This window comes from Cottoperca gobio, chromosome 22, assembly GCF_900634415.1.
Source record: "Cottoperca gobio chromosome 22, fCotGob3.1, whole genome shotgun sequence".
Taxonomy (NCBI): Eukaryota; Metazoa; Chordata; class Actinopteri; order Perciformes; family Bovichtidae; genus Cottoperca; species Cottoperca gobio.
Window position 1 is genome coordinate 9,688,556 of NC_041376.1, and position 56,485 is coordinate 9,745,040.

The window sequence follows — 56,485 nt, forward strand, 5'->3', positions numbered from 1 at the left end:
AAACATAACTTGTGTTCATTAATAAGCAAACTGTTGCAGGGCTTCTTTAATTAGCAAAGAGACCACTTTTCCAAGCTCATTAATTCAACTGTAAGGCTAACATGCCCAGTGAGACTATCTGTCTCATCAATGTTACACTCATTACGATGAAAATTATCTATACACTTTATGAAATCAAGCTCTTGCTGAATGATGGAGTACAAGGAGACCGATTGTTGTCGAGACTTCTGTAACTGATGACTGCTGTCTGTCACTGTGCCTGCAGCAGTCTCATTTGTTTGATGTCAATTGTTTTTGACATGAGGGTAGCCAACATTTATGGTGCTGCAAATTAATGCAGCACCACGATATGACAAGAAACATGTGTACTAACATTCCTTTACCATTAGACTTATTCTCACAATTCTGCAAAAGGACATTTTAAAAACCTGGAGAATTGTATTAATTAGCATGGTAATAAAGTATAAACACAGATGTGTAGCTTGACTTTTTGTGCACTGGTTAAAGGGATAAATCAGTTTTTTAGTATTTCAATTATGTTCCCCTTACTATCTTCAATACAGTTCAAAAAGATAATAAATATTCTTCCAAAGTATATTTTAAGCACCCGGGGTTCTCTCCCAATGATACTCTTGTTGCAAACTGAAAGGCCAAGGCCCAAAAATAGTATTAAAAAAACCCACATGTGTGAATAATGTGTTTTCTAACACTTCTAAATCATTATATTTCAATTGTTAACGAAACCAGCTGAGCACCACAGATGTAGACAGTTTAAGTGTAATTCTGAAGAGTATTTGGCTCAATGTAAGTGACAAGTCAATTTCACGTGTGCGTGCGTGTGTGATTTAAGTGAAGGATGGTTTAAAGCCCGCGGGGAGCCTCCCCACAGAGATTACAGTGGTACAGTGTATGGCTGTTGTCCAGCTCGACAAGACTGGAACATTGTCTGGTATCAATTCCATCCAAGAGTAACTTTTGTGAGCCGTAACTTAGTTTAAGGTTTCTCCCGATTACATTTTTAAGCTCTCTGTCCGTAATGGGGAGGCTCACATGCTTTTTACGGTGTTGAAACGAGGCCATAGAAGCTGTCGTTGTTTAAGTAAGATCAGCAATACCACTGTGATGTCCTTTGCCTTTGCCTCCTTTGTCCTTTGACCTTTGGTCTTGGGTTGGACAAATTGTGAACAGCGCTAAACCTTTAACTTCTACAGAAACTACATTGAGGGAAAGCATGAAAATGGACAACGTTCACTGTGTCTACATAGTGAAAGATGAGGGATAAAAAGTGAGAAATGCATTCATGATGTTTTCCTGCTCAGGAATTAGTCTCAGGGTGTCTCTCTTCATCCAAAATACCAATCCTTGAATTGTTCTTATTGCCTTTGATACGTGTCGCTTTCTGACTATAATTTACGCTTTAGTGATATGCAGATGTTTGCCTGTGCCTCATTGTCTCTCTTTCTCCCCACCTTTCTCTGCCTTGGCTTCCTGCCTCTCCTCAGATTTGAACTCTCTCCTGCCCATGGCGGACTTGGAAGATTTCTTAAGCCCCCTTCCAGAGCCTTCAGCCTCAGGTAGCAAGATACCTTGTGCGATTCCAAAGCCTCTCTTGTCTACCATATCATTTTAATCCATTCTGCATGCAGAATTTACAAACCAGGTGGTGGATTGTACACTTGCAATGTCTCTGATGCTTGAAGCTTTATCTGCCATATCAGTTGACCAGACGCTTCTAATCCACTCTGCATTCAGCACTCACACACCAGCTGGTCAAAATCGTTTTGCTTTATGTGTCTTCTGTTCTCCAATGTTTATCTTAGTCTCACAAATTCTTTCTAGCATTTTTTCCCCAGGTGAATATACAGTACCTTCATTTTAAGTCTCTCCCACAAGCTGATGTCGGTGTCTTTTTTTTCTTCTGTCTTTTCTAGAGGTTTCTTTGATGACATGGTGGTTTAATTCATGCGGTGCCAGCGGCCCCCGCGGCCCGACCCAGGCCCAGTGTGACAGTACCTACAGGAACAAAAATGTCAGTGTTACTGTGGGGAAGGAAGACCCCTTGAAAGGAGTCCAAATGTGGAGGGTACCTGCTACTAACCGATACCTGTAAGTAAGCTTTAATGCTCATCTAGCTGAGCTTTAAGATGCAAATCAAGAGGAAGAGATTTTTCTGTGCCATAGACCTTTTTATTGTTCTCCAGTTGTACTCGGTGACACTTTTGTTATGAGGCATCCAAGTTTATTTTAAGTCAATCCACATATGCTGACCTGCTGCCATAAATACTCAATAACGCACAAGATCTGCAGCAGAAAGGTCCTAAGAAATGTTTACTGAAAGTGCCCAGCTGTTATAGGAAATAACTTATCCTTTTAAAAAGAAATGTGTTGTTTGTGACTAGTTTTAAAGAAAATATGTATTAACAACTAATGAACTTGAGGATGGGAGCCACAAACAGGATAGGGAAGTCAGAAATGATTGAGGTACGAACTAATGCATTGTCAGTTTTGACAATAACTAAAATATAGTTTGTCTTTATAAGAGCAGTGATTCCCATTATGTATGATGTCAGAGTTCCACTGTTGTTTACACTTGTTTACATTTTTGCAATCAATAGTTCCTATGAGCTTAGTAATTGAAGACACAAGCTGGGCTCGGTCGACAATGCAGTGGTGTATCTGCGTGCTTGGGATCTAAATTGTCCTGGCCATGCTCAGTGTAATTGATTTGTTCCCTGCCAGATCGAGACTTCAGCCAATTGGATTGTCTTTGCACAGCCAGTCATGGGACCTTCATTATCATGCTCACGACATGAAATGAGGCAACAGAAAAGTGATCATAGGATTGACAGGGTGTTGAATTACTTTGTGATGATTTTGTCATGAAGGACAGATGTGTGTACTCTAACTGGAGTGTCTGTTTGTAAGAAGACATCTTAAAACAGCAAGTGACTGTCATCTACTTTCAATCTTTAGCTGTGTGATAAGTGTATTGCAGTCCATCCATCTGGAGTGCTGTACACTTTGGAGGCAGAAAGCAATTTCTTTCAGTCACCGTATTTAAACCCCCTGTGGTGCAATGATCTCCCTCAGGATCTCTGCTTACGGAGCTGCAGGAGGGAAAGGAGCAAAAAATCACAACAAACGCAACCACGGGGTCTTCATATCTGCCATATTTCCTCTTGAGAAAGGAGACGTACTTTACATCTTGGTGGGCCATCAGGGAGAAGACGCATGCCCGGGGGTGAGTAGGGTGAACTGGAGGACTAGCTGAAAGGATTTGTGAAGTGTGTGCCGTTCCGTTGGGATTTCTTTTGCCAGGGAAAGGGGAGACAAGAAAGTGACTTGGATCAAAAAAATGATTTTGCCTGCTGGATTCATACTTCTGTGAAGACGGCTTCTTTCTCTGAAACTCAAATCTCCCTCTCCCCCGTGGTGTAGAGAAATCCCCACACCCAGAGGATCTGCCTGGGGGAGTCATCAGTGATTGAAGACAACCTCAGGGGAGAGGCCAGTGCAGAGTGGGCTGGGGGAGGAGGCGGAGGAGGAGGAGCCACCTACATCTTTAAGGTGACAGAAGATGCTTGTGTTGTTTCAGTAGTGTGTGTCCTCTCTGTGGCTTTGTTTGAAAGCTGGTGCGGATTAAGTGTACATACTGATAGTCATCTAAAATGTCTGTAGGCATATTGAAACAAATCAGCAGTGTCACTTTCTAATCCACGGGTTTAAATATAGATTGGACATACGTACACAAGGCACAAGACAAATATCCACTTGATCTCTTTTGTTTTGATCTACAATCTGTAATAAATTGGGAGCTTCCTGGGTCACGTTGCTTTACTGCTGAGACATCTTGAAGTCCTGTCAAAACTCCCTTTTCATTTGCAGTAAAACGTTGAAATGCAAATGTTCGCATGAGCACGGCCGAGCATGTTCATGGCTGAAAATGCTTCAAATGAGTGAGATTTACGGTGATGTCGTCTTGTCAGATAGAGGGAGAGGAGCTGGTGCCCTTGCTGATTGCAGCTGGCGGAGGAGGAAACGCCTACCTGGAGGACCCAGAGACCAGTCTGGACCAGATACCACTGGAGCAGTACGAAAACAGCACCATAGCTCCCAGTGCCAACGGTCGAACTGGTGCTGCAGGTAATACAGTATATAACAGGCCATACTAATACCAATGTGGATGTACTGTTTGTTTAAAGGGTTAACTCAACATTATTTTCCAAGGTTTTCAAAGATCTGATTTCTATTTCTTATTCATTTGTTGTGCTCACAACATGGAAAAACTTCTCTTTCATGTTATTCCGTATAATCCACAGAACACGCAGTCAACAGTCCTCATAGAGGCTTTTTCTTTAATCGAAAGCCGTTTCAATGATTACTTTTGACATTGAGGTCTGTATGTAATTTGGAGTAACAACAACAAGGTTTTGCTAATTTATTTAATTATTAAAAGTATTTTGGGGCATTTTATGTCTTTATAAGATAGTCGAAAAGGGACAGATGACAGTAAATGAAGGCAGAGAGATCGTGAAAGGTCCCAGTCGGAGTCGAGCCAGGAATGTTGCGGTTCATGCGTTTCTTTTTCTTTTCTTTTTTATGGCCCTTAAAATATGCACAATAGTCAATTTAGACGCTAAATGCTGGTATTTCCGTCATTTTACTGAGCTTTGTAATGGAATATGCCTTGAGATCAGGAATAATTTGTCTATTTTTTAAAAACGTGTAAACTCCACTCCCCCCAAAACAATCATTGTGAGTTGATAAAGCATCCCGTGGTGAGATCAACTGTTTTATATAAAAGCTGGAGAAGAGTTTGTTACACAGAACCATCTGAGAAGCCACCATTGGAAACTGTTTGAAAAAGGGGCAGGCACTTTAAAAAAAAAGACATCGCAGATGATTGGATGAACCAAACTCTTGCAGGATGGGGAGTCTTCATCCAGTGCTGAAGTGCTATGAGCCTCCGATGACAACAGGTTTATTTCTCTAAAAGGTAGCATAAAAACCTGCCCATGTTGGCCAGATTTGTTTGTTCTGTATACACGCGCACTCAAAGCAGCACACGTTGGTCGGCTTGTGTATAATGGGAACCATCTGGATCGTAATTTTAGCTTCCTGACAGGTTGAAGTAAGACATATATGGCAGAGGTCTCTCTTTGCTCCTGGAAACGCCTGCTGGAACGTTCTCAGTAAATCCCTTCTGACCAACAGAGTCTCAACACAGACCATCTTTTAGCTCACCAGCTTACTGCAACCTCTGTGGGTTTGCTTAGATAAAGATCTGAGTGTCAGGGGAAATATGTAGCTCTTAGTAGAGGAGGTGGATGAGTTTGTGCATTTTTGCGTGTGAACTGTGTCTGGCAGTGTTGAAACTAGTCATCCTGCCATCTCACGTTACCCTGCCTTGCATTGCAAAATTCGATAAGGCTTAGGGACTCCTGTCAGACATGTGATGCTGTGCTCATCAGCATAGATTTCAGGCCTTGATCAGCTGCTAGTTGAACCTACAGGACTTACAGGATTATTCATGGCTATAGACTGTAAATAAGAAGTGGACGTAGTCACCTTGACATCACCCAATGGTTTGCGAACTACGGATTTGAACCCTCGGGTCATCTTGGCCGTCGCGTTCTTGTTTTTAGGCCATCTTTAATTTTTGGGAACCAGAAGCAATACGAGACGGTGGAGTAAAGTATAACAGAACACTGAATAAGACATTTTTAGGTGACCATAATGTTACATTTAACTTTAATTTACATAATTAACATCATGCTGTATTGAAGAAGACTTGAAACTAGCGATAGAGACCATAAACTCATTAGTAAAATGTTTACTGAGGTAATAAATTCATTGAGAAGTTTGAAGCTTTTCTCATAGACTTCTATACAATCGGACCTAATTAACAGTGGAGTTGCCCCCTGCTGGCTGTTAGAGAGAATACAGGTTTAAGGCACTTCAGGCTTCACTTTTCAGACTCGGAGGTTGCCACTTGTTCATTGCTGGAGGGTCTCTGTCTCCATGACAAAAGTCAAATTCCAAATGTATCTACAGTGTCTATATATATATATATTTGTTTTTAAAGTGTGGATGTCAGTGACATCAGTGTGGATGGGTGTAAAGTGATAAACTAAAGGCAGAAGCAAAAAACATATCTGTTCTTGTTTATCTTTTTTGGGAGACTGAATGGCTGAAGCCTCGCTGTTAACCCTCTCATGTCCGCCCACCAGCTGCCTGTGAACATAAACACAAAAACACAAAAACACAACAAAAGCTAGTAGACAGAACAAAAGCTCCTCTTGTTTCCATGCTGTGTATCTCTAATGCTTTACTCGAGAGACTGTGCTCTTTCCTTGAAAAGAATCTCGGCTTGTCTAGGCAACTACAAATTCATAGGCGGAGACTTCACCAGCCAACTAGGTGCTGAGGTAGCAAAGGAACAATCTTCTTTATTTCACCAACACATTTATGAGCACGGCCTTCATCAGGGTCATGTACAGAATGTGTAAGTTACAACAAAATCAAACGGCAAAAACAATAATAGTATTTAAAACTGATAATAGTTAAAAACTACAAAACCTTTATTAAATATAACTACTATAAAAAACTCTTATGCTGAAGTCTTCAATATTTCCCCTTGGTTGTTATCTTGTGAGGTTGTAAATTCAAAAAAGCCTCTTTTAGGATGTTTATATATCTGGGAAAAAAAATCTTTCTCTTTAGCTCTAAGCATAGATTTTTTATTAAATATGTATAATATAGTAGTTTAATTAATCAAATGTATGATATAATATGAATGATGATGATTATATTTCATCCATATTATTCATCATACTACTTCATCAACACGTATAATAAAATACTGTTTAATTGTGTGCTTGTTTCGTGTTTGTGTCCCTGAAGGTGGAGGTGGAGGCTGGAAAGACAGTCCCAGTCCTCACCCGAGGGCAGGAAAGTCTCTGGTAGAGGGGGCAGAGGGGGGCTTCTCGTGTCCACTTGCCATGTCCAAGCTCAGCTGGTCCACCTTCGGGGGATTTGGAGGTGGAGGTGGGGCCTGCACTGCCGGAGGTGGAGGAGGAGGTTACAGAGGTAACAGTCAGTCCTTTAAACTCTAATCACTTTTAAGTTTTCTTTTTGACTGTTACGTCACTTACGTCAGTTTATTAGTTTGTTGCCATGGTAGTCATACATAATAATTATATATTTTCAGTTTGTTTATTTCTATACTTTGTGACAGAACAGCTTGTCAGAACCAGCACGATGGAGGATGTTAATAGTAAGATCCAATATGATCTCACAATCTTTCAGCTTTCTGTCACTGAGGAAAGAAACGAAGGGTGCCGTGCAGCATTGTGTTATTTAGTTTAAGTGTTCAGCTGTCATATTTGGGTTTGGTTTTGAAATATTCTTTAATAGTGACTGATGGGAGAGTTGACAACATACATTTTGTGGCAGGAGGTGACGCCATGCTGACAGATGAGATCACAGCCGACGGACAGAATGGAATCTCATTCATTCATCCGATGGGAGAGATTTTCCTTCAGCCTCTGGCAGGTGAGACTGACATCATTGTATAATGTTATGAATGACAGTGAAGCTCATAAATCTGATACCAAGAGTGGAGTAGTGACAACAGAGAGAGGAGAGGAGAGAACATGCTGTGGGAAACTGTTGAAAAACTATTAACTGGACCTGGATTAAACCAGAATAGAATAGAGTAAAGTAGACTAGGTCAGCGTAGAAACTAATTGAATAGAGTCGAGTGGAATAGAGCTCAAACTCCATCCGCTAATGAAGACCATGTAATGCAGTAAAAAAATAAGTCAAGTAGATCCGAGTTAAGTAGAAGGGAGAAGGAGAGAGAAGACATTTCATCAGCTGGACTGTGGTAAATAATTAAAAGACCTGGAAAAAAGCTAGCAAATGTCATCCACTGATGAAGGCTGTGAGATGTAGCTGAAATAGAAGAACACTGGAGTAAACTTCATCTACAGATGAGGATGGTTAGACACAAAAAAGCTAGTAAGTGTACGTTGGGTGAGGAGTGTTTTGTCAAACTACAGTAGAGGAGATAAATAACTGACATCGCTAGATAGAAGAATCTTGGTGTTATCATAGACTCAGATCTAAGCTTTTAATCCCACATAAACAAGGTGACAAAAACATCATTCTTCCACCTTAGAAATATAGCTAAAATCCGACAATTTATAAGTCAAAAGGATGCTGAAAAACGAATCCATGCTTTCATCTCAAGCCGACTCGATTACTGTAATGCACTCTTTACCGGCCTCCCAAACAAAACAACGGAGAGACTTCAGCTCATCCAGAACGCTGCAGCGAGACTGCTGACTAGAACTGAGAGGAGAGACCACATCAGTCCAGTGTTAGCCGCTCTACACTGGCTTCCAGTAACTTTTAGAATTGACTTTAAGGTCCTCCTTCTTGTATACAAAGCCCTAAACGGAACCGCACCAAGTTACACTGCCAACTCTCTAATAAGCTATGTGCCCCCAAGAACATCACGATCATCCACTGCTGGTTTATTAAATGTTCCCAGAAACATCCAAAAGAAAACTGGGGATGCAGCCTTTTGCAATTATGCACCAAAGCTATGGAACACTTTACCTGCATATATTAGGGAGGCAAGCTCGCTCAGTATCTTCAACAGTAAGCTAAAAACATATCTCTTTACTTTAGCCTTTTAATAGTGATATTTTATATCTCTTTATCTTAGCCTTTTAATGGTGATATTTTATATCTCTTAACTTTAGCCTTTTAATGGTGATATTTTATATATCTTTACTTTAGCCTTTTAATAGTGATATTTTATATCTCTTTATCTTAGCCTTTTAATGGTGCCACTTTAAACTAATTTAAATGATTTCATAATGTTTTCCTATGCCTGGTTTAACATTGAATGTTTAAAGGTAACTGAGATAAATTTCAGAGTGAGTATTTTTGAAAATCCTGAGATCAAATAGACTGTGTTACCACGGGAACAAGAGGAAGTTTCTCAGATAAATGTGTATTGGAGAAAAACTGGCTTTAACCGAAGGGAGTAAACCAGTTGAAAGGCCACAGGGGCCCATTGTTGATCTCATGCTTTCAAAATGTGGCACTGATAGTTTAAAACAATTACAAGAATGGTGTGATGAATGTGATTTCCCGGCAGTAGGGTCGTTAAGTACGGCACAGATACGGAAACTAGGCATGAATTCCAATGTTATTTTATACTATTTAAATTCTGCTATTTTATACTATTTTAATTCTGCTATTTTATAATGGTACTTCAGACTCATTTACATCAACACTGTGATTATTGTACTGTGAATGCTCTTATTCTGTCTAATCTTGTACTAATTGTTATGTATTTGCTGTGAAGCACTTTGGGCTGCAATTCTTGTATGAAAGGTGCTATACAAATAAATCTTATTATTATTATTATTATTATTATTATTATTATTATTATTATTAACAGAAAAATAAAATAAAGACCAACAACAATAATGACAAATGAAGACAAAGTCAAGAAATTATTTAAAGAAATGAAATAGAAAAAATTATGTGATTATTTGTGTAGTTTCTTACACTATTAAATGTGAAGAAAAATGACACTAGTTAATATTCAGCCTGCATTTAGTTTTTTGCAGTAGGAATATGAAAATGCAAGGATCTCTTTGGAGTTATATAAGATAGAGTTGCATCACTACTGTAGAGTCACTCCAGGAGCAGATAACATTAAACATGGTAAAAACACACTGTGAAGATTACATCCAGAGAGTGTGTGTGTGTGTGTGTGTGTGTGTGTGTGTGTGTGTGTGTGTGTGTGTGTGTGTGTGTGTGTGTGTGTGTGTGTGTGTGTGTGTGTTGTGTCTGTGTGTCTATGTGTCTATGTGTCTATGTGTCCATGTGCCAACTATCTGTCTGAACATCCAGGCCTACACGCTCACACATGCACATAGATATACTGTATGTGATAGATGTATTTTTTTGTGAGACTACCATCTGATTCTCATTATTTAGCGGGAGGAAGAGGAAGGAAGTTAACTAATTCACAGCCTCATGTAGTTTGTTGCCTCCCCTCCCTTCTCATGTGAAAGACGCTGTTGTTGCTGCTGTGTGTGCTGTCGTCGCTCTCGAACACAGTGGCTGCCTCTGCAGTGCTCCGACATGAAACTCATTCAAAGGGAGATCTAAACAAAGAGATTAACTTAAATGGTTATTACTGAATTTATGATATATTTCTGTAATGTAGTTAAATCCTCCCGTCTTTAAGTGAAGGATGAGGTTTGGAGCTCTGAAAAGGTCACAGATTACAGTTGAGAGTAATTTAATAATGGACACATTTTATTACAAGCACATACTATTTTACACAAATACAGACATTTGACAATTACACAACATGTAATGCGTTCATAGATTAAAGTGTGTTTCTATATATGAACATATGTGTGTGTATGTATATGTATATATATATATATATACACATATATATTCCCGCTGTTCGGAGTTGTATCCTCATGATTGTTTGCACTTATTGTACGTCGCTTTGGACAAAAGCGTCAGCTAAATGAACTGTAATGTGATGTAATGCACACAACTAATTTCCCTTAAACAGCTGGGCACTGTAGTTTTTAGTGAACGTTACTCAAACAGGAGTAAATAGTGTATTTGTTGGGGACTATTTTCAGCCACGGATTTGGTGCCCTAGCAAGTATTTGCAGCATGCGTGAAATAAACTACAGCGGCCATGTTCATTGTTATTAAGGAAAATCTCACCCAGTGCATCTGTGTGGCTCAATGTTTTGTTTTTAATATATTTCTGACAACATTTTAGTTTGATGGCACCGAGGAATAAGCTATGAAGCATCAGGCTTTGGCTGCACACACACATTTCTTCAATTCATTTGTTGACAAAGAGAAACGTATAGCATGTCACCTGACCTTGTTGGAGCATCCTGCAGACATTGTGATCGACCTCTCTAACAAACTGCCTGCTGTTTGTGTTTCTTAGCATTGCTGTTTATGTGTATGTACATTGTTCCTTGTAGCCATGGAGAGTCACGGCGAGTGTGAGATCAAGGTGCAGCTGAACTGCAGCCACTGTCAAACGCAGAGCTGCAAACGCGACGAGGATACTCACCTCATCCTCTGTCTCTGCGACGACGACGATGAAGTCCTGGCCAGCGACAACGTCAAATGCGTCGGCACCCTAGGTAAATATATCACCCCCAACAAACACTTGGAAGTTGACCATAATGTATTATGCTTATTTTAATGTTTTAATCCCTCAAAATGATATCCAATGTAAACACAAAGCATCGGAATCATTTTTACTGTTTTACTTTTTGAAGTTTATTAATCGAGCGTCGTCTCTCCCAGCAGCTCCTCAAGGTACGACTCTGCAGGCCCAGATGTCGACAGCTTTAATCCTGGCAGTCGTGGTCTCCACCATCGCGAGCGGCATCGCGCTGATCTGCACTGGCGTCATCCTCAGTAAGAGACTCTTCCAGTTCTGTGTGCAGTCTGTGCCCTCCACCTTCCACCGGCTGTGAGTGAGCACAGCTGGACTAACAGATGCTTCCAGATGTTGCTGACAGCAGAAACAGGAACACCTTTTTGAAGTGTTGGTTTAAATGCCCTCCTCTGGCTGTGCACCGGATGATTAAGGGAGCGGTGGGAAAGATAGGGCTCTGAATGAAATGTTGCTGAGGCACATATGGACACTTTTATTACAAGCACTTATTTCAGGTGACTCTTCGTTTTGCTTCCTGTACGACTTTGTTTGTGCTAAAGAGTGTGAAGGAAGATTATACGGTAGACGAGCGGTGAGATAATACATATGATATGATATGTTGTATTTATTGCCAACAGTACAGTTGCTTTTACAGAAGCACAAAACGGTAGATGTGCTGTAAGCATCTCCCTGTATGACTTAAATATATTTACAAAAAACATCAGTGGCTATAAGAAGGGCAAGCATAAAGGTTTCACATTTAGTTTCTCTCAGCTGGAGATGTGTACTGAGTGAGATTAGACGGCAGCAAATGTCAGACGTTATGATTCCGTGGCTGGATCATGATTATAAGACATTACATAACAATATGGGAATATAGACAACGGTGATATACAATAAGCCTTCCAGTCAGTTTGGGAAGCACACAGTTTATCTTAACCCACGGGCATTGACTCTCTGTGATACTAGGATATAGCAAAAAGACTTGAGTTGTGATGCAGCGAAAGGCTATTTACACAAAGAGCATTTGTTGTTTCATGAAGAGATGACCAGATTTGTTCGATTTTTGTAATCTGAGACAATCGGAGAGTCAGACATGCTGTAAAATGCTTAACTGAAGGTTCTTGCACAAATAAACCGCTTAAAATAGGAATAATTAGGGAATTAACAATTAACCACTCAGTGGCAATAACACTCTAGGAAAGAGAAATAAAAACAGCTGAGGAAGTAAAGTACAACCACAATGTAATATTTAATATTATGATTCTCACATTACCTAATGCTACTAATGTTGCATTATTATATATCTTTGTCTAAAAAGCTGCTATGCAATATATACTATTTAATGTCGACTTATTTACTAAATCTAGCTTTATAACCGCAGACACTTAATATAAATACAGTTTGTATACATACGCAGTCGTTCTGCAATAATATAGGACAGTGAGGGATTAAACAGCAAATAAAACTTTTTGCACCTTTGTCACCTTTTTGACAACCATCGGCTGCAGATAATTAGGAAGGGAACCCTTCAACCCACTAATCCTCCACCAAGTTCTGGTGTTTGAATACAGCAGATTCTGCCGTCCTCCCGATGACCTCAGTGAAAGTGCTGAATATTAAGTGAAGCTCGACAGTGGAAGACGCGCTCTTCCTTTCCCACAGTCAGTTTTGGTGAATTTAAACCTTTTCCTAAGGGCCTCTGGAGAAATCTGCACAGCAGTGACTTCCTGTAAAAATATCAATCACATGTTCAGCTCTCGGGGCTCGGGGCTCCTTCGCTGTCAATAAAACCAGGCACGGCGAAAGCAGTTTGGAGTCTGACTGGGAAAATACATAAAATAAACCCCCTGTAAGGAAAGTAATAAATTAAGATTAAAGGCGCAAGGAGGGGGGGAGGGGGGGGGGGTTTATCCTTTGGCAGTGAGACCTGAACATTGTCATGTTAGTTTTCCGCCAACTCGAAATTTTTCATCATATGATATGTATTAGTTTTAGATACTAATGTAAATGTATGAAATGCACATAGGAACAAAATCCAGAGAATACATTGGTTCTTCAAAATACCTTTTTGGAGCACATGGGCAACAATTTTTACATGGCAATTATATTTTAGAAATCAGATAAATGGTATTTTCAGATAAGAGACAAAGTTCTGAACACAGAAAACAGATGAAAATGTTTGTATGTGAAACAGAAATGCAAAAGGTTTGAGTGTCGTTAGCGAAACATAGATTCATTCTGTGTAATCAGTGTATCGGACCGATATTAAATGCAGATAAGATGGTTGTTCTGCTCATTATAACCAGTCATGCTGTGGAGTGTAACTGCATGACATCATACTCCTACAATTACCAGACAAGTGCAAGCTAAGCTGTCTTCTATGCACAACTTTGTTTTTAATGAAAAATGAACAAGCTATTTAGTGTGACTTTCTCACTAACTGCACTGTGTGTAATTGTGTGAATTTGCAAGTGAATAAATCAAATACTAAAACAAAAACATGACATTTGTGAAATTACATACATGTTGCTTCTCGTTGCAAAAAGCACACCTACACTCACCCTTCAGGTTAACAGTGTCTCTTCACCTGAGCTCTCCCCCATGCAGGGAGGTAGTCTGTTTGCTGGGCACCCCATCTCCTTTCCCTCCTCCTCCTCCTCCTCCTCCTCCTCCTCCTCCTCCTCCTCCTCCGTTCCCTCATCCTCCTCCTCAACCCACCCCTCATCCCAAACCCTACTGAATCCCTAGCATCTGCACCGGGCGATGGCTCGACGGCACCTCTTACCTGCACGCAACGCCCCCTCCCTGGCAGACTACCAACCTGCATCGGGGACGTGGTCTGCCTCCATGCCTGGTGAGTCCAAACTCACTGGCACAGACAGTCTAGGAGCAGTAACCAAGGAGAGGACTCCCCACATGCATCCCGCAAAACATTGTGTTTGTGTGTGGAAGGATTCGTCTTCTTAAAGGGCCACGCCAATTGTCCACATCAATCTGGCTGTCTGTGAACCAGACAAACGGTCTCACTTGTTTTCCCCACTGGCCCTAAGAATGTTGTTTTTACATCGATAAGCATCAACTGCTGAGAAGCGGTTTGACCCCTCCTTGTGTTACCGCTCCTACAGTTAGCAGATAGTAAGGAAGTTGCAAGGGTGGGGTCCACTTAGTGTTGTGATTTGTTACTTTCTGAGACTCTAAAGTAAAATAAGTCGGTGTTGTCTTTTGTCTTTAGTGTGGTACCGCAGGAAGAACGACCTGCACGCAGTGAGGGGGCGTCTGCAGAGTCCAGAGTACAAGCTGAGCAAGATCCGCTCCTCCACCATCATGACGGACTACAACCCCAACTACTGCTTTGCAGGGAAGGCCGCCTCACTCAATGAACTGAAGGAAGTACCGCGCAAGAACATAACACTTCTCAGGTACAGCACACCTGGACACGATATCAAAATCCGCCCATACTCACAGCACACAGTGTCTTTTTCTACTGGTGTTTTCACTTCAGCTGTTGTATCTTTCACCTTGTTTTTTCAGGGCTCTCGGCCATGGTGCATTTGGTGAAGTCTATGAAGGACAAATTCTGGGGATTAGCAGTGACAACAGCCCCATGCAGGTGGCCATAAAGGTCAGCACGCACTCTGTAAGACGCATGAGGACAAGTTGCACCTAAATGTCAGATGATAGCACCTCAGCGGGACTTGTGTTCATCACACATAATTAACTCAACAACATCCCACAGGGGGGCTTCTTCCTCCTGGATCTAAAGGTCACACACGCATGAAGAGTTTATAAAGACAAGGTTTTCATAACGCGTTTATTTAGTGAAGGGTTATGTGCTTTAATTACTACCTAATATGTGTAATGGGATGAATTGTTGTGTGAAAAAATCTGTATATTGCAAAAATGAAATCATGTACTGCACGACTGCACAGAACAATCAATGCCCTCAGATCACTCGGCTCAAAAACGTTCACAAGGTTAAAAAAGGTAACGCTGAGTGAGCGCCACAAAGTTTCGGCTTTTCAGTAGTCTGCTGATTGGGTCTAATGATTTCTTTCCTCTTGACAATGGCACACACACACACACACACACACACACACACACACACACACACACACACACACCTTAAACTGCTTCTCTGATTCTTTCTGCTCCACAGACTCTTCCAGAGATCTGCTCTGAACAGGATGAAATGGATTTCCTGATGGAGGCTCTTATTATGAGGTGCAACGCCACACTGAAGTTCACACATTGATTCATCCAATGCATCCTTCTTACAGCACACCTGACCTGTGTAAAGCAGCAATGTGCTGGCATCTGAGTTGGAGGAGAGCTGGAGCGAGATGTGTAACTCACTTAAAAACAAACCCCTACTATAATGACACATTATAGCATTATGGCATTTCTTATAATTAGCTAGTCATTTCCACTTCAACTCTCAGTTGTTTGAGAGGCTACATAAAGGAAGGACAATCGTGTCTGCAGGGATATTTTTGATCTTAGGAAAATAACTGTAATGCAGATAACTTAATTGTAGTTTAGGACCTGTCATCTGTGTGGTGTTAATTGGTAAGTGCCGGTAACTAGCCTAATTCCCAAACATCTGTTCGGCATTTTTGCTTTAAACGTGATGTTTTTTAGAAAGACGAGACTTGATCCAGAACAAAAGAGTATAGTTTCATTCTCTCTAAGTCATAGGTCTTCAACAGGGATCGATCACGATGTCTGCGACCCCCAGGGGGTCCGCGGAGGTATTGCAGGGGGGTCGCAAAATTGTTTGTAGATAAAGCAATTTCCCTTGGCCTGAAAAACATTGAAGACCCCTGCTCTAAATAATAGAGCTGAGATCACACACTGAGATACGGTCATCAGGTCACATGTTCTTTGTCTGAAGCTCTAAAGAAGCATCCTTTTCTCTCCCATTAGATTTGAGCAGGAAGTGAAGCATCATCTTGTCAGATCCTTTTAGACTTCCCTGTGTGGTTCTTTTTTCATTGGTCCTAAAGTTTAAACTGTGAAAAAGATACCACCCTGACAACCCTGATGAAGCCTGTCAGCAAAGATGTATAGATGAGTCCCTTCTTACATTATCACATTAGAATCTTCTACGCTGACAATTATGTCCCTGTGCACTCACAAATCTTCACATGCAGGCTGGTTAAAGAATTAGTTTTGTAGACTTGTATCATTGATAAAATTCCATAAATTTCAAGGAGATCAGAGACGCATTTGACAATATTTGTTGTGTCTCCTAAGTGAGTGCCAAAGATTTGTTCATTTTATTGTTCTATATATTGTAAGGTTTTATTACATAAACATTTTTTATAAAGCAACCTTTAGCCTTCATTAACTACATGTTACGATACATTTTTAAAACGCATCAAATGACTGTTAAAAACATTCTAAGTATACAGTTTTGCCCCAGCTAAAGAGTAAGAGATTGAAAGATTTGTCGCTGTAGTTTTAAAAAATGTGTTGAGATGTACTTAAGGGTCACAAAGTCAAGTTGTTATTAAAACTCTTTAACAAAGTGTGCACCAGCACCCGTCTTCTCTCTTTCCCTTTCTCTCATCTACATTCTCAAACCTTTTTCTTTTTCCTGTCCAGTATGCAAATACGTTAACACACTGCACATATTATATGATTAACACACACGGGTACAGGCCTGCTAACGCAAGCGTTGTTCACTGCTTGTCCACGCAGCAAGTTCAGCCATGACAACATCGTGCGCTGCATCGGCGTCAGTCTGAACATCCTGCCACGTTTCATCCTGCTGGAGCTGATGACCGGAGGAGACATGAAGAGCTTCCTGAGACAGAACAGGCCACGAGCTGTACGTCTGTACTCCACCTTTGTGTGTGTGTGTGTGTGTGTGTGTGTGTGTGTGTGTGTGTGTGTGGTTTGTGTGGTACATTAAACTGAGCTGTCCTGTATCCAGGGACAGACGTCTTTTCTCACCATGCGGGAGCTCCTGCAGATGGCCCGAGACATCGCCTTCGGCTGTCGCTACCTGGAGGAGAACCACTTCATACACAGGTTCAAATCCACACGCAGTCCTGACTGACTTTGGGGCTTTCAGAATGTCTCTTCTGCTGCAACAAAAACACTGGAGTGTGTATCATAGCATTAGGCCTCCTTACATCCAGGAATTTATTGGTTTTTTTTTTAAATCAAGACCAAAATGATGGTGGTGATTTCCTAATTTATATATTTATATATATATATATATATATATATATATATACACTGGGACAGACTGTTGCATAATCAGACGCACAATTGATACATTTTCTGACCTTTTTTTGCGATAAGTGGTCAATATTTTCTTGCAGCAGGGAACACGGCAACTTTTATGTGAATGTAAATCCAGATGAAAGCTGGTTCATACAAATCTTTATATCAATCTCGCTTTTTAAAATGTGGCTACTTGTAAATCACAAACTATGAGCCTTACTTCTCGTACTGTAAATGAATATGGGTGGGTTAGAGAGTTTAGTGCCATCGTGAAGCTACGTTTTCTAACAGATCGTGTGTTTTTCAGAGACATTGCTGCTAGAAATTGCCTGCTCACCTGCCCCGGACCAGACAGAGTGGCCAAAATTGGAGACTTTGGAATGGCACGAGACATATACAGGTTTGTATGCTGAATCTGCATCATCACACACATGCACGGCAGTCCACATAAAAGCAGACAGGATGACTTACGACGATGTCTCTCGAGGGAGCGGGAGTCCGGGCAGCTCTGGGCTCATGTGGTAAATGGGACACCGGTTGAAAAGCTAACTGATTATCCTCCGCTGGGGCCGGATTTTAAAATGTACTTACAGGGTTCACGGCCTTGTGGTATTTACCTCATCTTTTCAGCTGGTGATAAATGGATTTTCCTACATCTGATTAATTTTTTTCTTTTCTCAGAGCCAGCTATTACAGGAAAGGTGGTCGTGCCATGCTGCCAGTTAAATGGATGCCACCGGAGGCCTTCATGGAGGGAATCTTCACCTGCAAGACGGATACATGGTATGAATACTAAACACATACAACAAGTAGTAAGTAAGAATCTACAAACAGAAACTGTTCTCAATCACACTTTCCTTTTTAACTTTATTCAAGACGTCTTCTTAAAGTGACTTTAAACTGACACAAATATGTAGGCCTTTGATAAATGAATGAATGTCATGTGTTCATGCTCATTTCTGTCTCTTCACATACATATTATTCAAACATCCTAATAGACATTGTGCATTAGTACTTGTTTCTGGACAGCTAATACCAGATGTTGATAGCTCAGCTCAACGGAGAACTCAACAACTGTAAGAGCAGTTTATCAAGGGAACGTTTTACCGAGACAGAAGAGCATCTGTATTCAAGACACAGCGGCGACTGAACAAAGAACACAGTGAGGGGCCGTGTTCAAAGTACTTTTGACAAAGAAGTCAAATATTTAGCACGGGCCAAGCAATGTCAACATTTCACTTTTGAAGGGTGGAAGAAATGTTTACAGATCTGAACTTTTATAGCTGTAATCAGAATTTTTATTTGGTAGAGTTATACAGCAGTGCATAAAACTTGGTGGTTTGACCACAGAGAAGTTTAGTTATGTGCTGATGAGGCACATTTTTCCTCTTGCTTAACCAATTTGTGCATGCAACTGAAAATTTGAATTTCCTTTGGTGGAAGTGACCTCTGGGCTTAACAAATCTGAAGACTTTTTAAATCGATCAAACCGTTTGGCAGACAAGTAAGATTTAGTTTAGTCTTTGGCCACATTGGACTACTGTCACGTGTGCCCAAAGACATGATATGATAAGAACATGGCTGTATCTCACACGGGAGCACAATCAATTATTTGGTATCTGTGAACTCAAAGGAAGTTGAATATCAAAGATATGCACACAGCTGCAGTGTAAAAGATATATTCCATAGGGAAGACTTTTTATAAACACAATGTAACTTTGACTATTGATTAAAGTAGGATTTTACTTGTCATCTAAGTTGTAAATCTCTCTTGTACTGGTAAATACTTAGTCTTTGACCACAAAAGGGTTAAAGTCATTATCTAGTAGGGTAGTGACTCGGGGAGTAACTCCGCACCAGTCGAACAATGTGTTGTAAAGTCACAGTTCACCATTTGAGATGTTCCAACAGATAAAAAGAAATATTGTAGAGTTGATATCAGACAAAATAAAACAATTATATAATCTAGTCCAATCAATATCATTTACCTAAAAATAGTATTTGCTTTTATAAATGTTAAAAGCAGTGCTTTCAAATCTTTGGACCCTGCCTGTATTTAATTTAAAAGATAGAAAACTGTAACTGCGGATAAGAACTTGGGCCAAAATAACACTTTAGGCCACAAACATTCATTTTTATCAAGGATGAAACCACACTAAATACTTTGTACGTAGATGCAAAGGACGTGAAAGCAACACCTGCTTCCAACTAGTGAATGACATTCTGTGTCTGAGGAGAACAGGCAGAGTTCAACATGTGGTTCACTGATGGAGTGAACAGCTGGTCTGTCTCTCCCCCTGCAGGTCCTTTGGAGTGCTGCTGTGGGAGATCCTCTCTCTGGGTTACATGCCGTATCCCTGTAAGACCAACCAAGAGGTGCTGGAGTTTGTCACCAGTGGAGGCAGGATGGATCCTCCTAAGAGCTGCCCGGGGCCTGTGTGAGTACTGGCAGGAAATGAGCCTGGAGTAAAGTTGAAGCGGAGCACAGCTGGGATGATTTTAATCATGACTTTAGAGATAATAGCATACCTGTATATCCTGAAATGTGGAATTGATTTGAACTTTCCAAGTGTTCTGTCCTTTTTTCTTCTCATAAGTACAGAGGAGTATTAGGGCAATGTATAAGGAAAAAAAGATGAGGAAGATTTCATTTTATTTTGTGGATAAAGTCGAAATGTCGAGAATAAAGTCAAATTTGTATAGTATATGCAATAACTTTGTTTATTTATTTATTCTTTCTTTCGACTTTTTTCTCAAAATGCTAAATAAATTCATTTTGTTCCCATTATGCCTTGCCCGAATACTCTACCATATAAAAGTTATTTATGAGCAGAACATTATTATGTTATGATAATACCATTTGTACAACATACAGCTTAAACAATATATACGAAATGTCTTTCTTCTTCCTCCTTCTGTTTTTACTTTCATGTGTCATTATTACTCTTTACTCCTTCTATTTTTATTTATTATTTAATTGTTATGTCTTTGTAAAGCACTTTGTAACTTGTTTTTCAAAAGTTCTATATGAATAAAGTTATTATAATATCTGTTTGTATGTAGCTACCGGGTCATGACCCAGTGTTGGCAGCACTGTCCCGAGCACCGGCCCAACTTTTCTACAATCCTGGAGAGAATGAACTACTGCTCTCAGGTATGCTTAATCACACCTGTCTGTGCATATACATGTTATATGTATTTGCTTTTCCTTCTGTTTTTTTGTTTTTTAATTACCTTTGTCCTCCACTGCTCTCTATCAGGACCCAGATGTGATCAACACACCCCTACCTGTGGAATATTCCCCCACCACAGAGGATGACGGTGGCACAATAATCCATCCCTCTGACCACACCTCCACCAGCCTCACTCCACTCCTGGTGTCCCATCCTGTTTCCCAGGCTTCCTCCCCCCAGCTGGGTCTCTCATCTCTGGGCCTGGGTCCAACCCCTCTTCCCCCACAGCCTACCAAACCCCGTCTACTCCTCCAGAAGACCCAACCCGTCCACCACAAGGTGACATCCTTCCGTGAGGCTCTGGAGCCGTCCTGGGCTGAGCCTGTTCCCGCCCCTGGGTTGTCAGCAGGAGGCCACTGGCTTCACCCCGAGCCGCCTCATCACCGACCTTGCTCCAGAAACGGCTCCTCCTCAGGGAGCCAGAGGCTGAAGAACAAGACAAAGAACCTGTGGAACCCCACATATGGATCCTGGGTTTTGGAAAACTTGCGGGGGAAGAAAACACTCGCTCACACTCAGTCCATGCCACTCTCAAGCTCCGCGTCCTCCACCTCCAACACTCCGGCCTTAGAGAGCAACGAGGCTGGGTGCGACCTCAGCCCTTCCTCGACTCCGTCCCCATCCTGCCAGGCTCAAGCTGCCCCGAGCACGTCCTCCCATAAGACCCCAACAGGTGGCACCAAAAAAGCAGTTATGGACCTGGCTAAGCTGCAGAGCTTCCCCTGTGGCAACGTCAACTATGCCTACGATGAGCAAAGTTACGAGGCGGAGAGCTTAACCCTAGTTATGCCCAAAGCCCCAGAAGCCATCACAAACACCAGCTCTGCCCCAAGTGTCTCCTCGGGGACAAGCCTGGGCCAGCCGTTAGGCCTCCCTACCTCCTCATCCTGCATGCCCAAGCTGCTGCTGAAGCGCCACGCCAGCTACGGACACGAGGACGTGAGGAGACACACCAAAGCTGAGAAACCCACACGTGACCGAGACTCTGGCTTCTCTCTGTCTGAAGACCTCAGCGTTACCCCTATCTGAGAGACGGCTCACTCACTGTAACAGGGATTTAGATTGATATGAAAATGAAATGTCCCTCGGAGCTCCTTTTCTCACCAACAGACCACAGACTAGAGTTCTGAATTTCTGGAACAAAAAGCATCACGAGGGCTCCGTCACGGTCTGAGAGCCACAACATCAAAATATTTGAGCTCCTGGAATGCTGGAAAACACAAAGATGCCTCTGCACTGTGACACGGAGACGCCAACACTGGACCTCTGGTACACTGGTAGCTGAAACACTGGACGACACGCAGCCATGCGCTTTCTCAATGGTCACATTAAATAACTGCTGTAGCTGGACTCCTTTTTTACTTTTTTTTTTTTTTAAATGAAAGCTTTGTTAGTATATGTTGAATTATAGCAAACAATTTGTTGGAATGTGTAGTAGTCATTGTACAGTAGGACCATGACAAGCCAAAAATATTGAGCCATTGGGAAGAGAATCGCCGAGCTTGTGTTTTTGTTTTAGAATTGATTCATTTTAAAAGTTTGAAATTCAGAAAAGGCTGTAAAGTTACTTAATAATTACATTTTTTTATTGTTTGCATACTTTAGGAAATTAGGTTACGGTACACGGCGCCCAAGATACTGCAGTACCATGTCTCTGATGTTTTCTCTCAACACAAGGTCTGCTTACCTGGTGTTTCCGATGCTTCCCCAGCAGATGGAGTTTGCTCAGTTGTCCATGGAGGTGGATTAGTTAAGTATGGAATTTCGGTCATGTGACAACAAGCGGTCGTATACACAAGGAGAACATACACCGTTTTTTATTTGAGGGTAGTCTTAGGGGTCAAATGTGAATCTTTCTCCGGCCGTCCTCTGACTCCTGGTCACTGACTTGACCTCTTCCCGGCTGAAGCTGCTGGTTCTGGTCTGTTGTTCACAGACAGCTGTGCTAAGCTAGACGTCTGCTAGCTGTAGCTTTCTTTTGTAGATTTCCTCATCTAACTCTCAGCAAGAAAGCAAATTCCCCTCATAGTGTTAAAACAGTTTGTGGTGAGTACTGACTCGCTTCCTGTGCTGATGAGAACTTTTTCCCAAACTACATAGATGTTGATTTGTCTCTGCATATTTTTGACCGTTCTCTTTCCCCATGTCCCCATATTTACTTGGACTGCATCTCATAAATGTATAAGCGTATAGAATGTGATGACCATGCAGCTGTGAAGATATTTGCTATTTTTGTACTCACCTCTGTACACTGGACTAATCCATTTGCATATGTAGCTGTGTTATTTTCTTCTTCTTCATTTATGTTATTGATGGATCTGTATTTGTAGTTGATCACTGCCATTAAATACCACTGCACTGCACGTACTGATGTAGTTCTGGTAGTACCTATGTTTACTCGGCAGGGGGAGGTATTCAGCCTGGATATACCAAACGTGCTGTAGTGGGTATCTCAGTCCATACAGATAATCAAAGATTATTCAGTATTTGTGTTTTCAGGTTATTCTTATTTAATCGATTTGGTAGTTGTATCTGATACGTGTCTTTACTTTAAGCCTGAACATGTCAATAGTTTATTTTTTAGTATGTTGAGTGAATGGTCAGGTTTATATATAGGCTAACTGTATGTTTTTAAGCTCAGGCCTTCTGATATTAGTGAGCGTTATCCTGGTTGCTGAAGAGTCCACTCAAACAGCATCTTTTAGAAATGACGAGATTTGTGCCATTTAGAAATATTGATTACTGTGGAATTTATTTCACAGAGAAAGTGTATATTTGTTTTGGCCTGGTGCATTATATTTCACACTTTGTATTCTGTATTCTTTAAGTAGCTGAGGGTGTTGTGCCTCAACCAAAAATGCAAAGACATTCTATGCAAAATACTGTATTTCACACTTTCCTCTAACCTAACTGTTCCCCAAATAAATCCACATATATTGATCTTATTTGCGTGAGTTTGATCAGTTACACGGAGTAAACGACGTCCTGGCTAACATATTAAGATACCACAATAATGTTCTTCCATTGAGGGGAAAAAAAACAGTATTGTCCCTTTTTAATTTCATATACATTTTCATTCATTACACTTTCACTTCAGCTTCTCCCGACGAAGACCAGAAATATAACGCTATGTTATAACAAAGAATGTAAAATAATTAGAAGTTTGATTACAAGAATAAAATCAGTGAAAGAAATATAAATCGATATACAATGAAATGATACACAGATAATACACACTAATCATTATACAGTATGCAGTACTATATTGTTGTAGTTATATGTATATCTGTGCGTTTCATACTGCGCAGAATTTCTCCTTTAATATCCCACCTACAGATGTAACATCAGGGCTGAGGGTTAAATGGTAATAAGGAGGACTGAGGACTTGTGATTGCTCACTTTCTCCTATTTTTTAAGTCGTGTTTCGAGAGCATTTCCTTCTCATGTAACACCCTGAAACTGAAATGCAGAATCCCTTCACTTTCACTTCTGTTCATTTTGTAGGAAGTTGAATTAGTGTCAGTTCATTTGCTCAATCATTCAGTAACTAGAGACAAATTCTCTGTTCCTCTCTGTCCATCGTGTCTTCTCTGTCAGTGGCTTCATGAAGCCACACACTATGTTCTTGTTATGTAAAATTAATTAACATATTTGAAACCTCTCTAAGGGGCTATCTGTGGCGTCCATTAGAAATAATTTGAGTCCCTCTCACCGATCTACAAGTCAGAGTTCACTGACCATCTGTTTCTGTAGTTTGGCTATTTTATTTGGTAACTGGGCAGAACGGCTCTTCGCTCGTCCTGTCGTTGCTGACAGACTCCAGAGTGTGGAGGAGGTTTTGCAACCCCCACAGGTAGCCATCCTCCCGGTTGCCTTCCTCCCAGGGCGTGTCGTGGTTTAACGCCTGACCCTCCGGTAGCGCCGTGGTCTTTCCAAAGTCAATGATCCACACCTGCGCATTGCTCGTGTGGTCATGGATAAAGAGGAGAGAGCTGCCAATGACCTATGAAAAACAGGAAGGCATTCATATTATCTTTAGCGTTCCCTTCTTCTGTTCTCCCATTCATGCAGATGGGTGACAAAAGTAAAGATGATTGAGTCATGTAGGTGGTTCTAAACAATTATGCTAACAGTGAAGGATAAATAGTTGATATAACGTTAGACAGCGCTCTAACACCACATCATCAAAAGTCGAGTATATCTTTTGGAGGGATGGTGTTCAATCCCTCAAGAAGAGTTTTAGTTCCTGCAACATTTGTTTTAATTGCCTTATTTAGATTGTTTTAGATCAGTCATCACCTCATGTTGCTTGAAGAACTCGGACTTGTTCAGGGCCTGCCGGATGTCCGTCAGTCTGCTCAGGTAAGACTTCTGTGTTTCAAGAGAAAAACAGTGACGGGCGGATCGTAAAATACTAACATTAACTAAAGCCACAAATTACAATCTACAGTTTACAAAAAGGTGTCGACACGGTGTTTATTTGGGAACCTCCCACCATAATATAAAAGTCAAACAGCATTATTTGCAGTGACTATTTGCTATGTGCAGTTCATTTACTTTAATGCTTTTTCCATTCATCATCAGATTGTCCACCAATGTAAAGACTAAGTAATAATTATTCAAAAATCTGCTATATTTGACCAAACACTGAACACGGATGTGAGAGCTTACTCAACCGGTGTGTTTGTAGATGCTATCATCTTTCAGGTAATGCCTGCGTGACTGCCTTGTGTATATGCACAGTAAGGTTTTGTTGTGTGTCCTTTATAAGCATGAATAGACAGCATACATGTGTGCAGGAGCAAACTGATTTCCACGTACTATGATGTTGTCGTTCCCTCCGACAAAGTCCTTGAACACCTGGATGACGTCCTGCCTCGATCTGGTTTTCTTGAAGTCAGTGCGACACGTGTCGTCAGATTTCTAAAAGAGAGGATATATTACACAATAAAAAGGCTTTTGACCTGTGATTACACTGACAGTGGTATACTAACTACTTCCTTACCTTACTACAAACACTTCCACATAATGAGTACTTTGTCATTGTCATTTGTCATTTGACTCATGGTTAATGTCAAAAATATCAAGCAGAGCAGCTTAAAGTCAATGATTTTCTAAATGCTTCTGCTTCTATGCATTTTTCTTTGGGCTTTTGTGTCCAATTCTACTTTTTTAGGACCTTGCTCAACTGTATAAGTGTATTTTAATTTATCTAATTAATAACATTAATGACATGTCACTCCCTCTACCTTGATCCCTTCTATCCTGAAGCCCAGGGTGTTGGTGGAGCTCATGGTCTCTCTCCACTGCATGTAGCGAGGCTTGGTGACGGCGCGTTGGGAATGCTCCTGGGGAGTCGGCCCTTCGCTGTCCACCTCCACCATTTTCTTGTAAAGGTCTTCCCTCGGCTTGGGCCGCTCTCGCGCCCGCACAAGCTCCTCCTCCAAGTATGTCCTGAAACAGCAGGAGGTATGAGGCCTTCGGGTGTAGGAGCTGCATGTTTACAGACTATAGGCAAAAGTGTTCTCTGCATGTAAGTAAATAGTAACGTGTGTTTACTTTCGGTGTTTGTCTTGTATTCACACCTTTAGTTATTAAGATGCAAGAACTTACAGAGGGGTTCTAAAGGTGTTCACTCCTGCACAACAGGTGACATACAACTTACTGAACCACTCAGCTGAGAGCAACATACTATGGAAGCACATTCAAACTTGTCGTATTCTTGCATACCAGACAGTTATGTGCAAACAGATGTGGATTTCAGTTTCAGTTTGTGAGCTACACTTCCTCTGTGCTGAAGAAGGAAGCTGAGAGGAGACTCCAGCGTGCAGCGCTCAATTCTGTGAAAGTCTTAGTGCAACTTAGCGGTTTTGCAACTTTGTGGTTGTGAGCGTTTTTGACGAAAGGGAGTCACCAGGGACACCCTCAGTGTGTGTGTGTGTGTGTGTGTGTGTGTGTGTGTGCGTGCGCGCTTGTGTTATAAATGTCTATGTCCAAGACAGAAACTGGTTACTGGCCACAGAAAAACATTACACACGATGACAAATAAGCGTGTGTGTGTGTGTGTGTGTGTGGCCTCAGAAGCACAGACAATTGGTAAACAATATAACAATTTATTCAAGTGTGTATCATCATGCGTGTGCGTGTAATAAAGTTCTCGGAGCATGTATACATTCATGTGTGTTTGTGTGTGTGTGTGTGTGTGTGTGTGTGTGTGTGTGTGTGTGTGTGTGTGTGTGTGTGTGTGTGTGTGTGTGTGTGTGTGTGTGTGTGTATATTTCTGCTTGTGCACATGATGCAGTGAGGCACACCGCCCACTGTGGCAGGAAGCCAAGCTTATAGCCTGCAGTTACAACAGGTGTTCCCTTGTAGAGCAAAAACGCTTTAGGCGGCACACACTGTCACCAGTTTACACACAGACCATGAGCATTAAATATTTACATAAACATCAACTATGTAAATAAACAAGGAGAGTATCGGATATTATCATTTCAAAGTTAATGTAGCAGAAATAAACTACATAGGCTGTTTGACACAATTACATGTATTAATAAAAATAGGCTTATAATTGTAAATAAATGCCTAAATATCTAATATAAGTAATTAAATGAATACCTTACTTCCTTACCTCACTCCTATCTTGCAGTCCATGACATTGGGAAGGTCAAAGTTTGCCAGCAGGTCAGTCATATGAAGGAAAGACTCTCCATCTTTTTCCACAGTGCCGTGGTAACCGGGCACGAACGAGAGCAGCGCGTCATCCCTCAGCTTCTCGAAACACTGCATCTCGTTTTCCGAGAACTTCTTCAGGATGTTGCCCTCGTCTGCTGCTTTGAAGTTACCTGAGATGAGATGAAGTCCAACGCTTTGGATTTCAGGCTTTCACAAACAGGAGGGGATGACATTTGAAGATCCAAGCCCTGATTTCTGTTAGATTGTCCAGTAATGAGCCTGTAGGCTGGACATGAGTCTCACTTACAGTGACCTGTGACTCGTCCAAGTTAATACTTTTAAATTCAATGTTTGTGTCTGTTGCAGAGAGGGTTATTATAGTAAAGTAGTAGTATTATCGCGTGACATTTTACCACTGAAATTGAGATGGCACTATGCCGCCATTGTTTCATATCTAACACTAAAGATTAAACATTATATCCATTTCTACAAACTTCTCCGACCATCTATCTCATATGTATATGTAGCTACACACTACAAATAAAAACTACTGTGAAACTAAAAGAAAACTAACAAACTAAACTAAAGTGAAATAAAAAAATAAAAAACCTAAATTAAAACGAACTATTATAAACTTAGTTGCAGGGAGATGGTGTTAAAATAAAGTATTTAAATCCCTCTCTGTGTGGGGATGGTGTCTGACCTCTGACCCTCCATTTCTCTTATTTCATAAAGATGCCATAAAAGTTTAAAAAACGCAACAATGATCTCAACAGGTCGTACCTTTATGCCCTGCCAGCTGAACCCAGTTCAGTTTCCTCCTCTGCGTAACACTGAAGGGCCAGTTAACGATCGTCTTCAACTTCCACCACCGGTTGCTCTGGAGGAGACGTGCAAGACAATAAACAGAAGTGAATATAATAGACAGAATAGACTTGTTGTAAAGCATCGAGTCAAGTTTTTGGGTTTATCTGCGTGTCCTTGTTCACATAACGTATCTGAGAACATGAAGAAGTGCTGACCTTGTCTTCCTTCAGTATCTGAATAGAAATCTGATCAAATAAGCAATTCTACCCAGTAAATATGATGCCAGGGTTTTGTTTTTTCACTGCGTAAAACCTCCAATCTAGGTCAGTTAAATGCCATTTCTGTGGAAACTCAAAATCTGCACTCAACATCTCTATTCAGCATGTGGTGGACAATCAGTTTACAGCTAAAGATATTTTCTGCTTTTATTGCTTTTATATTCAAGTAGGATTTAAAAATGTCACACTGAATAAAACATGCATAATTTGTCAAGTCTGGTCGAATTGCCATATCTCATGGGAAAATCGGAAGATTTAACACCAAATAATCGAGGGTGACATTGGCCTTGATGCTGGCCTCTCAATTGCCACTCAGCAATGTCTGAAAGGTTTGGTGTCACATGACTGCAACAAGTCAAAGCACGCACTGAATACTGAAGGAAGCAAGAAAAAAAAGATGATTGATAGTTTCTCATGGTTTTGTTTGAGGACTCTTCTCATATCACCTTCGCTTTCTCCTTCTTTCTGTCTCATACGATGCAAATACACACACACGCGTGCACGCACACACAGAAAAACACAGTAACAGCTTGCGTATTTCACAAAGACACAGTCGTTCTTCACACTTCTGGAGAACTGCCTGCTTTATTCCTTCCCAGAATACAGAGCAAATAACACGCACATTAACACTGGGAGGATTATACATATAATAATATAATTAAAATATAATTATAAAGGAAAATACACCCAAATGAACAAACCCCCAGGCGTTGGAGAGGAAAAGTAGTACACGTAGTTAGATCCTATCTTTAGGCTTTGTAGAGGTCATTTTATTCTGTGTGTTCTGATTGAAACAGGAAATGAAACAGGGACTGTGTGTTAGTGAAACACAAAGCTCTGCAGCAGCCAAGTCTCTGTTAAATGTCAGGTGATATGCTTCACTTGCTGTGGTGCTACTAGTTTACTGATAATATCGCAAGGTGTTAGACTTTCACAGATGAGCATTTGCTCTATTACTGCACGTCTTAAACTTTATTTGTCAATTAACAAAGGCAGATATTAACAGTGAGTTACACATTTTGATTGAACTAAAGTCAAATCATGTTTATTTGTCACATACACAATCATACACAACGTGTAGAGAAATGATCTCCAGAAAGCAACTAACTAATAGAAAACAGAATAACAGTTGGGAGTCATGTGTTGTTATGTCCTATCCACAGACTGACAGGGAACGGAAACTCTGAGTTTTGATGTAAACATCACGACCCTGCAGCTCTATGGCCAATATTTATATTTTACACAAAGTCTGACATTGAGACTTTGTGTTATTCGCTTTGCCCGGCCAGCCTTGATGACAGAAACCACAAGAGATTGTACCGATAACACTTGGGAATAATACAGGTTTCACTCTCAAGTTAGAACCTAAAATAACAAGACCGCTTACTGCGGAAAGCAGAGTGAATCGAAAGTATTCAGATACTTTACTTGGTAAGATATTGAATACTTTTACCTCTTTGGGCCTTGAACTTGAACACAGAACTACACAGTGTTGTTTTACGAGGCATCACAAGTCAAACTGGTTGCAAAACACTAGTTTAATCCTTACAAATGTATTGTAGTGTATAAGCTTGTCATATTTTCTTTAATGTAAAATCTTAATTGTAACAGTAACTGGTAATCATAGCTGTCAGACAAATGTAGGGGAGTAAGAAGTACAATATTTCCCTCTTACATGCAGTGAAGCAGAAGTACAAAATGGCAGAAAATAGAAATATTCAAATAAAGTACAAGTGCCTCAAAATTGCAAACTTGAGTAAATGTACATAGTTACTTTCCACCACAACTTAATACATATATCTCACACATTTACATTCTATTAGCCTTAATGTTAATGTTGGTTACTTCAGCTCTGACTCTACACACTTGCTTTCTGGGCCTGTTGTGTGTGTCTAACACCATACTGATCTACAAGCAAGCAAACGTCACCAATTCCCAACAAAGCATTTCCAAGGACTGAGGAAAACAACGGTGAGAAGATGTGACTCGCTCAGCCAACCATTGTAATTTCATGTTAAGCTGTATTGTCACCTTGTTGTGCTAATAGGATGTAAACCACTCCAAGATGATCAAATGAATCCTGTTCAATGATAAGTGTGTTCGTTCACATTTTACGTAATCTGTTGTCGCCTCTGCTGCATTTACATTAAGAAGCACTTTGCTGTGTTGGTATTTATCTCTAATTTACATGCATTAAAGTGTGAACTAACAAAAAGCGTAGTACTGATACACAACAGTGTTTGACTTCCTGAAGTGGCTTTTTGTTAAATGTCAAAGGCCAAGGCAGAAACTGGCTACTGACCACAGAGAAACACAATGACATGTAAGCATGTGCCGCGCGTGTGTGTGTGTGTGTGTGTCTGTGTGTGTGTGTGTGTGTGTGTGTGTGTGTGTGTGTGTGTGTGTGTGTGTGTGTGTGTGTGTGTGTTTGTGTGTGCGTGGGCTGATGTGTGGGAAGTGGAATAAAAGTGGCTATGTTCAGAGTTGACAGGAGCAACGTATTTCCATTTAAAGTTGCGATGCCTAGAAGAGCACATTAAGAGCTAGAATGAACTTTTATTTGGGAAAGCTTTCACACTGAGCCTCCCTTATTGGACAATGTTATTCTAATCTTTCTCGCACACTTGCACGGAGGCTTAACAGGCAATGTGTATTCAGTCTGTTTAAAATAAAGTGACAGCTACAGACCTTGTATGGAGAAGGAGAAAAGAAGTGGTGGCACCATAAAAACTCACACATACACACACCCTTTTTTTCCCTTGGGATAAATAAAGTATCTATCTATCTATCTATCTATCTCTCTCTCTCTATCTATCTATCTATCTATCTATCTATCTATCTATCTATCTAGCGAGCGAGCTAGCCTTTATCTATCTAGCGAATTCGAGCGTAGTCGAGCTATCTAGCTATCTCTCTTCGAGCGAGCTATCGAGCTATCGATCATCTATCGATCTATCTATCGAGCTATCTATCTATCTATCTATCTATCTATCTATCTATCTATCTATCTATCTATCTATCTATCTATCTATCTATCTATCTATCTATCTATCTATCTATATCTATCTATCTATCTATCTATCTATCTATCTATCTGTCTGAACCTGAATCTCATGTGGTGACAGAGTGGACAAAAAACTGATTATGTTCTGAGTGCAGAAACCAATGGTGACTCACTACGATCACACTTCCCAACAATCACATGAAGAGACAACTAGCGAGTAAAAAGCTGCAAAGATACTTGTTGTTGTGTTCAGATCTAACTGTAGAACATCAGACCGTGTGCTTCTGAAGGTAAACAACTGCACTATTTTCATTTTCAATAAGACTTGTCAGGCAACAAGTAAAAAGTTTTTTCTCAGCCAAGAATGTCAAATAAATGTCCTCCCCCAGCGTGTATTGAAGTAAAGGCCGATCCTTCAACACTAGTCTGTTTGCTGAAGGAGAGACATGTGTCAACACATGATCTGACATTTAACATGCAACAGATGAATTCTTATTATTTGTAATGAGTTATACACTTAAACATACAGTGTGTAGTTTTCTGCCACTGGTGGGCTCTAAACAAAACAATAACAAAGGCATCAAAGAGGCCCATGGGAGTTTGTTATTGCATTCAGCTTCTCCTGATTAGGATTACTTCATTGTTCATTGCTCTTGATATTTTTACGCGGAGCTGAATTTTCCGCAGAAGTCTCCTCTGCTCCAAAACAAATGTTTCACTTTAAAAATGTGTTCCCCCCTGTGGGCACAGGGTGGAGCGGCTACGAGCTAAAAAATCAAACAAATAACTAAACATTTATTACAAGATCTGGCAGACAAACACCGTTACCTTCATTAAAATGACAGATTTTTATAGGTTTGAACTTTGTATGAAACATTTGGTATAATGTAAGTACAAAATAATTGTGTTTTTTATCATCAATTTGAACTATGTGGCCTTTAAGATAATCTGCAGTAAACAACGTTACGTGTCATGTTGCCACACAGCAAAGGCCATCAGGCTGTCAGCAGCTTCTTCATGTTGGTTTAAGTTCATACAGCCCCCGGGATCATTAAGGTGACGTGAAAGGCTCTGATAAGCCATTAAACATAAGAAGGGATAATGTGATTTCAATGGGGACAATCACATTTCCTCAAAGATTATGCTGCGCTCTCTGGCAGGGATCTTAAGGTTGTTTAATCTTTCTCTGCACATGATCCTCAGCAACAAGAGGAAAGTATCGTCTCTGACAACTGAAATTTACCAGATTTCATAACAGCATACCTAAGAGCAGAACAGATACGAAAATAACTTGAAATGTAGAAGTGATTAATCTCCCACAAAAACCAAAGTTCTTGCTGCAGAACTCACTTATAAGACATGTTTATTATGGGACTTTAAAAAATCAGCTAAACCAACAAATACTAAGTGTAATTGGCTCCTCTCTGCAGTCAGAGTTCCCAGCGGTCCTCTGAGAGGAAGTTGTTTGCTGACTGCTGTTTATCAGCTGCTGTGCTTCACTGTTTTCTTGTTTTCAAATCATCAGCGCTTTACTGTAACTGGGTAATTATAGGGGATGCAGATTTGAAAAGATACACAGAAGGTCGAACATGGCAATTTGAATTGTCATCTGGTCGTGCACAACCAGGCAAACAATTCTCAGTTCGCATATACATTTACTACATTACCAGCGCAACATGTTTACATTAAAGTTTATTTATTTTGCAATTGCTGTACACTTGTCTACCACAAATATATAATATTTTAATTTACGGTTGATATACATTATATTTTAAATTGTGCACTATTTTAGATATCTTAGATTCTAATTTTTAATTGTATGATTTTCTTTTTTATACATATCCTCTTCACTGTAATTGTTGGGCACATGACAATAAATAAATTGAACTTGTCCCTGGATGCTCAATTTGCTGTAGTTGATTTGGTCATGCCCATACAACAGTAATTTATACATGGAGGCAACAGATTGTTTTAAATTATTTTATACATTGTAAAACTGGGACATACCATAAACTACAGTAATATGATTTGCTGGTAAACCTGCCACTAAGGAACCTACTAAGGTCTTGATAGATCTTTATATCTTTGCAGTTGACTCACCTCTCCAGTGTCCCCCAGATGCTCTAAAGTGATGATGCCTTTGCTTTTGCTCTCGTTGTCGCTGAGTAAATCATCCTCTGACTCCGCAACAGAGGAGCCTGTGGAGGAGATGGAGGAGTTGGATAATTTCCTGCGCAGGGTACCCCCCACAACATCATCCCAGTCCTCCTGCTGCATCTCCCGGGAGGAGCCGCCTCCCTCCGGGGTGATGGTGACCTGCGGTACCCGGGGCGCATCCATCACAGTCGGCGCTCCGGTTGCGGCTATCTGAACGAGATCATCGCAAATTTGTGATCCCTTCGCGGCTGTTCTTCGCTCTAATCGCGGCCCATCGTTAATTCCAGTCACACAAAGACCGAAGTCCTTGGAGCTCTTTCTCCTGCACTCTTTGGGCATTGGAGACCTAAATGTGTCGTGAGAGCGCACGAGGAGAGGCGCAAAGCCGATTCACTTCAACCTTCAAATCTGGTCATTTCACTTATAGAAAGTTCAATTTGACTTTAGGTATTCAGTTGATCCTCTGCGGTACTTCCTCGTTGTTTGTTGTCGGAGTTTTCACACATTAAAAAAAGCCTCTGTCAGCCTCTCTGCTCTATGCGTGCTGTTGGAAAGGGGAACCCCTCTCTGTTTGTGGCGTGGCTCGCGCTTCAACGCGCGCGCCGGCGCACTACACAACCGTACAAGGCTTATTATCTTCCGCATTGCCTTCTTCGCTTCCTGACTGAAAAAATAAAACAGCTGACATGTTCAATTTAGTAATAGTTACAGACGTTCTTCTGTCTCGTGCGCTAAACTACGACATTAACCTAAAATGTAACTAAATGGGAACTATAGCCTACCTTTGAAGAATGTGCGTCACACAGGCAGAACAAGATAACAATTTTGTTTAACAGTAGTTGGTGAATCCAATTTCTACAGAAAGACACGCACACCTGCATAAAAACAACGTTCAAAACCCTCAATCTGTGGTAACACAAATAGTGTCATTTGGTTAAAAATACTTTAATTTGAATAAACTCAGGGCTGACAGTGTGCGGAATTTCAAAATAAAATGCATTGATATTTTTTATTGAAATCTTGCAGCAAATAAGGTCGTTTAGAATGTTTTTAATTCGTTTTGAGAGTCTGGCTATTGTTACTTTGAACTGAAATGATTTTTGACTGAATCAGGTATGCAACTGTTGCTAAGAGTTACTGGCCTCCTAAATGGTCACTAGGAGGCGTGTTGTGTCATCTGAAACCTACATAAATAACATTTAACATTTAAAACTCTTCTGTTCTCCTGTTTCTTTCACTGGTTTCTCTTCTGCATATTTATTTTTCTTTGTTGCATTTGAGGCTACTTACTAATTAGTACTGTACTCTAATTGTTTTTCTAGTCTATTCCATTTGTATTTCTATTAATGTAATCTTATTTTATTCTTGGATTGGATTAACAGATGTCTTACTTTAGAGAATCTATTCTTACCAATAGAATTTGAAGACTAATAGAAGATTAGTCTAGTGTTATCACTGTTTGTCTTAGTTCAGGGAATATCAGATGATCATACTGTGGACTGACAAATCACAGTTTAAACTGAGTAGACTGCAGAAGGCCCAAAGAAAAACAGATTCCCTAAATATTTAGAGCCTTTGCAAGCATCGATTCATTAATAGTCGAGGGCCAATTACACTTTTCTGGACTGGATATCAAATTCAAAATCAAAGTTACACCAGTATGCTATGCTGTCATGTTATACACTGTGGGGATATCGACAAAATGGAAGTTTAAATAATTAAATTACCTCTTCTTTGTGGGCCAAAACAATTTCAAATGTAAATAATACATTCGGTGCCTGAATTGTATTGTTTTTTTTCTCTGTTAAAATAGACATTATTGAAGGAAAGATGGAAAACACAAATAGAACAGGGGATTCCAAACCTTTGAATATTATTGTACATGTGCCATGTTCTTTAGTGTGGGCGTAGCTAAATTAGTCCCGACAGGCTCTGCCATGATCAAATAGATGATGTTTAGGGTCAGGTGAGGTAAAGTGTGTGAGGATTCATTGTTTGAAGGGAATATAAAAAAGTGGATACTAAAGTTGGGCTGAGGTGTGGGATACACAGTCATAGAGTGACAATGGATTTGAAGGGAAAAGAGGATGGAGTGGCGGCCATGGCAGCCTGCTAACAGGGCTTTGACACTGCAGCCTATCTGCAGTACAACTACACTCCACCACGGGCTGACTTTGAGAGGCAGGACAGCATCAGTGCCGTGGAAACTGGAATGCTTGCACAGGGCTTTCACTGAAGGTGAGACAATGGTGTAAATTTATTTCCAAAAATGCATCAAAGATGTAGAACATGTAAAAGGGTTGACTGTGGCACACACACATAGGCCAGCAGACTCTTGGAAGTTGAGTTGTGTAATCCATCAAAGTGAAGATTCAGGTCTGCTTTATGTTTTTCAGTGTTAGTATTGTTGAGTGCCTGTAGATTACTTGTAGATTGATCTGCACTGCATTATGTAAAGTAGACTTATATGTGAAGAAAATATATATATAAATAAATAAATAAAATATATCCTCTTCTAACAGAGTGTTCGCTAAGTGAACCCCAGAACAGAGAAACTGACAATGGCTTTTTTTGTGTGAGAAAACCCGGACATAAACCCAACACTGTCGCTCACTTTAACAAGTTGGTAATCCAGCCTTGCTGACTTGAGCTTTGAGCCAAGGTGACTATTGGGTGTGATAGAAAATAAGTCATAATTTACACAGGTTAATGCAAGTATTTGAAGACAGAACAAGATTTATTGTCATCAGACAGAGTTTGTTTGAAACCTGTGACGTGACATTTAGGGAACGCTTTTAGAAGGATGCTTGGATGAGAGAGGAAAAATAACACTTTTAAGGTATATGAACAGGAGTTCTTTCTATCAATAGTTTGTCAGAGTCTCATCTCCTCCTCCTCTTTTCCTTTTTTCCCAGGTGATGTGAATGGGGAGCTGCTGGTGGACATAGGTTCAGGTCCCACCCTGTACCAGGTTCTGAGTGGCTGTGAGGTTTTCAACAAAGTGATCCTCACAGACGCTGGCTCGGGGACGAAGGAGGCTGTGGTCTGGACTGGACTCCGTACATCAGAACGTCTGCAAGCTGGAGGGCCAACAGTGTGAACAACTGTATCTGCTTTAGCTTTAGTGTAAAGAGTTGGAACACATGATGGGATATTCATTCAGTATCATACCTTTTCTTCTTTTTTCAGTATTTGATTTGATGATTTTGTCTCTATTAGGCCCACAGCGTGGACAGAGAAAGCTGCTAAGCTTCGTTCAGTTGTCTCGGACATTCTCCATGTTGATGTGCACCGCCCTCAGCCTCTGGCCTCTGGTGCTCTTCCCTCAGCGGGAGCCGACTGCCTGGAGAGCGTCAGTCCTGACCTTGCTGCCTTCACCAGAGCCCTGGGTCACATTCAGGGGCTCCGGCGGCCACCTTCTTCTCATCGGAGCCCGGCTTCACTCTGATCAGGCTGGAGGTTTACACGCTGCCTCAGGACATGAGGGTGGGGGTGGACGACGTGTCTGGATTGTTTTTTGCAAAGGCAAGGAAGGAGTAAAGGGATAGAGAGGGGGGGGGGGAAGAAAGGAATAAAAGTAATGATTTAGATGTACTAAGTTGAGATAGATGAAGGTTTTAGTATCTAATCTTAAACTCATAATATGAAATCAGTCAAGCGAAGTCCTTTTTTGTTAGCAACGCTTTAAATCCTTGGTGGTACAAGAATGTCCTTTATACTTAGGTATACTACCTAAATAAAACTTCTTCAATAAATCTCACTGTCTGCTTTCTTATGTCTCATGTCTCACTAAATGTATGTACTATTATGTACTTTGTGTGCACACCATGTGGAAATCACCAGGAAATCATATTCACTTTCTATTCTTATATTTTCCTTTTCAGTTCTTAAGTAAAAAAGTACAAACTGCACACAAGATTACATTTCCCAAATTCTCAAATAATTTCTAATTTTAGAACGTAAGTACACTTTCAGCTATGGAAAATGTCCTTTTCTTTCAACTCTGAATACATCAGGCTTCCCAGATACATACAGATACAGAACAATACAAAGAGAAATGTAGTCTTTGCCTCCTTGACTGACCAAAATGTGATCTCCTCTTTTAGTCTCAGCTGAAAATTCCTCATCACTCTTCATCTGTTCATTCATGCTCTGGCCTTCCACATCCCCCACCCTCTCTTTTCCACATTTAACTCACTTACATGCACACACACAGGCCCACATACTGTACATACACACACAAAACGCATTAGCATTAAAAAATGAATCTCTTCTCTATCTCCACCCGAGCCCTGTCTTAGTTCACCTTCCCTTTCTATATCTCTCTGGTCTCTTCTTTCTCTCTGTGGTAGGCTGCCATATCCGTCTAACTCTCTCTGTCTCCAGAGAACATATGCTGTCTCTGGACAGTGACTAGAAATACACAAATTAAAGGATATATGGATTGGTAGAAGTAGCATAGACGGACAACGTCTGAAAGATTGTTTCGTGTGTGTTTGTTCATTACTTAAATATAAGCAAATAAATAAATCAAGATCAGAAAACTATTCAAAATGACAGCCAGATTAGAGGGTGAAGATGGATGGTAAATTGTGTAAATAAAGGGATCTTCTGTTTGTGCCATAAAGCTTATTTTTCACAGCTCTGAGACTAGACTGGATTACCAACCAGACAACGTCGCAAGGGGGTCTCTAAACTCCAGGGTTTGATCAAATTGGCACCCACCAGATAATAATTACAGCATAGAAGAATTGCACATATTAAAGTGGCTATAATAGAAAGAGCAGGTTATTCATGCCATGCACTAAGAGACACAAATTACAGTATATCGTAATTTAATTTGAAATTAACTTTTAATATTAACGATTTAAGAGAAAGTGGTGTGATTGTTTTTTGAAGTCCTACCCGATCTACTGAAACACACTCCAGTCCAGTAGGCGGCGTTAACGCGCCAATGAGCTAGTTTACCGAGCGCCAAGAAAGAAAAAGAAAAAGACGTGGATGACGTTTGTTGTAGACTGCTGGTAAATAGTAGCAGAGTGTCTCTGCTAAAGGAGAGCTAGTAAAGTTTTGTATATTTCTATCCTTTTAACTGTTGGTCTCCAGGCAACACCATGTTTGCCGTCAGAAACGCTCTCCGCCTCGGCTCCCGGTTGTCCATCCCCGCGGTGGCGAGGAGGGGATGCGCCGGTGCTTCCATCCCGGTGGACGATATGGTGAACGGACTCACCGACGACCAGATACAGGTTAGCTAACGAGCAGCACAAAGTTCACTTATGTGCAGATAAGCAACTGGCGGCAAAAAGGAAAACAACAAACAGCACTAGTCACATTAAACAAAGCTAAAGTATGGTTTGATAAGTTTAACGGTCAAAAGAAGACGGTTATTTACGTACGCTGTGCACATGACGCGATGACATAACGTTAGCAGATAAGGAGACCTTGATATTAGCTGAACAAGCTAAGCTAACCACCTAGCAAACAGGTTTTTCGCACTCAGCTACCTAGTGTTGGTCTAATTTAATATTGTTTGCACTTTTTTAGTTACTTAAGCAAGTGGCTCTTCCCGGAGGGCACTTGTTTAAGCTTAACCAGTTGTTGTTTTTACCACTATTAGCTGCTAGCTAAAACGCTATATAAACGCTAAGGGGTGAAAGGTTCATTGAAAATTACTTTCCAATCAAAATACATCTCAGTGGACAGCAGGTCAGTGGTACTTGGCACAAAGTGAGGGAGTCTGTACACCGGCTGGTATGAGTGCAGGGGGTGGTGTTCATATAAAGGATATGATTGGGTGAGAGTGGCTGCCCTCCAATCCTTAGTATTATGAAGTTGAATACACCTGTAAAGTCATCTAAAAGGTTTTTGAGTGATTGCGAGATATCTTAGCACATTCACCTGTTAAATCTGAAAAACATCCATAATACCTAAATATATATGTAGACTAGTTCTCCCTTTGACCTTAAGCAACTACCTTCAACAACCCTAGACCCCATTCCAACCTAGCTGTTTAAAGATGTGTTACCCTTAACTAACACCTTGCTATTTAATATGATCAACCTGTATCTATTTATCTGGCTATGTACCTCAATCCTTTAAAGTAGCTGTAATAAAACCTCTTCTTAAAAAGCCCAGTCTTGATCCAGAGGTTTTAACCATCTATAGACCTATATCTAACCTTCTCTTTGTCTCTAAGATCCTTGATAAAGCAGTCGCAAAACAGTATTTTTCATAACTATGGTTTATCTGAGTTTTTTTAACCTCTTAACGGGTGGACGGCCCGTCGTCATGTGATAGTTTTGCATTTTCAGAGAGGTTGTATCTTGCCCTGTGTTGTTTACAGTCCGCCATGATGGAGTTGTTACGCAATGCCACATATTGTTCAAAAGCTTAGAATCTCGTATATTTAGTGAGCAAAACAGTCTTGAGATCAAAATCACAACAGCAAGTACAATAGGCATCTCACACAAGCAAGCAAACTCACAATTAAACCCATAACTTTGAGCCAACTTACCTATGAAGTCTCATCATTGTCCTGTTATCAGTAATAATCCAAAAAAAAACACTTCCTGTGTCATTGCAGAGGTCCTATAGATCGTCTCCAGTAAAAATATATCCATCTTGCACATCGTCACATTGATAAAAGCCCATGAACAGCTGTTGCAATCTTTTAAATCAGCTGATCGATGTTTATTTTCGTGATGATACTCGGTAAAAACGGCATGTATCAAGTTATTAGCGCTATTTTGATGCTTGCTAAGCGGATGCCAAACTCTGACCTTTCGATTGACACTTCATTTGAGCCAATCGGAGCTTCCACACGTTATCTACAGCCATCAAGAGCCAATGAGTGTCAACTTGATAAGGAAGTGCCAGCCCTCTTCTTTTGTTTACAGACGGAGCCAGCAGCAGCCCAGTCTCCTGTTGACTCGCTGAAGCTTTTAGACATGTGACAACCATGGTTTTATTTTAAAAGAAAATTATAATATTTTCATAATTGTATTTATTAATTACAAAATACAAAATGAACACAAAAATATATTAAAAAAAATTAGTTTATGCTTCACTTACTTTGTGTCATTACTACTGACAGGGAATATTGGGTATATAATAGTTATTTATGGCCTTTTTTATAAATAAATATAATATCTCCAAATGCACAGCTTGTGAACGCCTGGTGTTACTCTTAGAAAAACATGACTAAAAAGTTAAGTTTTTGTCCCTTTTTATCTGAAATTTGAACCTGAACTTGGTAATACTTGATTATATGTTCCTATTGTGTTTTCCAGCTGTAACCTACCAGTTATACCCATCTTCAGGCATCTTTTTCAACAACAAACTTCAGGCGGAGTTTATTTTCTTCAAATTTAGTATATTCAGACCACTATTACTCAGTGCCAGAAGCACTTGGAGTGATTCTTCAATGTTTTGCAAGAACAATAAGAATGAGACCAAAATCATGCAGCTTTCAATTTACTTTGGGTATGTCGTTTCAGGTAAATTCCCCCACCCTTAAGAGGTTAAATCTGGATTTGGAATTATGGAGCACAGAGATGGCACTGGTGAAAGTTATCAGTGACCTTCTATTGACATCAGACACAAATCTTGTCTCTGTTCTTGTCTTGTTAGACCTCAGTGCTGCATTTGACACCAATGACCATGACATTCTACTACAGAGACTGGAACATTTCATTGGCATCAAAGGAACCGCACTAAACTGGTTTGAGTCCTATTTATCTGAGCGATCTCAGTTTGTACGTGTTAACTATGAATCCTCCATGCAAGCCAAAGTCATGGAGTCCCGCAGGGTTCTGTACTTGGACCTATACTATTCACCATTTTACTATATGCTTCCTTTAGGCATTATAAGAAACCACTCCATAAACTTTAATTGTTATTTGGATGATACCCAATTATATCTATCAATCAAGCCAGATGAAGATCAATTAGTTACACTTCAAGCATACCTTTTTAAAGACATAAAAACTTGGATGTCCTGCAACTTTTTGATGTTAAACACAGACAAAACTGAAGTTATTGAGCCCCAAACACCATTTCTAATGACATAATAACTCTGGGTGGCATTAACTTGACCTCCAGCACCATCGTAAGGAATCTCAGTGTTATCTTTGATCTGAATATGTCCTTTAACTTCCACATAAAACAAACCTCAAGAACTTCCTTCTTTCATCTACGTAACATTGCACTAATAAAGCACATCCTCTCTCAAATGATGCAGAAGAACTAGTCCATGCATTTGTTACTTCAAGGCTGGTTTTCAGCAACTCGTTATTATCAGGTTGTCCCAAGAATGCAGGGTTACTTGTGATTCCCAGATACTCCAAAAGTATCATTGGAGCCAGAGCCCTCAACTTTCAAGCTCCTCTACTGTGGAATCAGTTCCCAGTTTGTGTTCGGGAGGCAGACACCCTCTCCATATTTAAGAGCAGGCTAAAGACTTTCCTCTTTGATAAAGCTTGTAGTTAGGGCTGGCTCAGGCTTGCCTTGAGCCAAGGCCCTAGTTATGCTGCTATAGGTGTAGACTGCCGGGGGACTGACATCTCCTCCTTTCCCTATCTCTCCTTCCTCCCTCTCTATTTGTATGCTTTCCTGTCCCTTAAATGCATGTCACTAACTCAGCATCCAGGGCATGATCCCTGGAGTATCCCTCATCTGGCAGGTTGCCACATTTTTAAAGGTTATGTCTGGATCATGAATCCCTCGTTAATATTTTTTATTTGGAGGCCAGAAGCTTATTTTGACATCCTCCTGGGTCCATCTTTTTCATAAGCAATCACATCATCATTTCTGTCACATGGATTGTCTATATTGTATTTTTACTAGTGCTGTCAAGCGATTTTAATTTTTTTTATCCAATTAATTACAAGCTTTGTGATTAATTAATCTAAATTAATCGCATATATCAATATTTGCTGTGAGAAGCATTTCAAAATATTTAAATGGATTTTGGAAGATGAGTGAATCAATGAGTAGGCATTATAAATGTAAAGGTCAATATCCGTTAAGCCACTGTCCTCTACCACCTGCAGTCCATTGCAATACATTTCATGATGGAGTTGTTAACGTGTCTCAGGTAGACGGACTCATTCTGCGTCTGAACGCCTGATTGAGATGTATGACGAGACGGGTCGCTCACTTTAGCATCAGCAGCGGTGCTAGTTAGCTCCGTGCTCAGTGTATATATATATATATATATATATATATATATCTATATATTCATATTCTCCGACGGTTCGATCATTCTTTGCGCATGAATCACACAGAACGGAGCATCAACTGTTACATCCGGGAGTTTATTAATGTAAACTTTACATTCACTGGGCCAAGTAACGTTTTCTCATCCGCTTCATCATGTTGATGAGGCTATTGAGGCTATATTAAGTCTATTGTTTGTTGTTTCTTTTGCACAGCTCAGGCAGTCGGTTTCGTAAATTCTGTGCAGAAAAGCTTGCACCTCAAGCTGACGAGATTGACAAGACAAATGAATTTCCAGGAATGCAGGTGAGTTGAAACACTACATCATACCTGTAGTTTCCTGGAAAGTAGTAGACTTGTCATGAATATGAGCCACATCCCTACTGTCCATATGTAAATTTACTATCAAATCTAGAGCAGGATTTCTGCCTTGGTAATGTTTTGCATTCTCTCTTCGCCAGGTTTATTGGAAAGAAATGGGGGCGATGGGACTCCTTGGGATCACTGCTCCAGGTAAAACAGCTGTAGGAAAAATGCCCTCATTCAATGTTTATAAGTAGTTGAATTACAGCTTCCTCTTCTTTTTGTGTTTGTGTGTTTTTATATTCATTTACTCTCTACATCTCTTTACAGAGGAGTATGGGGGAACAGGATTGGGCTTCCTTGATCATGTCATTGTGATGGAGGAAATGTCACGAGTGTCAGCAGCCATTGCTCTCAGTTACGGCGCCCACTCTAATCTCTGTGTCAACCAGATGGTACGACACGGCAACAAGAAACAGAAAGAGAAATACTTGCCAAAGGTCAGGACCAAAAAAGCTCATGCTTACATAAAAAAACAAAACTGAAAGATACATAAAACCATAAACTAACATTGATTAAATTCTTCATTCTGGTCACGGTCTTTCCTGTTGCCAGTTAATGACAGGAGAGCACATAGGAGCCCTGGCCATGAGTGAGCCCAACGCCGGCTCTGATGTTGTATCCATGAAACTCAGAGCCGAGAAGCAAGGTAGGACACCCTCTGAATTTATTCTACATTGTGTTTTTTATGTTTCTTTTGTTGTTTTTATTTGTAGTTTATATACTTCTAGTTTTTTTTTTTTTCTATTTATCTGTGCTTTTTTCGATCCTGCACCTGACATACAAATAGTGTGTGGTGTTGTATAATACTATATATATATTATATATATGTGTGTGTGTGTGTATGTATATTATATATATATATCATTATATATATATCTATATATAATCTATAATAGATATTATATAATATAGATATATATATATATATATCTTTTTTTTTATCTTTTTGTATAGAGTATAGTAGTCAGTCTATCTCTCGTTCTCTCTCTCTATGTGTGTGTGTGTGTGGGTGTGTGGTGTGTGTGTGTGTGTGTGTGTGTGTGGTGTGTGTGTGTGTGTGTGTTTGTGTGTGTGTGTGTGTGTGTGTGTGTGTGTGTGTGTCTGTCTCTCTCTCCTCTCCTCCTCTCGTCTCTCTCTCCTCTTCCATGTCTCTCTCTTCTCGCTCGCTATCTCTTCATCTCTCGCCCTTCTTCACCTCTTCTCCTGGTCTCCTCCTGCTCTTCTCTCTCTCTCTCTCCTCTCTCTCTCTCTCTCTCTCTCTCTCTCTCCTCTCCTCTCTCTCTATCTCTATCCTCTCTTCTCTCTCTCTTCTCTCTTTCTCCTGCCTGCTCTCTCTCCCTCGCTCTCTGTCCCTCTCTTCTCTCGATCTCTTCTTTTTCTCTCTCCCTTCCCTCTCTTCTTCTTCCCCCCCCCTTTACTCTCCTCTCTCTCGCTCTCTCTCTTCCCTCGTGTGTGTGTGGTCTCTGTCCTGCTGTCTCTCTATCTGTTACTGTCTGTCTGATCTGTCTGTACTCTACTCTCGCTCTCACTCTCTCTCTCTCTCTCTCTCTCTCTCTCTCTCTCTCCCCCCCCCTCTCTCCCCCCCTCTCTCCCCCCTCTCTCCCCTCTCTCCCCCCCCCTCTCTCCCCCTTCTCTCCCTCCCCCCCTCTTTGTCTGTTTTCCCTGTCTTGTTCTTTCCATCGAGGACCAAGAATGAAGTGCTATCCTCTGGGATGTTTGTGTCATGAAACTCTTTTGAGTTGTTGTGCTTTTTTATTAATAAAAATCAAATCGATAGGCCTGCCATCTAAAATGTATCACCATCAAATATTGCTAGATATGCTGCGGTTGCTCTGCTGCTGAACATGAATTAATAATTTCTTGGAGATTACACTGCCTCAGGGTTTGACAAAACCTCTGTTGGCATTTTGCCCTTTTCATGTTGAATATTTGCCAAGTGACTCTGACTCAGCAAGGTATCGTGTGTGCTGGTTGCCCCGAATGTCAGTGGAAATACACCTAAATTTTATATTTTTTTAAGATCAAAAGTTACAACCTGTTAATTATTTAGTCCTGTGATGCCACAGACCTATCCTGCAACACTGTATCCTGTGTTGTGTGTGTGTATATATTTAAGTTATTGCCATCACATCACTTTTCTGACTATGTATCCTGATAAGAGAACTATTTATGTTAATTTCTACTACATAAATAAATAAATAAAAACAATGGAAGCCAAGTCATGAGTTTCAAACAGGAACAGTTTAAACGAGCTAAAGTAACAAAGTGAAAGAGGTCGAACCTACAGAGAATTACACCTAAATCTGCAGCTCCCCTCGGCTTTAAAGAGCTTCATGGTGAGTTTCAGCTCATTGTTTAGCTGTCCAGCTAACAACTTTACTGTTTTGGTTTACTCTCACCACTTACAGCCGTTCTCAGCAAGAAACTCACTGTACACTACCTGCACAGCACCAAACATCAGACAGACAAAGTTAGCGACAAGCCGGTGAACTTATTGGAGCTGCAGAAGAGTCCCTCAGGAGTTGGTAGAGACTAAAAACAGCTCAAACTAAATAAATATTGGACTTATGTTTGCCCAAAACATGACTCCAAATGAATGCATATGCTGGATATGGAACAACTGGATGTGTAAATGAGCAACTGTTGGCTCACAAGTTCGCCACACCATCTTAAAGATTGATGATATGTCAGTGTTGTGTTCACAACTTGTTTCCACTGACCCCAAGTAGCCCAAAAAAACACATTTTAAAGGCTTAAAGGCAAAAAGATGAGAAGGCAGACAAACTGTACAGGTAGTGCAGACGTTAACATTGCCCTTTATGTTTCTAAAATAACTAATAATATCAAAGCAGACTAGAGACCATCTTGCAACGGGATCACACCAGCTGTGACACCAAAATGGGGCAAGAACAATGGCAATTTTAACCTATGAATAACATCTCAAGATTTTTTTAATTGATCCAGACAAATGGTTTAAAATAATAATTCTGCGCGGCTCTGTTTTATTTCCACTTCATTTCTATTTTGACTTTGTATTTTTCTACAGGCGACTACTACGTCCTGAATGGCAACAAGTTCTGGATCACAAATGGGCCAGATGCCGATTGTCCTTATTGTTTACGCAAAGACAGATCCCGAGGCCTATCAAAAAGGCATTACAGCTTTCATTGTTGAAAAAGGTAAATCCAGTCAAGTGAAGACGTATTCTTCTCGGTCTCCGGCCGTACTTGTGGCTCGTGGTGGGTTTACATGTTTAGTCTGTTCCGGGGATCAGCCTTGCATTTTGTTAAATTGATAAAATACAAAATCGAGCAAAAGGACATGAATCACAACAATTAAAATAAGTTTGTGCACATGTACTTTTTTTTTAGGGAATGCCTGGATTCTCTACAGCACAGAAGCTCGACAAACTCGGCATGAGGGGCTCCAACACCTGCGAGCTGGTCTTTGAAGACTGCAAAGTCCCAGGTGTGTGTTTTAAGTCCCGACTCTGCCATATGTTCACTTGTGTAAAACACAGACCTTTTTCTTTTTGGCTCATTTCTTTGCATGTGTGTCGTGTGATCCTTCCAACTGTTTTATCATGTAGCCTTTGCACATTTTCTCGTTTGTTTGTTGTAGAGGAGACATTCTTGGTCCGTTGAACAAAGGTGTTTATGTGATGATGAGCGGCTTGGATCTGGAGAGGCTGGTGCTTTCAGCAGGGCCTGTTGGGTAAGTTCATGTCAGAAATGAGCTTCAATTTAAAAAAATGGGAACATTACTTGGATTATAATTACATTCAGCTAGATGGAAATAATACATAGGCTGTAATATGCTGGCGTTCATCGTTCTCTAGTGTATTTGTTACACATGTATGTTTTGCATAACGCTGTCTGTTATTTCCCTAATTCCAGTCCACACACACACGCTGTATTCATTACCCTAAGTAATTGTTTATCAATCTGACCGTTTGCTTTTCAATATAAGATGAGATAAGATAAGCCTTTATTGATCCCCAAAGGGGGAATTTGATTGTTGCAGCAGAAGGATAGAAATAAATACAGATAAATAAAGCAAATAAATAAATAATTAGGGGGAATATAAAACTGAAATAAGAATAGAGGTAAAAATGGAAACTGCAGGGTACAAAAGTAACAGTGGTGTGAATAATGGCAGCAGAATCTGCATGTGTAGTATATGTAAACATTGTTACACAAGACTAATGTATACGATCAAGTACAGTGTATAATAACAAATATTACATAGCAAAGTATATAAATCAGACTAACCTCATATTGTACCTCTATCTCTGCTTCAGGTTTATAAGGAAATCATTTGAATGTAAACACTTTGTCCGCTCGTCAGACTTTGTGGCTCACCTTCAGCCAAAACAACTAGTGGCACGTTTAGTTTCATATGTTAACATTTATCTACACGAGCGAAGCAGTGTTTACATTTTATTTAACCTGTTATTACTGTAATGCTTAGAAATTATTCTAATGTGGGAGTTGATTAGTTCTGAAACATTATCGCTGGTTCCTAATGCTTATCTATTCAAATGTTTTGATCCTGGCAACTGAAAAGCCGTTTTCAAAGATGTTCACAAACAACCTGATTGCGGCACAAACATTAAATGAACGAGCAACTCGGCAGCAGTTCATGGAAACTACACGACAGGCTTTAAAATATATGTTTTGTTTTTGGCATCCTGCAAGTTCCATTATGTTGTTAAATATCCTGTTATGAGACTTGTTTGAAGGGTTCAGCATTTCTCTTGTCTTAATATCTTGTTCCTCTTCAGCATCATGCAGTCAGTTTTGGACAATGCTGTTCCCTACCTGCACGTCAGAGAAGCTTTCGGACACAAGATCGGACACTTTCAGGTTTGACCTTCAGTCTCCACTTAATACAAGAAAAAGTCGCAGCATTAATGTGCTGTAATAATAAGTAATATACTTGAAACTGTCAGCTATAGAATTAAATAATGCTTTATGTTAATCTGTTTGCAGCTAATGCAAGGCAAGGATGGCTGACATGTACACCAGGCTGAGCTCCTGTCGACAAGTACTTGTACAACGTCGCCCGGGCTTGTGACAAAGGACACTTCAGTGCAATGGTGAGAACATTTGTTTTTATCTGCTTCTGCAGCACCCTGTTTAGGAAAAACAATTAATTAAAAATGTGCTATCCCTTCCATCAAAAATGTATTAAAGAATTATTTGGAGCATATCTGCAGAGTGAATCTTCCTTCTTTTACAACTTATGTAAACGTTTTTATTTTAATAGTTCATTGTTCATTTATGGTAATGATATAAAATATATGTTTTGAAATGAGCCAAATGGATCTTCTTGAACGAGTGTTAAAAACAGTTAATTTTAGACCTCACCTCTTGAAAGGTGTTTAATGCCAACACACTACATATCATTTGCAATATTTTGAGCAGTCAGAACCTCCAAAAAACGTTGATTGTAATCATAAAAGATTATTAGATTTTTGACGAGAAAACCACCCGCGCCACCTCCGCTCGTCCTCACAGCTGCCAGGAGGCTGCTTCGTTGAGTGTTTAGCTGTCGGCCACCAGAAAGATGAGACGAATATGCGGGTCGTTTTCTAGTTTCTGCCACTTTGGATTTATTCCAATAAACAAACTAACGTAACGTTACACGGACTACAGCCGCGGTTAACATTAGTGCCCAGTAAACATATTCTTGCTCCCTGACTGACTGACAGGCATTAATTACACAGGAGAAAAAAAAATTTTTTTAAGTGCACTGAGACAAATCAGTATAATTTGTGATATTGGGCTATATAAATGTAAATGTATATGTGTGTATATATATATGTATATATATACGGTAGTGATTTGTTGTCTCTGTATCCTCTTACCTCTCTCTCTCTCTATCTCATTTCTCCTATCTATCTCTCTCTCTACTCTATCTCTCGATAGCGTCTATCTCTCATCTCTCCTCTTTCTCCGCCCTTGTGTGTATATTCTACTATCTCTCCCTATATCTCTATCTATCTCCTCTTCCTAGATCTCTCTCTCTCTCTATCTCTCTCTCTCGCTCTCATCAGCCTCCGATGTGTCTCTCTCTCTCTCTCTCTCTCATACTCTACCTCTCCTCTCTCTCTCTCTCTTCTCATCTCTCTCCTCCATCTCTCTCTCTCTATCTATCTCTCTCCTCTCTCTTCGCTCTCTCTCTCATCTCTCTCTCTCTCTCTCTTCTCTCTCTCTCTCTCTACTCTCCTCTCTTCCCTCTCTCTCTCTCCCCCATCTCTCTGCCTCTCCTCTACTCTCTCTCTCTCATCCCATCTCTCTCATCCATCTCTCTCTCATCTCTCTCTCTCCTACTCCATTATCTCTCTCCCTCTCTCTCTACTCTCCTCCCTCTCTCTCTCCCTCTCTCTCTCTCTATCCCCCCCACCCCTCTAAGATATTATCTATCCACCACCACCCACATCTCTCTATACTATATATCATATTTTTTTTTTCCCTTCTCTCTGTGTGTGTGTGGTGTCCTCTCTCTCATCGCTCTCTCTCTCTTCTCTCCCTCTCTCTTCTCTCTCTCTCTCCCTCTCTCCCTCTCTCTTCTCTCTTTCTCTCTGTCTCTCTCTCCCCTCTCTCTCTCTCTCGTGTGTGTGTGTGTGTGTGGCTCTCCTCTCTCTCTCACTCTCTCTCCCTTCTGTGTGTTGTGTGTGGGTCTCTCCTCTCTCTCTCTCCTCTCTGTGTGTGTGGTTGTCTCTCTCTCTCTCTCTTCTCTCTCTCTGTGTGTGTGTTGTGTCTCTCTCTCCTCTCTCCTCTCTCTGTGCGGGTGTTTGTGTCTCTCATCTCTCATCGCGCTCATGCTCCTCTGTGTGTCTCATCTGTCGCTCTGTCGCTATCTCTTGTCTCGCGCTCTATCTCTGTGTGTCTCGCTCATCTCGCTGTCTCTCTCTCTCTCTCTCCGTATCTCTCTCCTCGGCTCGGTGTGTCTCGCTCTCCTCTCTCACTCTAGTGTGTCTCTCTCTCTCTCTCTTATCTGTGTGTGTCTCTCTCTTCTCTCTCTCTCTCTCTCTCTCTTTTGTCTCTCTCGCTCTCTCGTCTCTACTTTTATGTTTGTGGGTGTGTATCTGTCTCTCTCTCTATTCTGTGGCTTTGTGTTCGTGTGTCCTCTGTCTCCCTCTCTATCGCTCGCCTGTCCTGCTGGTCCTGTCTGTCTGTCCTGTCTTCTCTCATCTCTCCTCTCTATCTCTCCTGTCTGTTGTGTGTGTCTCTGTCTGCTCTCTCCCCTCTCTCCCCCCGCCTCTCCTCTCTCTCTTCTCCCCTCCCTCGCTGTGTCTCTCTCTCTGTCCTTGTGTCTCTCTCTCTCTCTCATCTTTTCTCTCTCTCTCTCTGTGTCTCTCTCTCTCTCTCTCTCTCTGTTTGTGTGTGTGTTTTGCTCTCTGTTCTCTCTCTCTCTGTCTGTGCTGTGTGGTGTGTTTGTCACCTCTGTCTCTCTCTCTCTCTCTCTGCTGTCCTGTCTGTCTTCTGTCTCGCTCTCCTCGTCTCTCTCTCTCTTTCTGTGTGTGTGTCTCTGTATCTCTCTCTCCCTCCTCCCCCCCCCTTCTCCTCTCTTCTCCTACCTCTGCTGTGTTCTCTCCTCTCTCTCTCTCTCTCTCTCTCTCTCTCTCGCTCTCTCTCTCTTCCCCTCCTCTCTCTCTCTCTCTGCTCCCTGCTTCCATCCCCCTCGCGTCTGTCTCTCTCCTCTCTCCGCCTGTCCTCTCTCTCTCTCTTCTCTTACTCCTCTCTATCGCTCTCTTTCTCTCTCTCTCTCTCTCTCTCTCTTCTCTCTCTCTCTGTCTCTCTCTCTCTGTCCTCTCTCCTCCTCCGTCTCTGCCCTCATCTTTCTTCTCTCTCCCCTCTCTGTCTACTCTCTACCCTAACTCTAGTCTCTATGTGTGTGTATAATTCATATATCCGACCCCCCTCTGCTGTTGTCTCTGTGTGTCTCTCCTGTGTGTCTCTTCTCCCCTCTCTCTTCCTCTCCTCTTCCCTCTCTCTACTCTTCTCTCTACTCTCTCTCTCCTCCTCTCCTCTCTCTCTCTCTCCTCTCTCTCTGGTCTCTCTCTCTATCTCTCTCTTCTATATGCTCTGCTCTCTCTCTCCCCCCCCCTCTGTGTCTCTCCTCTCCCTCCCTCTGTCTCTACTCTCTCTCTCCTCTCTCTCTCTCTCTCTACTCGTCTCTCTTCATCTCTCTCTCTCTCTCTCTCTATCTCTCTCGTCCTCTTCTGCCCCCATTTTCCCTTCTCTCCTCTCTCATCTCTGCCTCTCTCTTTCCTCTCTCTCTCTCCCCCTCTCCCCCTCTGTCGTCTCTCTCTACTCTTCCTCTCTCTCTCTCTCTCTCTTCTTTTCCTCCTCTCTCTCCTCTCTCTCTCTCTAGCTCTCATCTCTCTCTCTTCGCTCTCTCCCTCTTCTTCCTCTTCCTCCTCCTCCCCTCCTCCCGCCTCGTCTTCCTCCTCTCTCCCCCTCCCCTCAGCCCCTTCGCGCTTGTATGGCCCCATCCCGAGGCCCAATCTGCCCCCCTGTTTCTTTGGAGCAGGTGTCTCTGAATTACACATTGAACCTTTAAACCTGAAGGAACCCGATGAAAAATGAAAGATGTTTTATTCTTCCACCTGAGTCAGCATGTTATGTGACTTCTTTCTAAATGATTCTTCCCCCACCCACTGCACACAGTAACCGTGTTGACTTGTGTTGCCATTGCAGGATTGTGCCGGAGTGATCCTGTATTGTGCGGAGAACGCCACTCAGGTTGCTTTGGATGGCATTCAGTGTTTGGGTAAGTGCCAAGAAACTGAATGGCTCAAATGAAAACGGAACCTTAAAATAAAATCTATACGGTACTGTCCAGTGGGAGTGGATTTAGTTCAGTCAGGAGAATCTATTTCATGGGGAAAAAAACATTGCTGATGCAACCTAGAGACTAGATTGTGATGACAACTTAATCTGGGGTTTATTGACCACTTATGAGGTCTATGTACCGACCGCTCTGCTTCACCGTGTGCACGCTGACTCTGGATGGAGTCTTGTTGCCGGTGTGAAGGTGATTTGATGTGAGCATCATAGAGGAGCTGGAAGCAGAGCTCTACAGGTGCAGCTAATTTGGTTAATAAATAGCATGCTGACTAATGAATGGCAGTGATAATAAGAGAGAGAGGCTGACTCGACTGCATCGTGTGATCATGTAGGGATCGAATTTAAACTTCTAGGATTATACAGAGAAGAGAGAATTTACAGTATACTGACGGATGGAAGCCGAGGTGTGGCTCGTGGAAGTAATGAAGAGAAGAGAAAGACTGGAGCAGTACTGAGAATGTTTGACAGACATGAACTGCTCTCCCATGCAGTGTTTTTTTTTTTCCCGGTACCTTCATTTGCATGCTTATAAAGAATTTGCCTCTTTTGTTCAGGGGATATTTCCTGTTGCCATTTTCACCTCATGCCAAGCTTTGATGAAGAGTGTTCAACGTATATCAACTTGTTTTTCCCAGTAAATGCCTTCATCTTATAGTATTTTATACAACAAATGTGATCATTCATGCAAAACATGTCAATTTAATTAAATGTGAATGGTTTTCTTTTCTATAATCCTCAGATTTACATTGCAGTTGGCAGACTTTATCGCATTAATGTGTAAAATCACTCAGCTTTAAATACGTAGATGAGTTTAGCTTTTGATAAAGAATGATTTGTTGATTTTAATTAAGGTGTAAAATACACATCAGTAGCACTGACGAAGATGTAACGAGCTCAGGGACTCGTTTGGTGTGTATTTTATTATGCAGTCTAAAGCAACACGCTGCGTTACTGCACATTAACTTAAATATGTGCTGCTTGTCAACAGGTGGGAACGGCTATATCAACGACTACCCCATGGGGAGATTCTTGCGTGACGCAAAGCTGTATGAAATCGGCGCAGGCACAAGTGAAGTTCGTCGGCTCATCATTGACGAGCCTTTAACGCCATGTACAAATAATCAGAACTGAGAAATGGCAATCGCTAAATACTGAAACGAGTGGTTTACCATGGATACACACAGTTACTCACACCAAGGGCCTTATACTGTAGGAAGTGTCGCTGCTGTTGGATGAACACATGTTTCAGAATCAGTGTCACACAGGATTTTAATTCATATATGAAACCACTGAATTGGCAGATGTTACAAGCTGAAATGCTTTGACTCGATCACCATTGAAATGCTAATAAAGCGATACAATTCTAAGTATTGAACCTCATTAACAGGTTGTATGTTCATTGTATTAGTTTATTTTGACCCCCTGACTGGATGTCCAAAACCCAAACTGCTGCTGCTGTTTCTCCTTCAACAAACCATGTTGTTATTTCAAGGGTTATAATGAATAATAGAATGAATGAATTCTCGATACTGTTATTATAAAAGAAAAAAGTAAAACTGACGTTTTTTGAGCTAATGGTGAGGGGCTCAGCACTCTGTGACACCGTGTTGCTTAGATAACACCGGAGAACATCCCATAATGACTTTTCTTCACTATCACTATAGTTGATTTGGAAAAAAAAGGCCTGAGTTTTTTTTTAATATATAATTGTACTTTCATGATTTCAATGCAAATTGAGTTGCTGCTCAATAAGGAGAATAATATCTGATTTCTGAGTAGCATGTTGTAGAGAATAGAGATTAGAAAACAGTTTGTCAGGAGCAAACATATTCCACTGTTATAATGTCTGTACAGCCCGACTGGAGAAACACTCCTGAAGATGTTTGTCTGCTCTTCTCCAAGGGACTCATTGTAGATGTACAGTGTAATAATGTATGAAATAAGGTAGTGTTGTTTTCCATAAATAAACAAATGTTATATTTATTTCTGGACTTTGGAGTTTGTGTCAGTTTCCTGAAGGATCACATTTAGAAAAATGAAAAACCTTGTTAGGAAAACATGTTTCATGTTTGTGTAGTCCCGCTGTACGCGCTGAACACATACAGTAGCTCCTTGTTTCTAGAAAAGCCAAAGGGGAGACAGTCGTTCACACTGATTGAACTATCCAAGTGCATTTGAATAATACATGTTTCAGGGTGGGTTTTCCCTTTACAGGAAACAAGGCAGCATTATTATCTCCAACACTGCAGTAGCTGGACTGGACTGACATGTTAGTAAGACATTTGATTTGTTGTCTCTTTAAACTCCATGATACATAAATGATTACATAAAAAGAGTTAATAACCCAGCCCTTTCATATGTGATATGATCACAGACACTTTCTGGAAAACGATTGAGAAAGTGAAACCTGACCAGCAGTGCAAGAAGTGTTACAATCTTTTACTTAAATCAAAGCATTAAAAACACTCGTATTTAGATTTTTACTCTACAAGCAGCCAAATGTGCTGCAGTATGTGCTGGTTTATGCTGCATGTTTACTGTTCTATAATTGGATCGTTATTATTGATCCATTAACATTTTGGGAATTAAACTTTTATGTTGCAGTTTGCCAGGATGTAGATACAATCCATCTTTTTCTTCAGGTTGTGTATGTAAAATCTTAGTTCGCAAAGCAACTAACTAGTAAGCAAGTAACTAAATATCAGGAGATGAATTGAAATAAAAGTAAAATATTTCCCTGTGAAATGTATGAAGTAGAATAAAGTGGAAATAAATCGAGTTAAAGTGCCTCAAAATTGTACTTCCTTGTACTCTTAAGAGCACAGCTGTAGATGGTTGCAGCTGCTGCTGAACTCGAGGTATTGATTTTACAATCTGAGCAGCAAGTTAGTACACAGTTAATACAAGAGACCACATCTGAACGGACTAATCTGATATTCAAAAGAGCAAACACTATAGTTCTGACGAGCTGTCCGATCAAAGCTTTAAAAATCACCCATGTGTGTAAAATAAAAATGTAATAAATTATTATCAAGCAGAATCACTTTCCCCATTTTCATCTCCTCTCTCTTTGAAACTGACTTCAAGCGAAACACCAAACATATCTGTTTACACTTCCGAAGACCTGCGACGACCTCAAAGACAATCAGTCAAACTATTTCTACCAGCTTCCTGTCCTGTAAGGCAGTCGCCCATTCTCCTTTCAAAAGCACGATGACAAAATGAAAGATGATGCTGCTGCTGCTGCACACACGGCAGTCACCTCATCAACAACTGTTTTTTAAAGTCTCTCATCATCTGGATGTTATATCACTACATATGCAGTATACAGACCGTTAATCTTAATGCATTGTGTTTGTTTCTTTCAGATTAGGTCGTACGTTATAATAAAGCATGCTAATAGAGAGTGTACCCGTTGCCACCAGCTACTTTCTAAAATTTTAATGCTTTGGGTTTCTAATGAGAACTTCTGAGCTTCCAGGTTGCGTGAGCACAGATCTTTGTGAAGGAAGCTGCTTCTGTCAGTGGAGTGTGTGTTGTCTTTAGCTGTATGGCTCTTTATGAAGCAGGAAGGACTCCTCCCTTCAGGGGAAAGGTACAAACTGAATGCCTTATTGTATAAGTGAAGGTTTTCCACTTTACAATACGCATCAAGTCTAGAGCTAATGTAAGTCAGTTATTAATGAATGTTTCTAAAATGCTATTTAACCTTCTGTATAAAGGTTTGAACTACAATGGATTTATTAATGTTAGTAAATAATTTACTGAAGCTTTATTGATCATAATAGGAATAACTTTTAGGTTGCTCAATTGTAAAACTCCTCACTGGCAACCCCAAAGTTGTTTCTAAAAGCTCAAAACTGATTTATACAGCATCATTAAAGGATTTATTTACATTGATTAAACAATTAGTTTCAACTTCTAAACCCTTTTTTAAAATGGGAATTATTAGAAAGAAGCACCAGGAAAATAAATAAATGGATTTAAAGTATGTATGTAGCCAAGAGAAGAGAACCTGAGGTAGTTTAAAGACTAAATGTTAATGTTTTCAAACAGAAATAAAATACAAAAAACCTCTAATATGGAGACAAAATATGTAAATACAGAATAATAATGCAAAATAAAATGTAAATGATCATGCATACCATTGTAAATTATGATTAGCTGTGTACGAAAGAAACAGCAGTATGTTAAAAACAAAACAAACTATTGAATATTGATACAAACATGGATCAACCAGGCTGCAAAAATACAAAATGAAGATTATTTAACACCAAATCTTGTTGGGTTTTTTTTTTACATCAAAACACTTTTGTCTCATTTTGGATATAGACACTGTTTTCCTTACTGTACAAAACACAATCCCAAGTTCCACTACATGAAATAACACCGTTATATACAATTGAAACAGAAAGTCACATCAG

The 56,485-nt window shown here is 40.5% G+C and overlaps 3 protein-coding genes and 1 pseudogene across 3 annotated transcripts in view; 3 read left to right on the top strand and 1 right to left on the bottom strand.

Moving 5' to 3' along the window:
- ltk (leukocyte receptor tyrosine kinase) overlaps nt 1-22,046 on the top strand; it is a 49,885-nt gene extending 27,839 nt beyond the window's left edge. The window contains 19 exon segments of the mRNA XM_029461400.1: nt 1,503-1,574; nt 1,932-2,106; nt 3,091-3,241; nt 3,439-3,567; nt 3,987-4,143; nt 6,904-7,089; nt 7,456-7,554; nt 11,052-11,216; nt 11,386-11,496; nt 14,472-14,658; nt 14,771-14,861; nt 15,396-15,460; nt 16,940-17,069; nt 17,175-17,272; nt 17,778-17,870; nt 18,152-18,253; nt 19,774-19,908; nt 20,534-20,624; nt 20,731-22,046. Of these exon segments, the coding sequence (XP_029317260.1) occupies nt 1,503-1,574; nt 1,932-2,106; nt 3,091-3,241; nt 3,439-3,567; nt 3,987-4,143; nt 6,904-7,089; nt 7,456-7,554; nt 11,052-11,216; nt 11,386-11,496; nt 14,472-14,658; nt 14,771-14,861; nt 15,396-15,460; nt 16,940-17,069; nt 17,175-17,272; nt 17,778-17,870; nt 18,152-18,253; nt 19,774-19,908; nt 20,534-20,624; nt 20,731-21,732 (3,239 nt within the window). The 3' untranslated portion in view covers nt 21,733-22,046.
- A 1,681-nt stretch (nt 22,047-23,727) lies between these two features.
- itpka (inositol-trisphosphate 3-kinase A) lies at nt 23,728-34,325 on the bottom strand. Its single transcript, XM_029461398.1, has 7 exons — nt 33,565-34,325; nt 28,159-28,255; nt 27,332-27,545; nt 25,953-26,157; nt 25,525-25,626; nt 25,003-25,074; nt 23,728-24,706 (listed from the first exon to the last, which is right to left on the bottom strand). Exons 1-7 carry the CDS (start codon nt 33,958-33,960, stop codon nt 24,467-24,469), a joined length of 1,326 nt encoding a protein of 441 aa, XP_029317258.1. The 5' UTR covers nt 33,961-34,325; the 3' UTR covers nt 23,728-24,466.
- A 1,153-nt stretch (nt 34,326-35,478) lies between these two features.
- LOC115027627 (phenylethanolamine N-methyltransferase-like) lies at nt 35,479-37,161 on the top strand (annotated as a pseudogene).
- Nucleotides 37,162-38,532: 1,371 nt separating this feature from the next.
- Nucleotides 38,533-54,052, top strand: ivd (isovaleryl-CoA dehydrogenase). Its single transcript, XM_029461399.1, is given in 16 exon segments — nt 38,533-38,871; nt 43,058-43,143; nt 43,299-43,350; nt 43,471-43,640; nt 43,756-43,849; nt 46,250-46,308; nt 46,310-46,396; nt 46,575-46,677; nt 46,830-46,917; nt 47,987-48,068; nt 48,195-48,209; nt 48,211-48,249; nt 48,251-48,301; nt 51,912-51,984; nt 53,050-53,151; nt 53,154-54,052. Coding segments are annotated over 16 exon segments (1,266 nt in total). The 5' UTR covers nt 38,533-38,735; the 3' UTR covers nt 53,183-54,052.
- Nucleotides 54,053-56,485: the final 2,433 nt, after the last annotated feature.

Bases quoted from the DNA above. Each gene is read 5' to 3' on its own strand.
- itpka (XM_029461398.1), bottom strand. From the start codon at position 33,960: ATGCCCAAAGAGTGCAGGAGAAAGAGCTCCAAGGACTTCGGTCTTTGT. The intron at 25,627-25,952 runs GTAGAGGGAGTG...CCTCTCTTTTAG, and splicing joins TCAGGATAGAAGGGATCAAG to AAATCTGACGACACGTGTCG. The intron at 25,075-25,524 runs GTACGTGGAAAT...CTTGAAACACAG, and splicing joins GAGGGAACGACAACATCATA to AAGTCTTACCTGAGCAGACT.